We start from the raw sequence: 72089 nt of genomic DNA on the forward strand, positions 1-72089 counted from the left end.
CACACAACCTTTGTGCTGCGTGTCATTTACTTGGATCCCTACATCCAGGAAGCCAGGGACGGAAAAGGACTCAACAATGGGAACATAGGCTTTGTCTGCTCCTTGCTGTAGAAGATGTAGCTCAGCAGGCCTCCTGTTGTGAATTCTGTGGCTGAGTTCACTTCTGTGGTCACAAGTGGTATTGCAGTCTCTGGGCTTCCTCCCTCAGGTGTTTTGGTGAGCTCGTTGGCTGCCTTGCTATTTAGCTCCACCTGAGTCTGTCTTCCTTGCTCCTTGTCAATGTTCCAGTGTTGGATCTGAGCTTCTGCATCTTTCCTTGGGCCTGCTGCTCTGCTAGATAAGTGCTTCTAGTTTGTTTTCTGTTTTTTCTGTCCAGCTTGCTATTAACTTTTGCTGGAAGCTCTGAGAAGCAAAGGGGTGCACCGCCGTGCTGTTAGTTCGGCACGGTGGGTCTTTTTGCCCCTTTGCGTGGTTTTCGTTTTAGGGTTGTTTGTAGACTGCATAGTTCTCTTTGCTATCCTCGCTCTGTCTAGAATATCGGGCCTCACTTTGCTGAATCTATTTCATTCCTACGTTTGTCTTTTCATCTTGCTAACAGTCATTATATGTGGGGGGCTGCCTATTCCTTTGGGGTATTTCTCTGAGGTAAGTCAGGCTTGTATTTCTATCTTCAGGCTAGTCAGCTCCTCAGGCAGTGCCGAGTTGCATAGGTAGTGATAGGCGCAATCCACTGCTGCTTATAGTTGTGTGAGGATAGATCAGGTACTGCAGTCTACAGAGATTCCACGTCTCAGAGCTCGTCCTATTGTTTTTGGTTATTGCCAGATCTCTGTATGTGCGCTGATTACTGCACGCTGTGTTGCCTGATTGCCAGCCATAACAGTACAAGGAGCCACACCAATGATTCCCAATAGAGGGAAAAAAGAAATCCTGACATCATTTTTTTTTCTTAGCTCTGTCTTCAGTCTTTTTTTCCCCCTAGACATTAGAGTGCTTCAGGACACAGCTGTGGACATGGATATTCAGGCTCTGTGCTCCTCAATGGATAATCTCGTTGTAAATGTACAAAAGATTCAAGATACTATTGATCAGAAATCGATGCTAGAACCAAGAATTCCGATTCCTGATTTGTTTTTTGGTGACAGAACTAAGTTCCTGAGCTTCAGAAATAATTGTAAGCTATTTTTGGCCTTGAAACCTCATTCTTCTGGTAATCCTATTCAACAGGTTTTGATTATTATTTCTTTTTTGCGCGGCGACCCACAGGACTGGGCGTTTTCTCTTGCACCAGGAGATTCTGCATTGAGTAATGTTGATGCATTTTTCCAGGCGCTGGGATTGCTTTACGATGAGCCTAATTCAGTGGATCAGGCTGAGAAAAATCTGCTGGCTTTATGCCAGGGTCAGGATGATGTAGAAGTATATTGTCAGAAATTTAGGAAGTGGTCAGTACTCACTCAGTGGAATGAATCTGCACTAGCGGCTTTGTTCAGAAAGGGTCTCTCTGAAGCTCTTAAGGATGTAATGGTGGGATTTCCTATGCCTGCTGGTTTGAATGAGTCTATGTCCTTGGCCATTCAGATCGGTCGTCGCTTGCGCGAGCGTAAATCTGTGCACCATCTGGCGGTATTGTCTGAGAGTAAACCTGAGCCTATGCAGTGCGACAGGACTATGACTAAAGTAGAACGGCAAGAACACAGACGTCTGAACAGACTGTGTTTCTTTTGTGGTGATTCTACTCATGCTATTTCTAATTGTCCTAAACGCACTAGGCGGTTCGATAGCTCTGCCGTTATTGGTACTGTACAGTCTAAATTCCTTTTGTCCATTACCTTAATGTGCTCTTTGTCATCGTATTCTGTCATGGCGTTTGTGGATTCAGGCGCTGCCCTGAATCTGATGGATTTGGATTATGCTAAACGTTGTGGATTTTTCTTGGAGCCTTTGCGGTGTCCTATTCCGTTGAGAGGAATTGATGCTACACCTTTGGCCAAGAATAAGCCTCAGTACTGGGCCCAGCTGACCATGTGCATGGCTCCTGCACATCAGGAAGTTATTCGCTTTCTGGTACTGCATAATTTGCATGATGTGGTCGTGTTGGGGTTGCCATGGCTACAAACCCATAATCCAGTATTGGATTGGAACTCTATGTCGGTAACCAGCTGGGGTTGTCAGGGAGTACATGGTGATGTTCCATTTTTGTCTATTTCGTCATCCATTCCTTCTGACATCCCAGAGTTCTTGTCGGACATTCAGGATGTATTTGAAGAGTCCAAGTCTGATGCCCTACCTCCGCATAGGAATTGTGATTGTGCTATCGATTTGATTCCTGGTAGTAAATTCCCTAAGGGTCGTTTATTTAATTTGTCCGTACCTGAACACACCGCTATGCGCAGTTATGTGAAGGAGTCCCTGGAGAAGGGACATATTCGCCCATCGTCGTCACCATTGGGAGCAGGGTTCTTTTTTGTAGCCAAGAAGGATGGTTCGCTAAGACCGTGTATTGATTACCGCCTTCTTAATAAGATCACTGTTAAGTTTCAGTATCCCTTGCCATTGATTTCTGACTTGTTTGCTCGGATTAAGGGGGCTAGTTGGTTTACTAAGATTGATCTTCGTGGTGCGTATAATCTGGTGAGAATCAGGCAGGGAGATGAATGGAAAACGGCATTTAATACGCCCGAGGGTCATTTTGAGTATCTGGTGATGCCGTTCGGACTTGCCAATGCTCCATCTGTTTTTCAGTCTTTTATGCATGACATTTTCCGTGAGTATCTGGATAAATTCTTGATTGTTTACTTGGATGACATTTTGATCTTCTCAGATGATTGGGAGTCTCATGTGAAGCAAGTCAGAATGGTTTTCCAGGTACTGCGTGCTAATTCCTTGTTCGTGAAGGGATCAAAGTGTCTCTTCGGTGTGCAGAAAGTTTCATTTTTGGGGTTCATCTTTTCCCCTTCAACTATCGAGATGGATCCGGTTAAGGTTCAGGCCATCCAGGATTGGACTCAGCCGACATCTCTAAAAAGTCTGCAGAAATTCCTGGGCTTTGCTAATTTTTATCGTCGCTTCATCTGTAATTTTTCTAGCATTGCCAGACCATTGACCGATTTGACCAAGAAGGGTGCTGATTTGGTTAATTGGTCTTCTGCTGCCGTGGAAGCTTTTCAGGAGTTGAAGCGTCGTTTTTGCTGTGCCCCTGTGTTGTGTCAACCTGATGTTTCTCTTCCGTTCCAGGTCGAGGTTGATGCTTCTGAGATTGGTGCAGGGGCGGTTTTGTCACAGAGAGGTTCTGGTTGCTCAGTGTTCAAACCATGTGCTTTCTTTTCCAGGAAATTTTCTGCTGCTGAGCGTAATTATGATGTGGGCAACCGAGAGTTGCTGGCCATGAAGTGGGCATTCGAGGAGTGGCGTCATTGGCTTGAGGGTGCTAAGCATCGCGTGGTGGTTTTGACTGATCATAAGAACCTTACTTATCTTGAGTCTGCCAAGCGCTTGAATCCTAGACAGGCCCGTTGGTCGTTATTTTTTGCTCGTTTTGATTTTGTGATTTCATACCTTCCGGGCTCTAAAAATGTGAAGGCGGATGCTCTGTCTAGGAGTTTTGTGCCCGACTCTCCGGGGTTATCTGAGCCGGCGAGTATCCTCAAGGAAGGAGTCATTGTGTCTGCCATCTCCCCTGATTTGCGGAGAGTGTTGCAGAAATTTCAGGCTAATAAACCTGATCGTTGTCCGGCCGAGAAACTGTTCGTCCCTGATAGGTGGACTAGTAAAGTTATCTCTGAACTTCATTGTTCGGTGCTGGCCGGTCATCCAGGAATCTTTGGTACCAGGGAGTTGGTTGCTAGATCCTTCTGGTGGCCATCTCTGTCACGGGATGTGCGTGCTTTTGTGCAGTCCTGTGGAATTTGTGCTAGGGCTAAGCCCTGCTGTTCACGTGCCAGTGGGTTGCTTTTGCCCTTGCCGGTCCCGAAGAGGCCTTGGACACATATTTCGATGGATTTCATTTCTGACCTTCCCGTTTCTCAAAAAATGTCGGTCATTTGGGTGGTCTGTGATCGCTTTTCTAAAATGGTCCATCTGGTGCCCTTGGTTAAATTGCCTTCCTCCTCTGATTTGGTGCCTTTGTTCTTCCAGCATGTGGTTCGTTTACATGGCATTCCTGAGAATATTGTTTCTGACAGAGGTTCCCAGTTTGTCTCGAGGTTCTGGCGAGCCTTTTGTGGTAGGATGGGCATTGACCTATCTTTCTCCTCGGCCTTCCATCCTCAGACTAATGGCCAGACCGAACGAACCAATCAGACCTTGGAAACATATCTGAGATGTTTTGTTTCCGCTGACCAGGATGATTGGGTGTCATTTTTGCCGTTGGCTGAGTTCGCCCTTAATAATCGGGCCAGCTCGGCTACCTTGGTCTCTCCATTTTTCTGCAATTCTGGGTTCCATCCTCGTTTCTCTTCAGGACAGGTTGAGTCTTCGGACTGTCCTGGTGTGGATTCTGTGGTGGACAGGTTGCAGCAGATCTGGACTCAGGTAGTGGACAATTTGACCTTGTCCCAGGAGAAGGCTCAGCTTTTCGCTAATCGCAGACGCCGTGTGGGACCCCGACTTCGTGTTGGGGATCTGGTTTGGTTATCTTCTCGTCATATTCCTATGAAGGTTTCCTCTCCTAAATTTAAACCTCGTTTTATTGGTCCGTATAGGATTTCTGAGATTCTCAATCCGGTGTCTTTTCATCTGATCCTCCCAGACTCCTTTTCCATACATAATGTATTCCATAGGTCGTTGTTGAGGAGATACGTGGCACCTATGGTTCCATCTGTGGAGCCTCCTGCCCCTGTTTTGGTGGAGGGGGAATTGGAGTATATTGTGGAGAAGATTTTGGATTCTCGTGTCTCTAGACGGAAACTCCAGTATCTGGTCAAATGGAAGGGTTATGCTCAGGAAGATAATTCCTGGGTTTTTGCCTCTGATGTCCATGCCCCAGATCTTGTTCGTGCCTTTCATGTGGCTCATCCTGGTCGGCCTGGGGGTTCTGGTGAGGGTTCGGTGACCCCTCCTCAAGGGGGGGGTACTGTTGTGAATTCTGTGGCTGAGTTCACTTCTGTGGTCACAAGTGGTATTGCAGTCTCTGGGCTTCCTCCCTCAGGTGTTTTGGTGAGCTCGTTGGCTGCCTTGCTATTTAGCTCCACCTGAGTCTGTCTTCCTTGCTCCTTGTCAATGTTCCAGTGTTGGATCTGAGCTTCTGCATCTTTCCTTGGGCCTGCTGCTCTGCTAGATAAGTGCTTCTAGTTTGTTTTCTGTTTTTTCTGTCCAGCTTGCTATTAACTTTTGCTGGAAGCTCTGAGAAGCAAAGGGGTGCACCGCCGTGCTGTTAGTTCGGTTTTCGTTTTAGGGTTTTTTGTAGACTGCATAGTTCTCTTTGCTATCCTCGCTCTGTCTAGAATATCGCGCCTCACTTTGCTGAATCTATTTCATTCCTACGTTTGTCTTTTCATCTTGCTAACAGTCATTATATGTGGGGGGCTGCCTATTCCTTTGGGGTATTTCTCTGAGGTAAGTCAGGCTTGTATTTCTATCTTCAGGCTAGTCAGCTCCTCAGGCAGTGCCGAGTTGCATAGGTAGTGATAGGCGCAATCCACTGCTGCTTATAGTTGTGTGAGGATAGATCAGGTACTGCAGTCTACAGAGATTCCACGTCTCAGAGCTCGTCCTATTGTTTTTGGTTATTGCCAGATCTCTGTATGTGCGCTGATTACTGCACGCTGTGTTGCCTGATTGCCAGCCATAACAGCCTCCTACCTTAAAGTCCTCCCACATGTCCAATCATCTGCATTGGTAGCTGAACACAGATATTAGGAGAGTGGTATTCCCCCTCAGAATGGTTCAGAGTACCTACAGGAGACATGCTGATGGGGATTCAGTGGCTCCTATTACTCTGTTCCCGTACCTGGCTGCTATGACACATGGTATGATGCATAGCTAAAAAGGAGGGATGATTGAATTAATATAGTATCATTCATACGTTCCTGGATTCAATTCAGCTACAGCTACCAATGGTCAGTGCTGCATAAAATGTAAAAAATGTAATTCCGGCAAATGTGTAAATGTTCCTCCGAAATATTTGCTAAAAAGCAATGTTATAGATTGACTTTATACAACTATTAATTTGTGATTTGCATGAGTATATGTGTATGTCTCCAGGATGAGTATAAGTTAGGAAAGCCCAAGGCACTTCTGCAGTTACTGCCTAAAGTAGTTTGTAGATTTAGTGTAAACCCACCTGGATCAAAGCCTCCCACTTTAAAAAGGTTCACCCTCTCGGCCAGAGGCCTCCTTGGACAGAGAATCTGCTGTAAGGAAAACTTAACTTAATTCTGCATCTAATTGATGTGGTGGTAGAAAGATCATAAAAACATCCCACTTCTTTGCGAGAGCGAGACCCTCACCACAACCCGTTGCTCACCAGGTCAAGTGCTTATCCTCCCGGTCAGTATATGCCCCCTGCTGGCACGCACATGATAAAATAACAAACACTTAACTCACCTTCTGATGATGGCTCCATGCTCCAAGTTCCCCCGTGGCTCTTCCTGTGTCTGTGCCGACATCCGATCATGTGATCGGCATATCACAGTGATGTCATCACTGTGTGCCCAGGTCACATGATCCGATGCCCGGGAAACAGGAAGCGCAACCGAGGAGCTGGGAACACGGAGCCATCATCGGAAGGTGAGTTAAGTGTTTGTTATTTTATCATGTGAGTGCCATTAGGGGGCATATAGTGACCGGGGGGCCATGTGCATGCCAGCAGGAGGGCATATAGTGATGGGGGGGGGGTCATGTGCGTGCCAGCAGGGGGCATACAGTGACGGGGGGGGGGTTCATGTGCGTGCTAGCAGAGGGCATATAGAATGTATAGACATCCCATAGAATGTAAGTCCGCAAGGACAGGGTCCTCTCCCCTCTTTACCAGTCTGTCAATGTAAACCTGCTTACTGTAAACGATATCTATAACCCTGTATGTAACCCCTTTCTCATGTACAGCACCATGGAATTAATGGTGCTATATGAATAAATAATATGCCAAAAGGAGAGCAATTCAGAGCAATGATTTATAAAACAAACTTTAATTGTCATAAATAATACAAAAACATATATCAAAATATTACACTATCTAATGACTAGAGCACAGGATGAATGTCCCAGGAATGCTGGAAAAGCGCCCATCCCCCCCGCTCCCCCAGATATAAATACCCTTGTAATGGTATGCATAAGAAAAAGCACCTACACTATCCAACCAAAGTCACCCCAAAGCAGTGGGACTCTATAGTAATGCCATTAAGTATGGTGGTGGAAAAAGGGTGCTAGCACTTACCACTACACAGAGGTAGGGGGGGGCGGTCAGGCGATGGTCCATCGCCTGACCGCCCCCCCCTACCTCTGTGTAGTGGTAAGTGCTAGCACCCTTTTTCCACCACCATACTTAATGGCATTACTATAGAGTCCCACTGCTTTGGGGTGACTTTGGTTGGATAGTGTAGGTGCTTTTTCTTATGCATACCATTACAAGGGTATTTATATCTGGGGGAGCGGGGGGGATGGGCGCTTTTCCAGCATTCCTGGGACATTCATCCTGTGCTCTAGTCATTAGATAGTGTAATATTTTGATATATGTTTTTGTATTATTTATGACAATTAAAGTTTGTTTTATAAATCATTGCTCTGAATTGCTCTCCTTTTGGCATGGTTTGTTTTGAGCTGATTTGGTGAGGTCGGGGTCTTTTGGCGTATTTACTGCCAGACCCCGTGCGCTCACAATATGTATTTGGGAGTTTTGTATTCATGAATAAATAATAATAGTAATATAGTGACCAGGGGGGCCATATCCAGGATGGGATGGGGGGAAGGTGCCAGCAGCACAAGGGGGCAGTGTGTCGGCAGCACAGGGGGCAGTGTGCCGGTACACAGGGGGGCAATGTGCCAGCAGCACAAGGGGGCAATGTGCCAGTAGCACAGGGGGGGCCATGTGCCAGGACGGGGGCTATATATATATATATATATATATATATATATATATATATAGATACCAGGATGAGGGACATATATATGATTTGTAAGACGGACACTGGCATTATAAGACAGACCCCCATTTAACATAAATTATTTTTTTCTCTTTTTCTTCACCAAATTTGGGGGTGCATCTTATAATCAGGTGCATCTTATAAAGCAAAAAATACGGTAAGTCTATGGAACTGTGAAAAGCACGTTCAGTACATGGATGGCATCGGTGCGTAATCTGTGAGCTGTGCTTGTTTAACAGTGCACAGGAGAGAAGAAGCTTTGTAATTTATAAATATGTGAAAAAAACTCAATGCACTGATTAAACCAGTACCTTTTTTTGTATGTGAAAAACACTCATGTCTAAAAGCGTTCCAAGAAACAGTCAGATAAGCAAGGAAGCATAAGGTCTCAACTCAACAGAAAATCTTATGAATGAAGAAAACAAACTCAATTACTTTCCAAAACGCATTCTTTATTTCTTTCTTTTCTTCCCACGTATATATGAATAGACTGTGATAGAAGCAGTTGCAATTACTGGGATGGAGTTAATAAGGGAAATTTTGACTTAATTTTCACCAAAAACTTAGCGTTTTAGACATTTTTTTTAAACACTTTTGACAAGTAGGCTGGCACATCTAAAAAGGAGTGTGACTTGACAGAAAAAGGGCATGGCTGAAGTGGATATCCCATCCGCCAATCTTGGATCCAAGAAAGCCATCTAATAGATTGTGGAATATTAAGACAGGTCCAACCAAAGCCAACCGCAATCGGCACCAGAGTGTTTTGTATATATAATTCTTAATAGTTTATTTGGATAAAACTGCAACGTGTTTCAGTTACAAACTCAGGAATCTTCCTCAGACATAAGAACACATATATGCAAGACCAAATATAAAACTATATCAAGCACAATCCAGTCGGAAACAAAGATTAGGAGACACAAAAGAGGCTTCACAGAAATGTATTCCTATGCCTGAAGAAGATTTTTGAGTTTGGAAAAGACTCGATTCCAAATAAAGTATTAAGTCCACTCCTATGTACTCACCGGTATATGATAGAATGTAGAACTGGAAGGACAAAAAGTGCAATAAGGTCTTATCCAAATAAAATTAATAGAATGTGTACAATGGTTCTTAACTTGCCATATTATGTGATCATAACCGCTAAAAAGGTTTAGGCTGCTGCATACCCATGGCTCTAAGAATATCAAGGATTGGATTTAATGGGTTAAATCTGTGCTGCTGGTGGAAGAGTGATGAGAAGTCAGGAATCCAGAAATGTGGTTTATTGGTCAACCCATTTTGAAGTGTCACACTTCTTCAAAGACAAACCACTGCAGTTGGTTTTGGGTGAACCTGTGAATCAGTTTATCCCAAACTTCCCCTTGTGGGGACTGAGATTCTTTCCTTTAAATACATTTTCAGATGGACTTGTCTGTTTGCTTGTTCTAAAGTTAGACAGCTTTAGTAAATTAGTCAGTGTATTCCTTGTTGTTGGTGGGTCTATTCTCAAGAACATATGACTCCTAAATCCAGACCTTTGTCACAGTATTGAGTATACTTGTTACAATGTTTCACCATGTTACTGTGTGAACTCTTTGATGATGTTTTACAAGACTCGATTTGTATCCAAAAAATTTCCCACAGTCTAAACAAGAATATGGTTTCTCCCCCGTATGAGTTCTCTGATGACCCAAAAGCTTGGATTTTTGAGCAAAACATTTACCACAATCAGAACATTGAAAAGGCTTCTCTCCTGTGTGGATTTTAATATGATTCATAAGAACTGATTTTTGTGTAAAACATTTCCCACACTCATAGCACGGAAATGGCTTCTCCCCAGTGTGCATTCGTTGATGGTTGACCAGATCTAAATTACTTGCAAAACGCCTCCCACATTGTGAACACAGAAATGGCTTTTCCCCTGTATGAACTTTCTGATGTTTCAGGAGATCTGATTTCTGCCTAAAACATTTACCACACTCAGAACATAAGAACGTCTTCTCTCCGGTGTGTATAACCTGATGCTTAATGAGATGAGATTTTTGGGTAAAAGACCGCCCACATTCAGAACACATAAATGGCTTCTCCCCAGTGTGAATTCTCTGATGAGCATCTAGCATAGATTTGTGAGTAAAACATTTGCCACATTCGGAACATGAAAATGGCTTTAAACCTGTGTGTATCCTCAGATGTCGGGACAGATTTGCACTGTTGTGAAAACACTTGCCACACTCAGCACATGGATGTATTTTCTTTCCAGTCTTTGTTTTATTTGGAAGACCATGTGAATTATCATGATCCCATTGCTCACGATTGGAGGCCCCAGACGAAAGATCTGATGGTAGTCTTTGAATTTCAGGCTCTACTCTTGAGGAATCTTGAATATTCTGATTTTGCATTTTCTTACGTTCTTTTGGTGTACTCCAACTTGTTTGTGTATCTGTTGACAATAAAAGTACATTTTACATTTCTATGTTTTCTGTGGAAATGTCTTATGGAGTTGTGTATACAAAACATCCGTCGTAAGGCTAGGGTCACATTGCGTTAGTGCAATCCGTTTAGCGCTAGCGCTAATGCAATGTTTTTACCGGGGCCGCTTTCCGGGGTCACGGTAACGCTGCAAACAGCATCCGCGGCGCGCCACAAAACACCGGCGCGTCGCTAGCGCGTGCCGAACATGGCACGCGCTAGTGCTGCGCGTTCCCATTGCCGTGAATGGGCGCGCTAACGGACGCGTTGCACGGCGTTAATTTCGCCGTGCAACGCTGTCCGTTAGCGCGTTCCCATTAACGCAATGGGAACCTAGCCTAAATCATATATCTTTTTTTTTTACATCAGTTATGACAGTAAAGAGTCAGCCGGCCCTCATATACAGGAGATGCTAAACTAATCCTTTCATGTACAGCCAGCTTAAAAGAGTGGTTCTCCTTTGGGGACAATTTTTTGTTCACTTAAATGCATGTATTTTGGACTTAAATTAAGTTTTTCAAATTGATTTTAATAAAATTACTGGGCTATTTGCCTCCTACATCCTCTATATAACATAGTACATTTCTGGCTGCAGTTAACAGAGGATCAGTTAGTAAGCCCACTATGATGGTCTCATGGGAAGCTTGTAACTTCTAAGCTGTCTTTTTTTCATAAAATCATAGAATGGTAGAGTTGGAAGGGACCTCCTGGGCCATCTGGTCCAATCCCCTGCTCAAAGCAGGATTCACTAAATCATCCCAGCCAGATGTCTGTCCAGCCTCTGTTTGAAGACTTCCATTGAATGAGAACTCACCACCTCTCATGGCAGTCTGTTCCACTCACTGATCACCCTGTCAAAAAGTTTTCTAATATCTAATGTGTTTCTCCTCCCATTCAGTTTCATCCCATTGTTTCTAGTATTTCCTTGTACAAATGAGAATAAAGATGATCCTTCTACAATGTGACAGCCCTTGAGATATTTTAGTTCATCTCAGTTGATTTAGAACCAAGACCACATCATAGTTGAATGTACAGGAAACAAAAAGTCTGTAAAAGTCAAATGGTGCAGAAATTTTAAAGAAACCCAATAGTAAAAATGTTTTTTAGGACTATATACTTTATACATTTTAGGTTAAAACAAAAATGCATTTAAAGGTGGACAAATCCTTCAAGTTTTATCTAAACTGCAAGCCAAAGTATTATACCTACTGTATTTATTTATATTTATTAGAGGACAGTCGTTTCAACCCCTCCCCCAATTAATGTATATTAGATGTTCTTACTCGCCCTAAATAGCAGATGTAGGCAGAAAGCATAGACATGTTAGACTTGGTGGAAATCTGTGCTGGATGATATGCGACCCCTTTATAATTTCAGATTATAACTCACCAGAGTTGATGTTCTCGGGAATATCCTCCTCCTTACAGTGAAAATTGTCAATCAAATATGTCTCTTCTTCTTCCTCTATAACCTCAACTTTAATATGAATCAAATCTTCAGCCTAAGTCACCAAAAACAGAAGAAGTCATATTATTGACAATAGTAATCTGTTCATGACTGGGCCAATTTTTGCTTTTGCACTTTTTGTTCTTTCCTCCCCTTTATCTAAGAGCCATAACTTATTTTGCCATCTACATTTCCATAAGAAGGCTTGTCTTTGTGGGATGTGTTGTAGTTTTAATTGGCACAATTCACTTTAGCACATATTGTACTGAAAAACATGGATAACATTTTATGTGGGGTGAAAAGATTAAAACAAAAGCAATTCTGCTCATATTTATGGGGTTTATTGTGCAGTAAAACTGACTTGACAACTTAATTCTTCAGGTCAGTGTGAGTACAGTGCTAGTCAAATAATTCAAAAAAAAAAAATATATAGTTTGTATTATTATTGTCTAGAACTTTTCATTTCTTCTTTGATGGAGATGTGTGAGGATTTTTTTTGTCAGCATGTTGTAGTTTTACTGTGAAAATAGCCTCTTCAGAGAGGAAGAGGGCTGGAATTCTAGTGCCTACTATTAGGGTATCAATCCGAAAAGTCAATATCTACCCAGTCATATGGCAAGGCTCATAGGCTAAACGCCAAACCAGACACTCCATTTGCAGACACATGTTTCGGGGTGTTGGACTCATCAGTGCTAAGAAGATTGGAAATGGTTACATAGGTTGAAAAAAAGACCTAAGTCCATCAAGTTTAAATCAATCTATAACCCACAATGCCATTTGTTCTGAGGAGAACATCCATCATAGATTGTAAGCTCACAAGCAGGGCCCTCACAATTCTTGGTATCCGTTGAATAATGTGTTACTCTGTAATGTCTTTATTGCCTGTGTAACTTTACTCTGTAACATAAAATGCTGCGGAATATGTTGGTGCTATAGAAAAAAAAATGATCCATCCCTTTTTTTATTGGATGAGAGGTCTCTGACTAAGGGGGAACATTTTTTTCTTGTGGAGAGTGCCAAGCCAATGCAAGGAAACTTATAGGCCATGCAATGCAATGCTCCTCAGTTTCATTTTCAAACTTACATTTTTTAGGCCTTTACACCAGATAGTTACACCACACAGAATACTTAATAAATAACATTTACCATATGTCTACTTGACATCAGCATAATTTTTATTATTAGGGTTAAAAGTTTATCGGCAATTTCTCTTTTTTCAACAAATTCAATTATTTTAGGAACCACACCCCATTTGAAGTCATTTTGACAGGCCTATGTTGCAGAAAATATAATTTTAAAAGCTAAACACATCAAAGTGCTCATAACCGCATTCAACAAGTTTGGCAACCCTTTAGGAGCTTCATCAGAATTAAAGCAATGTGGAAGGAAAAAAAAAAAATTAAAATTCTACTTTTACCCACAAAAATATTGTTTTGGCCACAAATTTTGCATTTTGCATTTTGGGTGCACAGTAGGGCTTGGGTTAGATTCATAACTGGCTCATTGATAATACCCACAGAGTGGCGATAAATGGTTGTACATCCAATTAGAAGGGTGTTTCAAGTGGAGTACTACAAGGTTCTGTCCTGGCCCCAGTGCTGTTCAACATTTTTATAAATTATATAGATAAGGGAACTGAAGGTAAACAAATCAAATTTGAAGATGATGCAAAGCTATGAGGGATAGCTAACACTAGAGAAGACAGAGAAAGGAATCAGAAAGATCTAGATAAGCTTGAACAATAGGCAGCGACTAAAGGTACCGTCACACATAATGATATCGTTAACGATATCGTTGCTTTTTGTGACGTAGCAACGATATATTTAACGAAATCGTTATGCGTGACAGCGACCAACGATCAGGCCCCTGCTGGGAGATCGTTGGTCGCTGGGGAAAGTCCAGGACTTTATTTCGTCGCTGGATCTCCCGCTGACATCGCTGAATCGGCGTGTGTGACGCTGATTCAGCGATGTCTTCACTGGTAACCAGGGTAAACATCGGGTTACTAAGCGCAGGGCCGCGCTTAGTAACCCAATGTTTACCCTGGTTACCATTGTAAATGTAAAAAAAAAAAAAACACTACATACTTACATTCCGGTATCTGGTCACGTCCCTCGCCGTCAGCTTCCCTGCACTGTGTCAGCGCCGGCCGGCCGTAAAGCAGAGCACAGCGGTGTCATCACCTCTGTGCTTTACGGCCGGCACTCAGTCAGTGCGGGAAGCTGAAGGTGAGGGACGTGACCAGACACCGGAATGTAAGTATGTAGTGTTTTTTTTTTTTACATTTACACTGGTAACCAGGGTTAACATCGGGTTACTAAGCGCAGCCCTGGTTACCCGGGGACTTCGGCATCGTTGGTCGCTGGAGAGCTGTCTGTGTGACAGCTCTCCAGCGACCAAACAGCGACGCTGCAGCGATCGACATCGTTGTCTAGATCGCTGCAGCGTCGCTTAATGTGACGGTACCTTAATAGAATGGTATTTAACAGGGAGAAATGCAAGATTCTACAACTAGGCATGAAACACAAAAATTACATCTACAGAATGGTAGGAATAGAACTAAACAGGACATGTGAAAAAGACTTGGACATACTAATAGATAACAGACTGCACATGAGTCTACAGTGTGATGCAGCATCAAAAAGGTAAACAGTTCTAGGATATATTAAGAGAAGCATAGAGTCTAGATCACATGAAAGAATTATCCCCCTCTACTCCTCCTTTGTCAGGCCTCATCTGGAATACTACCCCCTTGGGCCAAGTTACATTTTGCCATATTTTGTGAACGTCTGTCTACAACTGAAGCAGCTATCACGTTGAAGAGATTTATGTGATCAAAAGGAACACTCATTTCCATCAGAGGATTCTGACATGAGACAACAAGAAAGAGAAGAGAACAAGGTGATGAAAAAGCGGGAACTTGATTGGAATGAAAAAAAGCTGTGGACGTGCTGAGTGAAGACTCTGTGGAAAGCTGTATTAAAAATTGAAGAAATACCACAAAACATCGATGGCATATTTTTGGGTATTTTCTGTCATTTAGACCACTCAAAGTCACTTCAAATGTAATGTGTTCACTAAAAATACTTTTAACCCTTATAACTTACTAACAAAAAAAAATGTTTAAAAAATTGTGCTAATGTAATGTAGACATGTGGGAAATGTTATTTATTAACTAATTTATGTGACATGACTCTCCAATTTAAGGGCATAGGAATTCTAAGTTTTCTTCACAAATAAACGCAAGTCATATAGAAGAAATGTTACCACTACCATGAAGTACAATATGTCACGAAAAAACAGTCTCAGAAGTAGTGGGATTCATTGAAGGTTTCCAGAATTATTACCTCATAAAGTGACACTGGTCAGAATTGTAAAATTTGGCTTGGTCATGAAGGTGAAAGCAGGCTTGGTGGGTGAAGGGGTTAAAGAGTTGATCCTGACTTTTAGAAATGCTTCCAGTCCTCTTATTCTCTGAAGATACAATTTGCATATTTAAATTCCCAGAGGAGCATATCATGGCCTATAAGTCTCCGTATTCTGGCTTGCCACTCTCCACGAAACATTACACTGTAGTTTTTATTATTAAATTTGGGGATATTTACCACCTTTTAACTAATCAGTATATAGAGTTTTTAGGAGATGGCGGGGTGACTGAAAAAAATGCAAGGCAGTTTATTTGCCTGCCTTTTGATGCACTGATATCAGAACGTACTCATTTGGAGTACAGTTGCTGGCACTGAAAGTGTCAGCACCTGTCTCCTCTGGGTATTGTGCTTATCAGAGCAGTCAGCTGCAGCAGCATATCCCCAGAGTCAGGGCTCATTCGGATATCAATTGTTTTCATATAGGAGAGAAAAAACACTGCGTTTCATCAATGATTTTCATCAGATACTGGTCAGAGTTCCATCAGTTTGTCTCTGATCGAAAAAAACAAAAAAAAGGTTCTCCAGCTGTCACATAAAGCAGACAGCACACAGATGGCGTCCGAGTGCTGTCCAATATTTTCACAGACCCATAGATCATGTGCATTACACTCAGATCAATATTAGACGATTTTGCATGGAACACTCAATTCGAAGAAAAAAAAAATAGGATATGCTAAATACCCAAATAGACCATCATAAGTATGATTGCCATCCATGAAAAACATGGATAGCACTCGTACAAAAAACCTGATGTCTGAATGAGGCCTTAGAAAGGCACTGGTGCTGACCCTTTCACTGCCATCATGTGTACTCCAAATGAGTACTCTGATATCAATGCAGCTAAAAGCAAGAAACCAGACTGGGAAAAAGCCGGGCTTTGGAAGCCATTTACATTCACATTTTTACAAGAATAAAGGCTAATCCCCTAATAAAGTGATTAAGAAGATTTCTTTTTTTGGCCACCCATAGACTTGTATAGGTGACTCTAATCCAAGGTACAGAAGAGAATAGTGCATGATGCGACTGGTCAGTGCGCTGCCTGATCTTTACTGTCTGATATGCTGTTCTGAACAAGCTCTATCACCTGATTATCCTGCGGGGCAATGTGATTTTCTTCTGGACAATCCAGGGAATACGGAGGGCTGGGACATCTCTCCGGTGTGGTTCTGTTACTGGATCCATCTGGAAAACCCAAACACAATGAATGAACATATTGAGCAGATTTATAAATCCTGCCCATTTTATAGACAGTCTTAACCCCTTCATGACATCTGACGTATAGATATGTCAAAGATCGTGTCCTTCCCCTTGATGCGCTGAGCCCGCACCTTTCCCGTCACATGACAGCTGGTTTGATCAGCTGTCATGTGCCTGTGGTATCGCTACGTTTACAAATGCCCTATCAAGTTATAAAATAAATCAATCTAAATCGCTAAACGGTGTAACAATAAAAAAAAAAAAAAAAAAAAAAAATTAAAAACATCAGAATTAATTTTTTTTTGGCCACTGCAACAGGCGAACAAAAGATCATATCTACCCAGTACGGTATCAAAAAACGTCAGCTCGGCAAGCAAACAATAAGCTCTCACACAGCCCTAGTACCCGAAAAATGGAAACACTATGGGTCTCTGAAAAAGGAGATTTTTTTTTTGTTTGCTTGTTTGTTTGTTTTTTACAAATTTTGGATATTTTAAATAAAAAAAGAACCTACACATGTTTATTATCTGTGAACTCGTAATGACCTGGAGAATCCTAAGAGTAGGTCAGTTTTAGCATTTAGTGAACATGGTAAATAAAACAATTGTGTAATTGCACAGTTATGGATTTTTGTTTCCCATTTCCCACTACATTAAAAGGTAAAATCAATGGTGACGTTTAAAAGTACAACTCGTCCCACAAAAAACAAGCCCTCACATGGCCATGTTGACAAAAAAAAACAAGCAAAAATAACGTATGGCTCTGGGAAGAAGGGGAGCAAAAAACGAAAATGCAAAAATGGAAAAATCGCAAGATCGTGAAGTGGCTAAAATGCACCATATTTCTCACAGTGGCTCATGATGGATGATAAATCTGGTGTATTTTTATAACCTCTTGACTAACTTTACCAAACATGCATAGTTTTGCTTTACTTAAGTGGTGAAAACTATTTTTTTCAGAAATTTGTAAAAAAAAAAAAAATTGCCATTTTCTGAGAGTTGTAACATTTTCAATTTTCGGTATATGAAGCTGTGGGAGTGCTTGTTTTTTTACGCACAGGGGCGATGTTATTATTGATATAATTTTGGGGTATATACGATTTTTGATCACCTATTACAGTACCTTTTTTTGTGTTGTTGCAGCAGCTGAAAATCTGCAATTCTGGCATTTTTATTATTTTCTTTCATTACAGTTCAATCAGATTAATTTTATATTTTCATAGATCACACTTATGAACGCAGCGATGGGAAATATGTATTTTTTACATTTTTTTTGTTTCTTAATTTTTAATTGGGGAAAAAGAAGGGCAATTTGACCTGTTCTATTTTTTACATATTTTTTAAAATATTTTTCTTACTTTTCATTGTATTTGTTAGATCCCTTAACCCCTTAGTGACAGAGCCAATTTGGTACTTAATGACCGAGCCAATTTTTGCAATTCTGACCACTGTCAATTTATGAGGTTATAACGCTTCAACGGATCCCGCTGATTCTGAGATTGTTTTTTCGTGACATATTGTACTTCATGTTAGTGGTAACATTTCTTCGATATTACTTGCGATTATTTATGAAAAAAACGGAAATATGGCGAAAATTTTTAAAATTTTGCAATTTTCAAACTTTGTATTTTTATGCCCTTAAATCAGAGAGATATGTCACGAAAAATAGTTAATAAATAACATTTCCCACATGTCTACTTTACATCAGCACAATTTTGGAAACAAATTTTTTTTTTGTTAGGGAGTTATAAGGGTTAAAAGTTGACCAGCAATTTCTCATTTTTACAACACCTTTTTTTTTTAGGGACCACATCACATTTGAAGTCATTTTGAGGGGTCTATATGATAGAAAATAATGAAGTGTGGCACCATTCTAAAAACTACACCCCTCAAGGTTCTCAAAAATCACATTCAAAAAGTTTATTAACCCTTTACGTGCTTCACAGGAACTGAAACAATGTGGAAGGAAAAAATGAACATTTAACTCTTTTTTGCAAACATTTTAATTCAGAACCATTTTTTTTATTTTCACAAGTGTAAAAACAGAAATGTAACCATAAATTTTGTTATGCAATTTCTCCTGAATACGCCAATACCCCATATGTGGGGGTAAACTACTGTTTGGGCGCACCGCAGAACTTGGAAGTGAAGGAGCGCCGTTTGACTTTTTCAATGCAGAATTGGCTGGAATTGAGATCGGACGCCATATCACGTTTAGAGAGCCCCTGATGTGCCTAAACAGTGGAAACCCCCCACAAGTGACACCATTTTGGAAACTAGACCCCTTAAGGAACTTATCTAGATGTGTGGTGAGAACTTTGAATGCCCAAGTGCTTCACAGAAGTTTAGAATACAGAGTCGTGAAAATAAAAAAAATTGCATTTTTTCTACAAAAATGATCTTTATGCCCCCCAATTTTTATTTTCACAAGGGTAACAGGAGAAATTAGACCACAAAAGTTGTAGTGCAATTTCTCCTGAGTACGTCGATACCCAATATGTGGGGGTAAACCACTGTTTGGGCGCACCGTAGGGCATGGAAGAGAAGGAGTGCCGTTTTACTTTTTCAATGTAGAATTGTCTGGAATTGAGATCGGACGCCATGTCGCGTTTGGAGAGCCCCTGATGTGCCTAAACAGTAGTAACCCCCCACAAGTGACCCCATTTTGGAAACTAGACCCCCCCAAGGAACTTATCTAGATGTGTGGTGAGAACTTTGAATGCCCAAGTGCTTCACAAAAGTTTAGAATGCAGAGTCGTGAAAATAAAAAAATATTTTTTTTTCCACAAAAAAGATTTTGTAGCCCCCAAGTTTTTATTTTCACAAGGGTAACAGGAGAAATTGGACCACTAAAGTTGTTGTCCAATTTATCCCGAGTACGCTGATGCCCCATATCTGGGGGTAAACCACTGTTTGGGCGCACGGCAGAGCTCGGAAGGGAAGGAGCGCCTTTTGGAATGCAGAATTAGATAGAATGGTCTGTGGGCACTGGGCGTTATGTTGCGTTTGCAGAGCCCCTGATGTACCTAAACAGTAGTAACCCCCCCACAAGTGACCCCGTTTTGGAAACTACGCTGATGCCCCATATGTGGGGGTAACCCACTGTTTGGGCGCACGGCAGAGCTCAGAAGGGAGGGAGCACCATTTGACTTTTTGAGCGCAAAATTGGCTGTCGTGTTTGGAGACCCCTGATGTGCCTAAACAGTGGAAACCCCCCTAATTCTAGCTCCAACCCTAACCCCAACACACCCCTAACCCTAATCCCAACCCGATCCATAATCCTAATCACTAACCCTAACGATAATCACAACCCTTACCCCAAAACAACCCTAATGTCAACCCTAACCATAACCCTAATCAAAACCCTAAATCCAACACACCCCTAATCCTAATCTCAACCCTAACCTCAAACCTAACCCTAATCCCAATACACCCTTAATCACAACCCTAACTTTAACCCTAATCCCAAACCTAACCCTAATCCAAAGCGTCACCCTAATGCCAACCCTAACCCTAATACCAACCCTAATCCAAACCCTAACCCTAATCCCAACTCTAACCCTAACTTTAGCCCCAACCCTAGCCCTAACTTTAGCCCCAACCCTAACCCTAAGGCTACTTTCACACTTGCGTCGTTTGGCATCCGTCGCAATCCGTCGTTTTGGACAAAAAACGGATCCTGCAAATGTGCCCGCAGGATGTGTTTTTTGCCCATAGACTTGTATTGCCGACGGATCGTGACGGATGGCCACACATCGCGTCCGTCGTGCACTGGATCAGTTGTGTTTTGGCGTACCGTCGGCACAAAAAAGTTCAATGTAACGTTTTTTTGTACGTCGCATCCGCCATTTCTGACTGCGCATGTGTGGCCGTAACTCCACCCCCTCCTCCCCAGGACATAGATTGGGCAGCGGAGGATGCGTTGAAAAACTACATCCGCTGCCCACGTTGTGCACAATTTTCACAACGTGCGTCGGTATGTCGGGCCGACGCATTGCGACGGCCCCGTACCGACGCAAGTGTGAAAGAACCCTAACCCTAAATTTAGCCCCAACCCTAAATTTAGCCCCAACCCTAACCCTAAATTTAGCCCCAGCCCTAACCCTAGCCCTAATTTTAGCCCCAACTGCTCTTCTCCTGCCGGCCGGCGGATGGCGATAGATGGCGAGTGCACTGCGCATGCGCCCGCCATTTTCTTTTCCCCGGCGACCGGTGAGTATGATAGGGTCCCCAAATCCCCCTATTTCTCTGTCCTCTGATGTGCGATCACATCAGAGGACAGAGAATTACACTTTGCTTTTTTTTTTTGCGGTCGCAGGTAAACAGTTAATTACTGGCGATCGCAAAACAGGGGTCAGTAAAACCGACCCCGATCATGTTCTTTGGGGTCTCGGCTACCCCCGGCAGCCGAGACCCCAAAGATTCTCCCGATGCCGGCCGGCGGGCGCAGTGCGCCCACCATTTTGAAGATGGCGGCGCCCATCGGGAGCATCGGGGGAGACAGGTAAGTATTGGGGGGGATACCTTGGACCCCATTTCTCTGTCCTCTGATGTGCGATAACATCGGAGGACAGAGAAATTAAAAAGAAATCGCGGTTTGTTTTTTTTGCGATCGCCGGTAAACGGTTAATTACCGGCGATCGCAAATGCGGGGTCGGTAAAAAAAAAACCCCGAATCATGTTCTCTGGGGTCTCGGCTACCCCCGGCAGCCGAGACCCCGGAGAAAATCCGACTCTGGGGGGAGCTATTTACTTTTTCCACAGCGCCGTTAATTAACGGCGCTGTGGTTTAAGTACCCTTAGCGGCCGCCGTTAAAAGGCGTATCGGCGGTCGTTAATGGGTTAAAGGACTTGATTTGTGCTTTGTACAATTTGTTGTATACAACAAAAATCACAGTCACCTATGAACGCCAGACACGGTATGGCTTTCACAGAAATATCGCCATTACAGGCACAGGGATCTTCAGCAGACCCCTTACCATAATGGCAACCCATCAGTGCCCCGCGATCACACCACGGGTGCGCCAATGGGAGCATAGAACATTGCATCCCCTTGCCAGCACATGTTAAATGCTGCTGTCAAAGATTATTAGCGGCATCTAACAGGTTGAACGCCCAACAGCTCCCCTTCATGACAGATGATGGCTGATTTGTACAACCATCATCTGCCGGCAAAGATGTGGGCTCGGCTTGGCAGCATACTCTGTACGTCACATGTCATTGAGGGGTCAATCAAAACAAAATTCCAAGTAAAATAAAAATAGTGTGTACTCACCCACACAGCTGCATCATGGCAGCAACGTCAGTACTGTTATTCCCACAAGGTGACGACACATTGTGCCATGTGTCCGCTACAGCCAATGAAAGACCATTGTTTGGCGGCAGCTTTTACTATTCTGTCAAAAATAGGTGTCTCCACTGGCGGGTCACTGATAAATTGCAGCCGATGAGCATCTGATGATTGTGGTATCATGTCTGCTGCAGCCAATGTCACCTCACCCTCTGGGAATAGCAACACCGATATAGCTGAAATAGCACAGCTATGGGTTGGGAGCATACATTGTTTTTATTTCAATTGAGGTCTTAAAGGGGTTTTCCCACGAACAAAGTTAATTTTAAAGTTGATTTTAATCAATACATCTTGGAATAATAATAATTTCCACAATTGGATGTTGAATGTTCCTGTGCTGAGATAATCTTATAGATGTGCCTCTGCTGTGTACTGTGTAATGGCTGTGTCGCCCCATGACAAAGCTGTGGGGAAAACGCGCATGGGGTTGTCTTTGACCGAACTACACACATCCTCTTTCCACATCAATTGATGTACAGTAAGTATAGTCTTTCTAAATAGGTACACTTTTCTCTTTCAAATATTAATAAAGATGTATATTTGATGAGAATTCATAGCACTAGGTTTTGTCGGTGCCTATTGTTGGGGTAGTGAGTCGCTGGACTTTTTTTTGCTTACTTTTACTCAATGTTTATGTGGTAGTTATGTGCAGGAACATGGTCTGATCATACTACAGCTCCTGGGCAGGGGAGGAAGCAAAAGAGAGTACAGATAGCACAGCATGGGAGCACAGCTGATTCTTTTTGTGAGGTAAAGTATTTGTGGTATGATCAGACCATATATAGTGTCCTCCTGGTATGCACCTATTCACACTGGTTTGGAGGTGCCAGTCAGTTTTTTGTTGTTTCTATGTTAGCTTACTGACTGAGCACTCCGCCCTTCACCATGTGGCGATTTTAATTGCTGCAGGTCCCTACTTACCTATAAATACAGGCATTGCTGAGAGAGGTGTCCACATTCACCCAGGAATTCAGACATCAACCTAAGAGAGGTAGTCACACATGTAGGGACCCATCAGTCTTTGAGATTACCTTGACGTTGGTTGATGGGCAGACATTATTTGGCCAAATTTTGTGCAAAGCATTTCATTCATTTTTCCTAACATTCAAAAGCCTTATTGCTATTCATATTTCATATTGACATGCTTTAGCGCGATAGAGTTCAACTTTTTTTGTATATTGTATATGGAGGTAGCTGCTCCTGGTATGCACCTATTCACACTGGTTTGGATGTGCCAGTCAGTTTTTTGTTGTTCCCATGTTCCCGCATGGCCAGACACAACTATGGGTTCTGAGTGCAGTTATTCTAAGTGCAGTTTTCAAAGTGTATAGCAGAAATATTCCAGAAATGTAATCTCATGATATATATTCTTCAATATTGCCATCACTCCTGATCTGACAATCCATCTATTTTGCCCACAGGTATGTTCCCAATGTGCAATACTCTGCATATTCATTGAACTCCTATTCACAACTGTGTCTCTTTTTATGTCTTCTTCCTATTCAATTCCCTACTGTGTTAGTAGCAAACTTCTATCTCCTTTCTGTTGATTTTCCCCATTCTTTTAATTCTCACCTGTCTCCGTGTGACTCCTCCCTTCTATTCATATCGGACTTCTTTCCTATGTAATTATTTAGGGTATAGAAATCTAGAGGGCCCGATCTCCAAGTGCAGTTTTTGAAGTGTTTAACAGAAATGTTCCAGAAATGTTCCAGAAATGAGCAGGAGGGATTATTCACTAAGGAGCTTGCTTTACTTCTGTTAAGTGTGACCATCTTGCTTGATTCACAAGATTTCAAGTCTACAAAATACTAATTGTTCCCATGTTTGATTCTGAATATTCAGTTTTCTTTCACTTGATGATTTGTGTTCTGTGTCTGTCCATTATGGATATTTGTATATCTTGCATAGTAATCTGCTGTGATCTCTTTTTAATTGATTCTTCAACAAGGCAAACTGGTCCTACATCCCAGCACACACTTCCAATATAGCCAGATCTGGGTTAAAGAGAGCACTTGTGCTGTGGCACATGTGAAATTTAAAAGGAATCTGTCACCATTTTTGTGTCATACCAGCTAAAAATATCATCAGGGTCTGCTATGCATTCGGTAAATACTTATGTAATCCCCTGACTCCCCCTGTATAGCCCTGAAAAAACCATTTAGATTTCTCCAGTTGGGTCTGTCTGGTCCAATGGGCGTGGCTTACGGCCAGTCCACCCCTCCCCCCGGTTGCTGCTCGGCGTCCTGGAGGTGGATGATGCCTCCTGCATCATCCTCATCGCCATGAGAAATTTCGCACCTGCGCAGACAAATCGTGTCTCGCGCTTATGGAGTATGCACTGCACAACTGCAGGCAAAGTTGAAATGCAGAAGTGCGCATGCACCGGCAAATGTGTTTCCAGCTTATGTACTGGAACTACTTCCATGTACCGAAAATACATTTTCCGGCACATGCGCACTTCTGCTTTTCATCTTTGGTCTGCACAGGCGCGAAAAATGGTGACAGGTTCCCTTTCATCTACGTCCAAACTTTTCAAAGTGTATCGCCAGTTAAACATTTTGACACCATGGGTGTGACACAGAATTTTATACCATTGGCCAGTGAAGAAAAAATAACTACATTTTTACCACCAAAATTTTGTTTTAGCCGCAGATTTTACATTTTCATACAAAAAGTGGTAGAAATGACACCAAAATTTGTCCCACAATTTCTACTGAACGTGGCAATACCCCATATGTGGCTGTATTTGCTTCCAGGAAGGCAGATTTTCCTAGAACAGTTTGCAGACTCTATATACAGAGCCACTAAATGCTAGAAGAGCAGAATCCCCCCTCAATTGACCCCATTTGGGAAACTATACCCCTTGGGGAATTTATCTACAGGTGTAGTGCCGATTTTGACTCCATTGGTATTTTGCAGAAAAAAGCAGCAATGAATGCTGCCGAGTGAAAATTGCAAACTGCCGCTGTAGTGACCAGTACGTTATGCCCAGCCCGTGTTTCTGGAGGCATGCACACGTAAGTTAGGCCGGGATCCCACATGCGAGAAACATGGACGAGTCTCGCATGTTAATACCCGGCATTGCACCCAGCACTCTGGAGCGGAGTGTGCGGCTGCATGTATTGCTATGTGGCCGCACACTCCGCTCCAGAGTGCCGGTGACAGTGCCGGGTATTAACATGCGAGACTTGGCCATGTTTCTCGCATGTGTGATCCCGGCCTTAAGCAGGATCTCATCACTACAGAATTGCCAAACGTTGACGCAATATGTGGCTTAGGTACACTGTGGGGATCAGAAGGGAGGGGACATTTGGATTTGAGAGCAGAGAATTTGCTGAATTTCTTTTAGCGGGTGAGGAGCCATTTGGCTTTTCCAGAGCCTTTGTACTACCAGTAACGTGGAAGCCCCCTACATTTCCGTTAACAGATGACAGATCTGAGCCAGGGCTTGCTTTTTTTTTTTGGGGATTGAGTTGAAGCTTTTATTGGGAACATATTACATAACATTTGGGATCACATTTATCCGGCGCTCTACGCTGAGCACTTACTCTGGGTTTTCCATCTAAATCTCTGGGTGACATGATTCAGATAAAACCCCCGAGGGATCCATTCACTATAATGAGGCAGCAGATATACTCTGGACTCCATCTGGGCTCTGTTCAGTTGTGTCCTTTTCAGAACTGCACAAAACTGTGGCCGATGGCACTTTTATGCAATCCTAAAAAGACAGACACCACCGGATCACAGGTCAGACGGCGTCCACAGTGCCTCCATCTTCCTCATTATAGGGAATCTTCCGCCAGAGGTACCATCTGAATCACGTATTTCAGAGATTTACATGGAAACCCCGATGTAAGAGCTCAACGCAGAGTGCAGGATAAATGTGAGCCGAGCCTTACTGCGATCTTTGGGAGGCAGAACGAAAAAAAATCAACAGCTTGTGAAGAATTGGTTTTATTTATTTTTACGCCATTCCTCGTGAGGTATAAGTGATTAGGCGACTTTATTCTTCGGGTCCGTGCGATTACAGGGATACCAGATTTATATCAGGTTTTTATGTTTGGCTGCTGTCACACACTGAAAGACGCTTTTTATTGCACTATGGGACGATCATTTTTTGCAGGCTGATTGCTTCTGCAGCATGGAGATACAGCAGCTCTGCACTGACAGACAAACTTGCTCATCACACACTGGGCATGATCAGCAAGTTTGCTAGGTCTGGTGACCAGGATGTCGTCATGACGACATCTGTCACCATGGCAATGATTGGGACCCGACGTCACGCCGTGGGGTCTCCTATCCAAAGGCAGCGGGGCCATCAGCCCTCTATCGGCTTCCAGAATGCCGTGATCGTGTTTGATTGCAGCATTGCGGGGTTAAAGTGCCGGGTGTCAGCATCAGCCCCTGTGTACGCGGGCGATCGGGATGACGTAATATTCCATCCCTAGTCAAATAGGCCCAGGTCACAGACGGAATATTATGTCTGATGTCAGAAAGGGGTTAATAAAAAAAAGAACCTAGACATGTTTGGCATCTACGAACTCATAATTACCTGGAGAATCATAATGGCAGGTCAGTAGTTTATCATTTAGTGAACATGGTAAAATAGCAAAACAAAAAACAATTGTGGAATTGCACTTTTTTTACCGTTTCACAGCAGTTGGAATTTGTTTCACTATTTTCTAGTACACTATATGGCAAAACGAATGGTGTCGTGCAAAAGTACATCTCGCCCCGCAAAAATCAAGCCCTCACACGGCCATATTGACGGAAAAATAAAATAGTTATGGCTGTGGGAAGGAGGGGAGCGAAAAACGGAAACTCAAAAACCCAAGATGGTGAAGGAGTTAAAAACACATCTGTTTAGACAAGTCTATCACCTCAACTCACAAACCTTCCTTTCCCCTGTTCCCTCCTAAATGTTAATCAGAATCTGCTCCTGTCTATTCATCCATCTGCACATCCTCCATGCACCCAATAGCACACAGACCCTGGCTGATGACGGATCATCCCTTATCTATAATAATGGTGGCTGGATCATATATAACAGCACGTTGTGTCCCCTTATTTCCTTATAGACTAAGCTCGTGAGCAGGACCCTCACTCCTCCTGTACTGATGAAATGTGTTCCATTATATTGTTTTTATATGCTCTATATGTCCTTACTTAATTGTAAAGTGTGTTTATATGATGATGGTGGAGTATGCAGGTGGCCCGCGCTCTCCTTTACTACAGTGACCGTCTGTACTTACCTACTGATGGGAGTTGTTGGTGGTCCTCCATTAGGACATCTTTATATTGATCACTCTTGTTCACCTCTCCAGTCAACAGCTGAATGATCTTGTTGGCGAGGTCCAGGATCTTCTGGTCACTGTATCTCCCTGGTATCAGTGGGTGAGGTGGAGGCTCCATGATGGGGGTCTGCGTCTTGCTCCATCCTTTGGAAGTCACACCCTCTGCAGATATCTTCTTGACTACTGTGTAATCCTGTATATATGGGGAGACACTGCTAAATATCACATTATATATCTCCTCACCTCTCCTGAGTGTTCTCAGTACAGAGGAAAGATGTGTAAGGTGACATAATTCCAATAATCCCTCACCTCTCCGGTCAGCAGGTAGATAATCTCCAGAGTGAGGTTTAATATCATCCTAGTCTTCTCCCTGTCGCCTTCTTCCATCTTCATAGATTCATCCTCACCTCACAACCTGAAGGAAATAGACATCAGAGCTTGTGAGCGGCACTGTAAATTGAAGTTACATTAACCCCTTTCTGACATCGGACATACTATCCCGTCCATGTGGGGTGGGCCCCTATGACCATGGACGGGATAGTACGTCCAGCACGATCGGCGGCGCTCACGGGGGGAGCGCCGCCGATCGCAGCCGGGTGTCAGCTGCCTATCGCAGCTGACATCCGGCACTATGTGCCAGGAGCGGTCACGGACCGCCCCCGGCACATTAACCCCTGGCACATTAACCCCTGGCACACCGCGATCAAAGATGATCGCGATGTGCCGGCGGTGCAGGGAAGCACCGCGCAGGGAGGGGGCTCCCTGCGGGCTTCCCTGAGCCCCCCGCAGCAACGCGATGTGATCGCGTTGCTGCGAGGGTCTTACCTCCCTCCCTCCCTGCTCGAGCCCCGGATCCAAGATGGCCGCGGATCCGGGTCCTGCAGGGAGGGAGGTGGCTTCACAGAGCCTGCTCAGAGCAGGCACTGTGAAGGCTGCAGCGCTGCATGTCAGATCAGTGATCTGACAGAGTGCTGTGCACACTGTCAGATCACTGATCTGTGATGTACCCCCCTGGGACAAAGTAAAAAAAAAAAATTTCAAATGTGTAAAAAAAAAATAAAAAAAAATATTCCAAAATAATGAAAAAAAAAAAATATTATTCCCATAAATACATTTCTTTATCTATATAATAATAAAAAAAAAAAACAATAAAAGTACACATATTTAGTATCGCCGCGTCCGTAACGGCCCGACCTATAAAACTGGCCCACTAGTTAACCCCTTCAGTAAACACCGTAAGAAAAAAAAAAAAAAAACGAGGCAAAAAACAACGCTTTATTATCATACCGCCGAACAAAAAGTGGAATAACACGCAATCAAAAAGACAGATATAAATAAGCATGGTACCGCTGAAAACGTCATCTTGTCCCGCAAAAAACGAGCCGCCATACAGCATCATCAGCAAAAAAATAAAAAAGTTATAGTCCTGAGAATAAAGCGATGCCAAAATAATTATTTTTTCTATAAAATAGTTTTTATCGTATAAAAGCGCCAAAACATAAAAAAATGATATAAATGAGGTGTCGCTGTAATCGTACTGACCCGAAGAATAAAACTCCTTTATCAATTTTACCAAACGCGGAACGGTATAAACGCCTCCCCCAAAAGAAATTCATGAATAGCTGGTTTTTGGTCATTCTGCCTCACAAAAATCGGAATAAAAAGCGATCAAAAAATGTCACGTGCCCGAAAATGTTACCAATAAAAACGACAACTCGTCCCGCAAAAAACAAGACCTCACATGACTCTGTGGACCAAAATATAGAAAAATTATAGCTCTCAAAATGTGGTAACGCAAAAAATATTTTTTGCAATAAAAAGCGTCTTTCAGTGTGTGACGGCTGCCAATCATAAAAATCCGCTAAAAAACCCGCTATAGAAGTAAATCAAACCCCCCTTCATCACCCCCTTAGTTAGGGAAAAATTAAAAAAATGTATTTATTTCCATTTTCCCATTAGGGCTAGGGTTAGAGTTAGGGCTAGGGTTAGGGCTAGGGTTAGGGTTAGGGTTAGGGCTACAGTTTGGGTTGGGGCTAAAGTTACGGTTAGGGTTTAGATTACATTTACGGTTGGGAATAGGGTTGGGATTAGGGTTAGGGGTGTGTCTGGGTTAGAGGTGTGGTTAGGGTTACTGTTGGGATTAGGGTTAGGGATGTGTTTGGATTAGGGTTTCAGTTATAATTGGGGGGTTTCCACTGTTTAGGCACATCAGGGGCTCTCCAAACGCGACATGGCGTCCGATCTCAATTCCAGCCAATTCTGCGTTGAAAAAGTAAAACAGCGCTTCTTCCCTTCCGAGCTCTCCCGTGTGCCCAAACAGGGGTTTACCCCAACATACGGGGTATCAGCGTACTCAGGACACATAGGACAACAACTTTTGGGGTCCAATTTCTCCTGTTACCCTTGGGAAAATACAAAACTCGGGGCTAAAACATATTTTTTGTGGGAAAAAAAAAGATTTTTTATTTTCACGGCTCTGCGTTATAAACTGTAGTGAAACACTTGGGGGTTCAAAGTTCTCACAACACATCTAGATTAGTTCCCTGGGGGGTCTAGTTTCCAATATGGGGTCACTTGTGGGGGGTTTCTACTGTTTAGGTACATTAGGGGTTCTGCAAACGCAATGTGACGTCTGCAGACCATTCCATCTAAGTCTGCATTCCAAATGGCGCTCCTTCCCTTCCGAGCTCTGCCATGCGCTCAAACGGTGGTTTCCCCCAACATATGGGGTATCAGCGTACTCAGGACAAATTGGACAACAACTTTTGGGGTCGAATTTCTCCTCTTACCCTCGGGAAAATACAAAACTGGGGGCTAAAAAATAATTTTGGGGGGAAAGATTTTTTTTTTTTTTAATTTTCACGGCTCTGCGTTACAAACTGTAGTGAAACACTTGGGGGTTCAAAGCTATCACAACACATCTAGATGAGTTCCTTAGGGGGTCTAGTTTCCAAAATGGTGTCACTTGTGGGAGGTTTCTACTGTTTAGGTACATTAGGGGCTCTGCAAATGCAATGTGACACCTGCAGACCATTCCATCTAAGTCCTCATTCCAAATGGAGCTCCTTCCCTTCCGAGCCCTCCCATGCGCCCAAACAGTGGTTCCCCCCCACATATGGGGTATCAGCGCACTCAGGACAAATTGGACAACAAATTGTGGGGTCGAATTTCTCCTGTTACCCTCGGGAAAATACAAAACTGGGGGCTAAAAAATAATTTTTGTGGGAAAAAATTTTTGTTTTATTATTACGGCTCTCCATTATAAACTTCTGTGAAGCCCTTGGTGGGTCAAAGCGCTCAGCACACATCTAGATAAGTTCCTAAGGGGGTCTACTTTCCAAAATGGTGTCACTTGTGGGGGGTTTCTACTGTTTAGGTACATTAGGGGCTCTGCAAACGCAATGTGACACCTGCAGACCATTCCATCTAAGTCTGCATTCAAATGGCACTCCTTCCCTTCTGAGCCCTCCCATGTGCCCAAACAGTGGTTCCCCCCACATATGGTGTATCATCGCACTCAGGACAAATTGGGCAACAAATTTTGGGGTCCAATTTCTCCTGTTACCCTCAGGAAAATACAAAACTGGGGGCTAAAAAAATAATTTTTGTGGGAAAAAAATTTTGTTTGATTTTTACGGCTCTGCATTATAAACTTCTGTGAAGCACTTGGTGGTTCAAAGTGCTCACCACACCTCTAGATAAGTTCCTTAGGGGGTCTACTTTCCAAAATGGTGTCATTTGTGGGGGGTTTCAATGTTTAGGCACATCAGTGGCTCTTCAAACGCAACATGGCGTCCCATCTCAATTCCTGTCAATTTTGCATTGAAAAGTCAAACGGCGCTCCTTCCCTTCCGAGCTCTCCCATCCGCCCAAACAGTGGTTTACCCCCACATATGGGCTATCAGCGTACTCAGGACAAATTGTACAACAACTTTTGGGGTCCAATTTCTTCTCTTACCCTTGGGAAAATAAAAAATTGGGGGCGAAAAGATAATTTTTGTGAAAAAATATGATTTTTTATTTTTACGGTTCTACATTATAAACTTCTGTGAAGCACCTGGTGGGTCAAAGTGCTCACCACACCTCTAGATAAGTTCCTTACGGGGTCTACTTTCCAAAATGGTGTCACTTGTGGGGGGTTTCAATGTTTAGCCACATCAGGGGCTCTCCAAACGAAACATGGCGTCCCATCTCAATTCCAGTCAATTTTGCATTGAAAAGTCAAATGGCACTCCTTCGCTTCCGAGCTCTGCCATGCGCCCAAACAGTGGTTTACCCCCACATGTGGGGTATTGGCATACTCAGGACAAATTGTACAACAATGTTTGGGGTCCATTTTCTCCTGTTACCCTTGGTAAAATAAAACAAATTGGAGCTGAATTAAATTTTTTGTGAAAAAAAGTTAAATGTTCATTTTTATTTAAACATTCAAAAAATTCCTGTGAAGCACCAGAAGGGTTAATAAACTTCTTGAATATGGTTTTGAGCACCTTGAGGGGTGTAGTTTTTAGAATGGTGTCACACTTGGGTATTTTCTATCATATAGACCCCTCAAAATGACTTCAAATGAGATGTGGTCCCTAAAATAAAATGGTGTTGTAGAAATGAGAAATTGCTGGTCAACTTTTAACCCTTATAACTCCCTAAGAAAAAAAAATTTTGGTTCCAAAATTGTGCTGATGTAAAGTAGACATGTGGGAAATGTTACTTATTAAGTATTTTGTGTGACATATCTCTGTGATTTAATTGCATAAAAATTCAAAGTTGGAAAATTGCGAAATTTTCATAATTTTCGCCAAATTTCCGTTTTTTTCACAAATAAACGCAGGTACTATCAAATAATTTTTACCATTGTCATGAAGTACAATATGTCACGAGAAAACAATGTCAGAATCACCAGGATCCAATGAAGCGTTCCAGAGTTATAACCTCATAAAGGGACAGTGGTCAGAATTGTAAAAATTGGCCCGGTCATTAACGTGCAAACCACCCTTGGGGGTAAAGGGGTTAAAGCGAATCTGCAACTAGGATTTTGCCGTGTAGTAAAAGAGCAGCATAATGAAGGGAGAGAGACCCTGATTCGATCACTTACTGGGTTGCTTAGTGTAATTTTTATATAATCAGTGTTTTGTCAGCAGGTTATTTCTACTGGTTGCCATGTGCCATTTAGTCCTCATGCATTGTGTAACCCCACCCCTACCACAGATTAGCCGCTTTCTGCCTATGCACAGTGTACACAGAAAGCTGACAATCAGTAGGGTGGGTGGGGTTAAACAGAGATCAGCATTCAGATAAATGCTAGATCTGCAGCAGATAACGCAAAGATTTTTATCAAAACAGTAAGTGACACATCGCTGGAATCAGGGTTTCTGTTCTTACATCATGCTGTTCTTAGATTACATAGCAAAAATCTGCGGATGTAAAAACCCAAGCCAAAAGGTGGTTTCACTCGAAGATACTGAGGATCCAGAAATATAAACTAAAAATGTTTTACTAATGAAAAGCATCCAACACAGGATTGCTAGAGAATGTAATAAGGTCAAAGGATTATAAAAACACAACGCATTTTGGCGATCCAGCCTTCATCAAGTGTATGTCTGGTAGGAGCCATAAAACCTATTTATATCTTTCACTAGTATTGGAAGGGGATGGACTGATTGATAGATTTACTAATTAATACATTTCACTTCCCCCATTCCCCTATATACCTGTCAATGGGTGGAAATAAACCGCCCCACACAAGCTGCAACAGTAATGCTGTGCGGTATCTACAATCACCGTCCAAACAGCGATTGGATAGAATATATTTAACAGCAGCAAAAATTGTGAATTGTAATGGCATAAAAATGGATACATCTTCCTATATACTTTTCATCATATGTTCTTGTTTCTGTTGATCATTTTTCCGTTTTTGTAGCTTTCATTTTTTTTCTTATTTTCTGTTTTTAATATTTTATTTACTAATTCTTGTATTTTAAATTTTTCATGTTAGAAGTTGGAAATATACAAACCCCTGTGTCGATAGAAAAACAGCCGTCGTCCTTCGCTGCACCTGCTCCCCTGCATCCATGTACGACTTGCATTGAATAAAGAAAGGATTGTTTTACTGCATCACAGAGTGCCACCTCTTTGGCCTGGACAATATTTATTTCGGATCTTCCTAATTAATTGGTTCCCCCTATTACATGTGGTTACAAAACTGCACAACCATCATGTCATATAGTTGGATCCATTTGTTAGTTCTGACGACCCATTTTTGTTCGTATTAAGACAATTTCCCTGTTGAAGTTGGAGATTCTTTTTAAAGGCCATCTGAAGGAGTTGTTTTAGGTACCTTTTTTCTGTGAACCTACCCTGTTTCCCTGAAAATAAGACACCGTCTTATATTAATTTTTGCCCTAAAAGTTGCACCATGCCTTACTTTCGGGGGGCGCCCTATTTACAGGGAAGCACGGTAAAATGGCTCCCACACACTTTCTGGACACTGTACCGCTACCGTAACAATCACCCACAGCAGTTCCTTTACCGTAGCAGCCCCATCATCATTTTGCAGCCCCAAATATTCCCATCATCCCATTGCAGCCCTCATCATCCCTTTACAGTCCCCGATACAGCACCCCCATCATTCCATTACAGCCCCCATCATTCTACAGTACAGTATTGCAGCCTCCCATCATCCTGGTATCCCACTGCAGCCTCCCATTATCACAGTATCCCACTGCAGCCTCCCATGTGTGTACCGTACACACACACACACACCCTCACACAAACACACACACACACTTTCACTTTCTTACTGGTTCCCTCCGCGGTGCTGCTTTCAGTGCTTTGGTGGTGCAGGAGCCCTGGGCCAATCAGAGCGCAGGAACAATCAGAGGCTATGGATGATGTCAGCTGGCCCATGTTTCTTGCGCTGTGATTGGCGCAGGGCTCATGGGCAGAGATCGGCACACAGCTCCGAGGCGGTTATTAACTCCTGCGAACAGCGCGGCTGCAGTGGCGGGCACCGGACAGCGAGAGCGAGACACAACTGCATGCCCCATGCACAGAACAAGGTATGCCTTATTTTCGGGGGTGCCTTATATTAGCAGGCACAGTGCTCCCCCTAGAATGCCCATTACCCAAGGATTCCAGTTCAAAACCCTAACCGTATATACAAAGCCATCCACAACCTGTCTCCTCCATACATCTGTGACCTCGTCTCCTGGTACTTTCCTGCACACAACCTCTGATCCTCACAAGATCTCCTTCTCTACTCCCCTCTTATCTCCTCTTCCCACAATCGCATACAAGATTTCTCCCGCTCATCACCCCTACTCTGGAACTTTCTACCGCAACAAATCAGACTCACCTACTGTGGAAACCTTCAAAAAGAGCCTGAAGACCCACCTCTTCCGGCAAGCCAACAACCTGCAGTAACCACTGATAGACCAAACAGCTGCATGATCAGCTTTACCCTCACCTACTGTATTCTCACCCATCCCTTGTAGATTGTGAGCCTTCGCGGGCAGGATCCTCACTCCTCCTGTACCAGTCGTGACTTGTATTAAGATTATTGTACTTGTTTTTATTATGTATACCCCTCCTCACATGTAAAGTGCCATGGAATAAATGGTGCTATAATAATAATAATAATAATAATAATTTAAAAAAATGTGTTTTATTTCAAACAAAGTATGTGTTTATTTTACTAAACCTTTAAGTTTGTAAGTAAGGAGTTATGAGGGTTTCCTGGCTGACAACTCTTCATTACTATACCCCTAATCCCATTACCAGACTGCACCTGGGCATCAGGAAGACAGGGACAGAATGGTGCCTCAAATATGAAATGCCATTTCTAGGGCAGCTGAGGGCTGGTATTTTTAGCCTAGGATTGGACAATTAAGCATGAAAAAACCGGTTGAACAAATTACATCACAAAACTTTTTTTTATCCGTTTTCAAATATCTTTATTTAGCTCAAAAAAGTATTCATTGCGCTTCTGCTGCCAACAAATTCCTAGATATGCAGTAGTTTCTGCAATCAAATACTTAACATGTGCACATAGCCTTAGACAGCCACAACACACGTGGGGATTGCCTAACAGGTGCTAAACATGCAGCCACGGGGACTTCAACATATTATCTGAGCACGTTCGCTCATCACTAGAAGCTACATAAAGATAAGAAAGTTCTGGCGGCTCCGACTGTGAATGAAGGAACAACAAATAATCCACAGATGAGCAGGATGCACAGATCACGTCGCACCGGCCCTGGGTGATCAAAACCCACACCGGAAGGTTAGAGATTCGCGGCCTCCCGTCCTGCCGCCAGGTATCACTGACCTGGACCAGAGACCCGGGAATCCATCCGCTCATCTCTAATCCCAACTGTCCGGATTTGGGTCTACGCCTGCAGTCTCAGACGTCTGCTGCATGTCCCTCACTACCAGCGCCCCTCTGACATCTCCTGCCGGGGAGAAAGAAATGGCAAATGGATGTGGACGGGGGTCAAAATCCCTACGCGCACCGCAGTATCGGTCCTTCTTTCTGCTCAAAAGTTGGGAGGTATGGATTTATCAGCCAGCCATTAATGGCCTCACTAATAGCAGCCACAGTGAATACTCCAGCCTGTGATTTCCATCATTCCACCACTAGTTCTTCATTGTGGTACAATGTGAACACTGAGGAGTGTAACACCTGAGCTCAGACACTTCTGCCCCTGTGCCCAGCCTGGGAGATGGCTAGAGCCATATACACACGTAATTACAACGACCGCTGCCCAGCTCTCCGTCCCCCTCAGCTTCCACCTCTTACCTGAAAAACGTCAAGCAAATATCACGCATCTGTGTTTTACTTCTGGCAAATGAATATAGGACAAGGACCTTTCAGTGAGCAGCAGGACCCTTGATGATGTCATGACCATGTGATCAGTCACATGTGTAGGAGGAGTCAGGCTGCGGTTGGTCCTAGGATGTTGTGCTACATTCAGTGATCCCGCTGCCTGAGCACAGGTCATTGTGTCCACAAATCAGTGCTGCGGTGACCTGAGGGAGGACCTCACAGGAACCACTGACAGTACACACCAAGGGGCCGGTTTAAACGCTTGGGAAGCCTTTGCAGGTGTTTTTTGTTAATTATTCTAATTTACTGAGATAATGACCTTTGGGTTTTCATTGGCTGTAAGCCATAATCATCATTACCAGAAATAAACACTTGAAATAGATCTCTCTGTAATGTCTCTATACAATATAGGAGTTTGACTTTTTGTATTGAAGAACTGAAATAAATTAACTTTTTGATGATATTGTAATTTTGTGAGAAGCACCTGTATATTTCTTCTGAATCTTGGATATGGAATAGATGTAGATAACTTGATGGAGGCCCGATACTTTCGCATCGGGAGGGCGGTAATGTCACGATGGGGGCAGGCGTTGCAGCATTGAGAATCTCTCCCCCATGTGCGCAGCCCCGCTCTCCGTCCTGCATTCTCTCTCGGCAGCTCCGCTCTCCGTCCTGCATTCTCTCTCGTCAGCCCCGCTCTCCGTCCTGCATTCTCTCTCGGCAGCCTCGCTCTCCGTCCTGCATTCTCTCTCGGCAGCTCCGCTCTCCGTCCTGCATTCTCTCTCGGCAGCCCCGCTCTCCGTCCTGCATTCTCTCTCGTCAGCCCCGCTCTCCGTCCTGCATTCTCTCTCGGTAGCCCCGCTCTCCGTCCTGCATTCTCTCTCGGTAGCCCCGCTCTCCGTCCTGCATTCTCTCTCGGTAGCCCCGCTCTCCGTCCTGCATTCTCTCTCGGTAGCCCCGCTCTCCGTCCTGCATTCTCTCTCGGTAGCCCCGCTCTCCGTCCTGCATTCTCTCTCGGCAGCTCCGCTCTCCGTCCTGCATTCTCTCTCGTCAGCCCCGCTCTCCGTCCTGCATTCTCTCTCGTCAGCCCCGCTCTCCGTCCTGCATTCTCTCTCGTCAGCCCCGCTCTCCATCCTGCATTCTCTCTCGTCAGCCCCGCTCTCCGTCCTGCATTCTCTCTCGTCAGCCCCGCTCTCCGTCCTGCATTCTCTCTCGGTAGCCCCGCTCTCCGTCCTGCATTCTCTCTCGGCAGCCTCGCTCTCCGTCCTGCATTCTCTCTCGTCAGCCCCGCTCTCCGTCCTGCATTCTCTCTCGTCAGCCCCGCTCTCCGTCCTGCATTCTCTCTCGTCAGCCCCGCTCTCCGTCCTGCATTCTCTCTCGTCAGCCCCGCTCTCCATCCTGCATTCTCTCTCGTCAGCCCCGCTCTCCGTCCTGCATTCTCTCTCGTCAGCCCCGCTCTCCGTGCTGCATTCTCTCTCGTCAGCCCCGCTCTCCGTGCTGCATTCTCTCTCGTCCGCCCCGCTCTCCGTCCTGCATTCTCTCTCGTCAGCCCCGCTCTCCGTGCTGCATTCTCTCTCGTCAGCCCCGCTCTCCGTCCTGCATTCTCTCTCGGTAGCCCCGCTCTCCGTCCTGCATTCTCTCTCGTCAGCCCCGCTCTCCGTCCTGCATTCTCTCTCGTCAGCCCCGCTCTCCATCCTGCATTCTCTCTCGTCAGCCCCGCTCTCCGTCCTGCATTCTCTCTCGTCAGCTCCGCTCTCCGTCCTGCATTCTCTCTCGGCAGCTCCGCTCTCCGTCCTGCATTCTCTCTCGGTAGCCCCGCTCTCCGTCCTGCATTCTCTCTCGTCAGCCCCGCTCTCCGTCCTGCATTCTCTCTCGTCAGCCCCGCTCTCCGTCCTGCATTCTCTCTCGTCAGCCCCGCTCTCCATCCTGCATTCTCTCTCGTCAGCCCCGCTCTCCGTCCTGCATTCTCTCTCGTCAGCCCCGCTCTCCGTGCTGCATTCTCTCTCGTCAGCCCCGCTCTCCGTCCTGCATTCTCTCTCGTCAGCTCCGCTCTCCGTCCTGCATTCTCTCTCGGCAGCTCCGCTCTCCGTCCTGCATTCTCTCTCGTCAGCCCCGCTCTCCGTCCTGCATTCTCTCTCGTCAGCCCCGCTCTCCGTCCTGCATTCTCTCTCGGCAGCCCCGCTCTCCGTCCTGCATTCTCTCTCGGCAGCCCCGCTCTCCATCCTGCATTCTCTCTCGGCAGCTCCGCTCTCCGTCCTGCATTCTCTCTCGGCAGCTCCGCTCTCCGTCCTGCATTCTCTCTCGGCAGCCCCGCTCTCCGTCCTGCATTCTCTCTCGTCAGCCCCGCTCTCCGTCCTGCATTCTCTCTCGTCAGCCCCGCTCTCCGTCCTGCATTCTCTCTCGTCAGCCCCGCTCTCCGTCCTGCATTCTCTCTCGTCAGCCCCGCTCTCCGTCCTGCATTCTCTCTCGGCAGCCCCGCTCTCCGTCCTGCATTCTCTCTCGGCAGCTCCGCTCTCCGTCCTGCATTCTCTCTCGTCAGCCCCGCTCTCCGTCCTGCATTCTCTCTCGGCAGCTCCGCTCTCCGTCCTGCATTCTCTCTCGGCAGCCCCGCTCTCCGTCCTGCATTCTCTCTCGTCAGCCCCGCTCTCCGTCCTGCATTCTCTCTCGTCAGCCCCGCTCTCCGTCCTGCATTCTCTCTCGGCAGCTCCGCTCTCCGTCCTGCATTCTCTCTCGGCAGCCCCGCTCTCCGTCCTGCATTCTCTCTCGTCAGCCCCGCTCTCCGTCCTGCATTCTCTCTCGTCAGCCCCGCTCTCCGTCCTGCATTCTCTCTCGTCAGCCCCGCTCTCCGTCCTGCATTCTCTCTCGGCAGCCCCGCTCTCCGTCCTGCATTCTCTCTCGGCAGCTCCGCTCTCCGTCCTGCATTCTCTCTCGTCAGCCCCGCTCTCCGTCCTGCATTCTCTCTCGGCAGCTCCGCTCTCCGTCCTGCATTCTCTCTCGGCAGCTCCGCTCTCCGTCCTGCATTCTCTCTCGTCAGCCCCGCTCTCCGTCCTGCATTCTCTCTCGTCAGCCCCGCTCTCCGTCCTGCATTCTCTCTCGGCAGCTCCGCTCTCCGTCCTGCATTCTCTCTCGTCAGCCCCGCTCTCCGTCCTGCATTCTCTCTCGGCAGCTCCGCTCTCCGTCCTGCATTCTCTCTCGTCAGCCCCGCTCTCCGTCCTGCATTCTCTCTCGGCAGCCTCGCTCTCCGTCCTGCATTCTCTCTCGGCAGCTCCGCTCTCCGTCCTGCATTCTCTCTCGTCAGCCCCGCTCTCCGTCCTGCATTCTCTCTCGGCAGCTCCGCTCTCCGTCCTGCATTCTCTCTCGGCAGCCTCGCTCTCCGTCCTGCATTCTCTCTCGGCAGCTCCGCTCTCCGTCCTGCATTCTCTCTCGGCAGCCCCGCTCTCCGTCCTGCATTCTCTCTCGTCAGCCCCGCTCTCCGTCCTGCATTCTCTCTCGTCAGCCCCGCTCTCCGTCCTGCATTCTCTCTCGTCAGCCCCGCTCTCCGTCCTGCATTCTCTCTCGGCAGCTCCGCTCTCCGTCCTGCATTCTCTCTCGGCAGCTCCGCTCTCCGTCCTGCATTCTCTCTCGTCAGCCCCGCTCTCCGTCCTGCATTCTCTCTCGTCAGCCCCGCTCTCCGTCCTGCATTCTCTCTCGTCAGCCCCGCTCTCCGTCCTGCATTCTCTCTCGTCAGCCCCGCTCTCCGTCCTGCATTCTCTCTCGGCAGCTCCGCTCTCCGTCCTGCATTCTCTCTCGTCAGCCCCGCTCTCCGTCCTGCATTCTCTCTCGGCAGCTCCGCTCTCCGTCCTGCATTCTCTCTCGTCAGCCCCGCTCTCCGTCCTGCATTCTCTCTCGGCAGCCTCGCTCTCCGTCCTGCATTCTCTCTCGGCAGCTCCGCTCTCCGTCCTGCATTCTCTCTCGTCAGCCCCGCTCTCCGTCCTGCATTCTCTCTCGGCAGCTCCGCTCTCCGTCCTGCATTCTCTCTCGGCAGCCTCGCTCTCCGTCCTGCATTCTCTCTCGGCAGCTCCGCTCTCCGTCCTGCATTCTCTCTCGGCAGCCCCGCTCTCCGTCCTGCATTCTCTCTCGTCAGCCCCGCTCTCCGTCCTGCATTCTCTCTCGTCAGCCCCGCTCTCCGTCCTGCATTCTCTCTCGTCAGCCCCGCTCTCCGTCCTGCATTCTCTCTCGGCAGCTCCGCTCTCCGTCCTGCATTCTCTCTCGGCAGCCCCGCTCTCCGTCCTGCATTCTCTCTCGGCAGCTCCGCTCTCCGTCCTGCATTCTCTCTTGGCAGCCCCGCTCTCCGTCCTGCATTCTCTCTCGGCAGCTCCGCTCTCCGTCCTGCATTCTCTCTCGGCAGCCCCGCTCTCCGTCCTGCATTCTCTCTCGTCAGCCCCGCTCTCCGTCCTGCATTCTCTCTCGGCAGCCCCGCTCTCCGTCCTGCATTCTCTCTCGGCAGCCCCGCTCTCCGTCCTGCATTCTCTCTCGGCAGCCCCGCTCTCCGTCCTGCATTCTCTCTCGGCAGCCCCGCTCTCCGTCCTGCATTCTCTCTCGGCAGCTCCGCTCTCCGTCCTGCATTCTCTCTCGGCAGCTCCGCTCTCCGTCCTGCATTCTCTCTCGGCAGCTCCGCTCTCCTTCCTGCATTCTCTCTCGGCAGCTCCGCTCTCCATCCTGCATTCACTCTCGGCAGCTCCGCTCTCCATCCTGCATTCTCTCTCGGCAGCACCGCTCTCCATCCTGCATTCTCTCTCGGCAGCTCCGCTCTCCATCCTGCATTCTCTCTCGGCAGCCCCGCTCTCCATCCTGCATTCTCTCTCGGCAGCTCCGCTCTCCGTCCTGCATTCTCTCTCGGCAGCCCCGCTCTCCGTCCTGCATTCTCTCTCGGCAGCCCCGCTCTCCGTCCTGCATTCTCTCTCGGCAGCCCCGCTCTCCGTCCTGCATTCTCTCTCGGCAGCCCCGCTCTCCGTCCTGCATTCTCTCTCGGCAGCCCCGCTCTCCGTCCTGCATTCTCTCTCGGCAGCCCCGCTCTCCGTCCTGCATTCTCTCTCGGCAGCCTCGCTCTCCGTCCTGCATTTTCTCTCGGCAGCCCCGCTCTCCGTACTGCATTCTCTCTCGGCAGCCCCGCTCTCCGTCCTGCTTTCTCCCTCAGCAGCTCCACAGCCCAGCTGTCCATCCAGTCATGCTCTCCTTGTGCAGCCTCACTCTACAATCGCCGTCCCGCATTCTCCCTGCACAGCTCCGCTCTCCCCCTCAGCAGCCCCACTCTCCACTGGCCGTCCTGCTCTTTTCTTCCACAGCCCCGCTCTCCACTGGCCGTCTTGCTCTCTCTCTCCGCAGCCCCGCTCTCCACTGGCCGTCCCACTCTCTCTCCCTCCGCAGCCCCGCTCTCCACTGGCCGTCCTGCTCTCTCCCTCCGCAGCCCCGCTCTCCACTGGCCGTTCCGCTCTCTCCCTCCGCAGCCCCGCTCTCCACTGGCTGTCCTGCTCTCTCCCTCCACAGCCCCGCTCTCCACTGGCCGTCCTGCTCTCTCCCTCCGCATCCCCGCTCTCCACTGGCCGTCTGGCGCTCTCACTCTGCAGCCTCGCTCCACTCGCTGTGCCGCTGTCCACTCGCCGTCCTGCTCTGCACTCGCCGTCCCACTCTCCACCTGTCGTCCCGATCTCCACTCGCCAACTCGCTCTTTCCCTCAACAGCCCCTGTGTCCACTGGCCATCCTGCTCTCTACCTCAGCAGCCAAGCTCTCCACCCGCGTCATGCTCTCTCTCTCTTAACAGCCCTGCTCTCCACCTGCCATCATGCTCTCTTCTTCTGCAAACCCGCTCTCCACCCGTGTCCTGCTCTCTCTCTTAACAGCCCCGCTCTCCAACTGCCATCATGCTCTTCTCTTCCACAAACCCGCTCTCCACCCGCGTCCTGCTCTCTCTCTTAACAGCCCCGCTCTCCACTTGCCATCACACTCTCTTCTTCCACAAACCCGCTCTCCACCCACCATCCTGCTGTCTCCCTGCTGTCTCTGCGCAAGGGCCTGGTACCACCAGCGGTTGCCATATTGGAATACCCATCACTTAGGTATTCCAATATGGCAGTTGGCGAACTTCCAGTGCGGCACGGTGGATTGTGGGATTCAAGGACGTCCAGATGGAAGTGGATGACATACAATTTAAGGCAATTATATAAATAGATGGTGGAATAAGCACATATCCCATATAAACAGAGGTATATTATATTCCCTGAGCTTTATAGGTGGAGAATGAACATGGAATATATGCAGATAATAGGGGAATGAACACGTATCCCATATAAACAGGTGTATAATGTATTCCCTGTGCTTGATAGGTGGGGAATGAACATGGAATATATGTAGAGAATAGGAGAATGAACACATATCCCATATAAACAGGTATATATTATATTCCCTGAGCTTTATAGGTGGAGAATGAACATGGAATATATGCAGATAATAGGGGAATGAACACGTATCCCATATAAACAGGTGTATAATTTATTCCCTGTGCTTGATAGGTGGGGAATGAACATGTAATATATGTAGATACAGGGACGGACACTGACAGCTTGGGGCCCCCAATGCAAGAAATGTGTCTAGGCTCCCTTTTATGGTGACAAAGCTATATATACAGTGTATATATACAGTGTATATATATATATATATATATATATATATATATATACATATATATATATATATATATATATATATATATACATATATATATATATATATATATATATATATATATAACCACACACACATACATGTATATATTGCATAGTCTCCTTTGTTATGTATATTGCCGTCCCTTATTATACAGTGCCCTCTCTTGTTATGTACAGTACCGTCCCTTACATATTGGATTATATAGAGCACTGTTTTTATTACATGCCATCCTGTCTTGTTAGCTGTACAGTATAATGCAATGATGGCTGATGGAGCATGGGAAAGCTTCTTTTCTAATAGAGGAGCTGATGGACTGATCGTCTGGTCACCGGCTCCTCTATCAGAAGTCATTTTTTATCTAAAAAAAGAGGGGATTATGTAATAAAATAGGGCACTGTGAATAAGAAAATTAACAAGAATACACTATGTAAGAGACAGTACTGTACATAATAGCAGAGGAAGCTATATAATAAGGGATGGCACCATATATAACAAGAGAGGATGGTATGTAATAAGGGACGATGATATCTAATATATAAAGCTGAATGTGTGTGTGTATGTGTGTATGTATGTATGTATGTCCGGGATTGGCATCTGCACCGTCGCAGCTACAGCCACAAAACTTTGCACAGTCACACGTCTGGACCCCGAGAGCGTCATAGGCTATGTTGTGAGGTGAAATTTTAACCCCGCGCATTCCAATTCTCCAAACAATTTTGCCCCTATCTACATAATGGGGGAAAAATGAAAGGACAAGTGTTGGAGGCAAATTGACAGCTGCCAGATGTGAACAAGGGGGACTTAAAGAGTGAGAGCGATGGCGCCAAAGAATATATACCGTACAGTTGCTAAGGTGTGGCCCCGACATGGGATACTTACCACACACGGGGATATGAACATGCACACAAAATGCGCCACACACTACCACGTGCTTGAACACATATACCACCCTCAGCACACATTTCACCACACATACACCAACCTCGCCACATAAAAGTCGAAACACAAAAGTCACCGCTCAAAACTCGCCACGCGCAAAACTCACCACATGTAAAACTAGGCTCACGCAAAACTCGCCACACGTGCAAACCTCACCTCATGGAAAACTCTCCACACACAAAACTTGCACACGTGAAAAAATTGCCACATGCACAAACGTTGCAACACATGCAAAAGTTTCCTCACACAAAACTTGCACATACTCAAAACGCACCACACATAAAACTCGCCACACGCAAAACTCGCCATGCGCAAAACTTGCTGCACACAACTTGCTACACTAACCTGTCACATGCAGCTCGACACACAAAAAGTTGCTACACGCATGTCGCCACACAAAACTCATCTCACAAAAGTCGCTACATGCATGTCGCCACATGCAACTCAACGCACACAACTTGACACATGAAACTCGCCCTAAAACACACACAAGTCTGGTATTATCCTTCAAAAATAAAAATCTGATTAATAAGCAGACAAACTACAAGAGCAACAAATGTACCATATAGGAAATACGGCAGCTGTCAGTCACATGACCTGTCTATTATGTGTATGTGTGAGCTAATATATACAGCCAGGGGGGAGGGCTTCCTGTTGGCTGGGGATTTATCAGGCTGCCAATTTAGCTTACAAATACTGAGGTAAAAATACTGACCAAATAACGTGTGAACGCGGTCTAATACAGGAGGAGATGACATACAGATATATACTATATACAGGGGAGATGAGAGACAGGTATATACTCTATACAGGGGAGATGACACATAGGTATATACTATATACAGGGGAGATGACACACATATATACTATATACAGGGGAGATGACACACAGGTATATACTATATACAGGGGAGATGACACAGGTATATACTATATACAGGAGGAGATGACATACAGGTATATACTATATACAGGAGCAGATGACACACAGGTATATACTATATTGTTATGAACAGGTAATTCAGAACCACAATGGACCTTGAAGTTCAGAGCACACAAGGTGACCTGACATTTACCAAAAACATAGGACAAGCTCTGAGACGTGGAAACTCTGCTGACCGCAATCCCTAATCCTAACACACCACACTAGAGGTAGCCGTGGATTGCGCCTAACGCTCCCTATGCAACTCGGCACAGCCTGAGAAACTAACTAGCCCTGAAGATAGAAAAATAAGCCTACCTTGCCTCAGAGAAATTCCCCAAAGGAAAAGGCAGCCCCCCACATATAATGACTGTGAGTAAAGATGAAATACAAACACAGAGATGAAATAGATTTAGCAAAGTGAGGCCCGACTTACTGAATAGACCGAGGATAGGAAAGATAGCTTTGCGGTCAACACAAAAACCTACAAACAACCACGCAGAGGGGCAAAAAGACCCTCCGCACCGACTAACGGTACGGAGGTGCTCCCTCTGCGTCTCAGAGCTTCCAGCAAGCAAGAAAAAAACAATATAGCAAGCTGGACAGAAAATAAAGCAAACAAAAATAACACAAGCAGAACTTAGCTTATGCAGGATAGAGAAGCCACAGGAACGATCCAGGAGGAAGCAAGACGAATACTAGAACATTGACTGGAGGCCAGGATCAAAGCACCAGGTGGAGTTAAATAGAGCAGCACCCTAACGACTTAACCTCATCACCTGAGGAAGGAAACTCAGAAGCCGCAGTACCACTCTCATCCACCAAAGGAAGCTTATAGACAGAACCAGCCGCAGTACCACTCACGACCACAGGAGGGAGCTTGGCCACAGAATTCACAACAGTACCCCCCCCCCCCTTGAGGAGGGGTCACCGAACCCTCACCAGAGCCACCAGGCCGACCAGGATGAGCCACATGAAAGGCACGAATTAGATCGGCAGCATGGACATCAGAGGCAAAGACCCAGGAATTATCTTCCTGACCATAACCTTTCCACTTAACCAGATACTGGAGTTTCCGTCTCGAAACACGAGAATCCAAAATCTTCTCCACAATATACTCCAATTCCCCTTCAACCAAAACCGGAGCAGGAGGATCAATAGATGGAACCACAGGTGCCACGTATCTCCGCAACAATGACCTATGGAACACGTTATGGATGGAAAACGAAGCCGGAAGAGTCAAACGAAAAGACACAGGATTAAGAACCTCAGAAATCTTATATGGACCAATGAAACGAGGCTTAAATTTAGGAGAGGAAACCTTCATAGGAATATAACGAGATGACAACCAAACCAAATCCCCAACACGAAGTCGGGGACCCACACAGCGCCTGCGGTTAGCGAAACGTTGAGCCTTCTCCTGGGACAAAGTCAAATTGTCCACTACATGAGTCCAAATCTGCTTCAACCTATCCACCACAGTATCCACACCAGGACAGTCCGAAGACTCAACCTGCCCTGAAGAGAAACGAGGGTGGAACCCAGAATTGCAGAAAAACGGCGAAACCAAAGTAGCCGAGCTGGCCCGATTATTAAGGGCGAACTCAGCCAAAGGCAAAAAGGACACCCAATCATCCTGATCAGCAGAAACAAAACATCTCAGATATGTTTCCAAGGTCTGATTGGTTCGTTCAGTCTGGCCATTTGTCTGAGGATGGAAAGCCGAGGAAAAAGACAAATCAATGCCCATCCTAGCACAAAAGGCTCGCCAAAACCTCGAAACAAACTGGGAACCTCTGTCAGAAACGATGTTCTCTGGAATGCCATGTAAACGAACCACATGCTGAAAAAACAATGGCACCAAATCAGAGGAGGATGGCAATTTAGACAAGGGCACCAAATGGACCATCTTAGAGAAGCGATCACAAACCACCCAAATGACCGACATTCTGTGAGAGACGGGGAGATCCGAAATAAAATCCATAGAGATATGTGTCCAAGGCCTCTTCGGGACCGGCAAGGGCAAAAGCAACCCACTGGCACGAGAACAGCAGGGCTTAGCCCGAGCACAAATCCCACAGGACTGCACAAAAGAACGCACATCCCGCGACAGAGACGGCCACCAAAAGGATCTAGCCACCAAATCTCTGGTACCAAAGATTCCAGGATGACCAGCCAACACCGAACAATGAACCTCAGAGATAACTTTATTCGTCCACCTATCAGGGACAAACAGTTTCTCCGCTGGGCAACGGTCAGGTCTATTAGCCTGAAATTTTTGCAGCACCCGCCGCAAATCAGGGGACATGGCAGACAAAATTACCCCCTCTTTGAGAATACCCACCGGCTCAGACAAACCCGGAGAATCGGGCACAAAACTCCTAGACAGGGCATCCGCCTTCACATTTTTAGAGCCCGGAAGGTACGAAACCACAAAGTCAAAACGGGAGAAAAACAGCGACCAACGAGCCTGTCTAGGATTCAACCGTTTGGCAGACTCGAGATAAGTCAAGTTTTTGTGATCAGTCAAGACCACCACGCGATGCTTAGCTCCTTCAAGCCAATGACGCCACTCCTCGAATGCCCACTTCATGGCTAGCAACTCTCGATTGCCAACATCATAATTTCGCTCAGCAGGCGAAAATTTCCTGGAAAAGAAGGCGCATGGTTTCATCACCGAGCAATCAGAACTTCTCTGCGACAAAACAGCCCCTGCTCCAATTTCGGAAGCATCAACCTCGACCTGGAACGGAAGCGAAACATCTGGTTGGCACAACACAGGGGCAGAAGAAAAACGACGCTTCAACTCCTGAAAAGCTTCCACAGCAGCAGAAGACCAATTGACCACATCAGCACCCTTCTTGGTCAAATCAGTCAACGGTTTAGCAATGCTAGAAAAATTAGCGATGAAGCGACGATAAAAATTAGCAAAGCCCAGGAACTTCTGCAGACTCTTCAGAGATGTTGGCTGAGTCCAATCATAAATGGCCTGAACTTTAACAGGGTCCATCTCGATAGTAGAAGGAGAAAAAATGAACCCCAAAAATGAAATCTTCTGAACACCAAAGAGACACTTTGACCCCTTCACAAACAAAGAATTAGCACGCAGGACCTGGAACACCATTCTGACCTGCTTCACATGAGACTCCCAATCATCCGAGAAGACCAAAATATCATCCAAGTACACAATCAGGAATTTATCCAGGTACTCTCGGAAGATGTCATGCATAAAGGACTGAAACACTGACGGAGCATTAGAAAGTCCGAATGGCATAACCAGGTACTCAAAATGGCCTTCGGGCGTATTAAATGCTGTTTTCCATTCGTCGCCCCGTTTGATACGCACAAGATTATACGCACCACGAAGATCTATCTTGGTGAACCAACTAGCCCCCTTAATCCGAGCAAACAAATCAGACAGCAGCGGCAAGGGGTACTGAAATTTGACCGTAATTTTATTTAGAAGGCGGTAATCAATACAAGGTCTCAGCGAACCATCCTTCTTGGCCACAAAAAAGAAACCCGCTCCCAATGGCGACGATGACGGGCGAATATGACCCTTCTCCAAAGACTCCTTCACGTTACTCCGCATAGCAGCGTGCTCAGGTACAGATAAATTAAACAGTCGACCCTTAGGAAACTTACTACCAGGAATCAAATCGATAGCACAATCACAATCCCTATGCGGAGGTAGGGCATTGGACTTGGGCTTATCGAATACATCCCGGTAATCAGACAAGAACTCTGGGACCTCAGAAGGGGTGGATGATGAGATAGACAGAAATGGAACATCACCATGTACCCCCTGACAACCCCAGCTGGACACAGACATTGATTTCCAATCTAATACTGGGTTATGGACTTGTAGCCATGGCAACCCCAACACGACCACATCATGCAGATTATGCAACACCAGAAAGCGAATATCCTCCTGGTGCGCAGGAGCCATGCACATGGTCAGCTGGGTCCAATACTGAGGCTTATTCTTGGCCAAAGGCGTAGCATCAATTCCTCTCAATGGAATAGGACACTGTAAGGGCTCCAAGACAAACCCACAGCTCCTAGCATACTCCAAGTCCATCAAATTCAGGGCAGCGCCTGAATCCACAAATGCCATGACAGAATAGGAAGACAAAGAGCAGATCAAAGTAACGGACAAAAGAAATTTTGACTGTACCGTACCAATGGTGGCAGACCTAGCGAACCGCTTAGTGCGCTTAGGACAATCGGAGATAGCATGAGTGGAATCACCACAGTAGAAACACAGCCCATTCTGACGTCTGTGTTCTTGCCTTTCAGCTCTGGTCAAAGTCCTATCGCACTGCATAGGCTCAGGTTTATGCTCAGATAATACCGCCAAATGGTGCACAGATTTACGCTCGTGCAAGCGTCGACCGATCTGAGTAGCCAAAGACATAGACTCATTCAGACCAGTAGGCATAGGAAATCCCACCATGACATCCTTAAGGGCTTCAGAGAGACCCTTTCTGAAAATAGCTGCCAGCGCACATACATTCCATTGAGTGAGCACGGACCACTTTCTAAACTTCTGACAATAAATCTCTATCTCATCCTGACCCTGACACAGAGCCAGCAAATTTTTCTCTGCCTGATCCACTGAATTAGGTTCGTCGTACAGCAATCCGAGCGCCAGAAAAAAACGCATCAATATTACATAATGCAGGATCTCCTGGCACAAGGGAAAATGCCCAGTCTTGAGGGTCGCCACGTAATAAAGAAATAATGATTTTAACTTGTTGAACTGGGTCACCAGAGGAGCGGGGTTTCAAAGCCAGAAACAGTTTACAATTATTTTTAAAATTCAAAAACTTAGCTCTATCTCCAGAAAATAACTCAGGAATAGGAATTTTAGGTTCTAACATAGGATTCTGAACCACTAAATCTTGAATGTTCTGTACTCTTATAGTGAGATTATCCATCAAAGAGGACAGACCCTGAATATCCATGTCCACACCTGTGTTCTGAACCACCCTGATGTAAAGGGGAAAAGAAAGACAGAACACAGTGCAAAGAAAAAAAATGGTCTCAGAACTTCTCTTTTCCCTCTATTGAGAAGCATTAGTACTTTGGGCCTCCAGTACTGTTATGAACAGGTAATTCAGAACCACAATGGACCTTGAAGTTCAGAGCACACAAGGTGACCTGACATTTACCAAAAACATAGGACAGGCTCTGAGACGTGGAAACTCTGCTGACCGCAATCCCTAATCCCAACACACCACACTAGAGGTAGCCGTGGATTGCGCCTAACGCTCCCTATGCAACTCGGCACAGCCTGAGAAACTAACTAGCCCTGAAGATAGAAAAATAAGCCTACCTTGCCTCAGAGAAATTCCCCAAAGGAAAAGGCAGCCCCCCACATATAATGACTGTGAGTAAAGATGAAATACAAACACAGAGATGAAATAGATTTAGCAAAGTGAGGCCCGACTTACTGAATAGACCGAGGATAGGAAAGATAGCTTTGCGGTCAACACAAAAACCTACAAACAACCACGCAGAGGGGCAAAAAGACCCTCCGCACCGACTAACGGTACGGAGGTGCTCCCTCTGCGTCTCAGAGCTTCCAGCAAGCAAGAAAAAAACAATATAGCAAGCTGGACAGAAAATAAAGCAAACAAAAATAACACAAGCAGAACTTAGCTTATGCAGGATAGAGAAGCCACAGGAACGATCCAGGAGGAAGCAAGACCAATACTAGAACATTGACTGGAGGCCAGGATCAAAGCACCAGGTGGAGTTAAATAGAGCAGCACCTAACGACTTAACCTCATCACCTGAGGAAGGAAACTCAGAAGCCGCAGTACCACTCTCATCCACCAAAGGAAGCTTATAGACAGAACCAGCCGCAGTACCACTCACGACCACAGGAGGGAGCTTGGCCACAGAATTCACAACACTATATACAGGAGGAGATGACATACAGGTATATATTATATACAGGAGGAGATGACAACCTGGTATATAATATATACAGGGGAGATGACATACAGGTACATACTATATACAGGGGCGATGACACACAGGTATATAATATATACAGTGGAGATGACACACAGGTATATACTATATACAGGAGGAGATGACATATAGGTATATACTATATACTGGAGGAGATGACACACAGGTATATATTACTCAGGTATATACTATATACAGGAGGAGATGACTTACAGGTACATACTATATACAGGAGGAGATGACACACGTATATACTATATACAGGAGATGACATACAGGTATATACTATATAAAAGAGGAGATGACACATAGGTATATAGAGGAGGAGATGACATACAGCAGGTATATACTATATACAGGGGAGAAGACATACAGGTATATACTATATACAGGAGATGATATACAGGTATATACTATATATAGGAGGAGATGACAGACAGGTATATCGTATATACAGAAGAGAGGACATACAGGTATATAATATATACAGGAGGAGATGACACATGGGTATATACAATATACAGGAGAAGATGACATACAGCAGGTATATACTATTTACAGGGGAGATGACATACAGGTATATACAAGAGAAGACATACAGGTGTATACTATATATAAGGGAGATGACAAACATGTATATACTGAGGTGAAAATGAGGGGTGTGAGGTGAAAATGAAAAGGTGTGAGTGCAAAATGAGAGGAGTGAGGGAAAATAGTGGAGTGATCGGAAAATGACAGATGTGAGGTCGAAATGACAAGTGTTAGGGGGGAATGAGAGGAGTGAGGGGGAAAATAAGAGGAGTGAGGGGGAAAATGAGAGGTGTGAGGGGGAAAATAAGAGGAGTGAGGGGGAAAATGAGAGGTGTAAGGGAGAAAATGAGCCTCAGGTACCCATCCGTTCTGAGATTACCTTGACGATTGGTGGATGGGCTCACAACTTTTGGCCAAATCTTGTGCTAAGAATCTCATGTGTTTTTACATATATTTCACAAGCCATTATGCTATTCCCATTTCATGTATCGCACATTTCCTTGCTCTAGCACAGATTAATTTTGAGTGCAGCCATTAATCTATTTGCTGTATGTATTCAGGCACCTGGCTGAAATAAGCCCCTAGAATGCTGGCACCTCCGGCGAGGAGTTTTGAGTGCATGCGTGACCTCTGCTCTGTTGGGCAGTTAGCCTGTGCCTCTGTGAAGTCTAACAGGGCGCAGTGCTTTGCTTTCACGGCTACTTGGTGAATTAACTGAGTTAGTCCATACCGCCATATAGTTCCGCCGTTTGCTAGCAGCAGGTTCTCCTGCACGGTGGACCCCGGGCTGCGAACGCACCAATAACAATAAAAACATCTATATTTACTTGGTGCGTTCCGCTAGCCCTAACAGGTGTTATATAGAATTAGTGAGTACACTATATACTAATGGACTGTGTTATACATAATTAGTACTGTATGTACACTCTATACTAAGGGACTGTATTGGACATAATAAGCGATAATAATGTCTTCCTCCACCTCCCCTGTTCCTAAGTCCATTATAAATCCCCCTTCCTGCTTCCTCCCATTATAATCCCCCCAACCCTCATTGTCCTCCCCCCCAGCATCCCATTATTGCCCTCTCCCCCACCCCCATGATTGCCCTCTTCACCGACTCCATCATTGCTTTCTCCTCACCACCCCGTTATTGTCCATTTCACCATCTCCATCATTGCCTCCTCCCCACCACCCCATCATTGTCCTTTCCACTGCCACCATCATTGCCTTCTCCCCCACCATGCAATCATTACCCATTCCACCACCTCCATCATTTCCTCCTCCCCCACCTCTCCATCATTGTTCTTGCCACCGCCATCATCATCTTCTCCCCCACCACCCCCATCATTACCCATTCCACCACCTCCATCATTTCCTCCTCCCCCACCACCCCATCATTGTTAATGCCACCGCCTTCATCGTCTTCTCCCCCACCACCCCATAATTACCCATTCCATGACCCCCATCATTTCCTCCTCCCCACCACCCCATCATTAGCCATTCCATTACCTCCATCATTGCCTCCTCCCCACCACTACATTTTTGTGCATTCCACTGCCATCATCATTGTCTTCTCCCCCATCATTACCCATTCCACAACCTCCATCATTTCCTCCTCCCCCACAATCCCCATCATTGCCCTTTCCACCACCACCATCATTGTCTTTTCCTCCACCACCCGCATCATTGCCCATTACACCACCTCCATCATTTCCGCACAGGCTGCACATGCGGTATGTTCGCCCATGGCTAAAAGCATCAGATTATCCTGCAAAAAAAAAGCCGCCACACACCTCAGTCAGCGGAAAAATATAAGTTATAGCTCTCAGAATAAAGCGATGCAAAAATAATTATTTTTTAATATAAAATAGTTTTTATTGCTTAAAAGCATCAAAACACACACAAAAATATAAATATAGTATCGTTGTAATCATCCTGACCCGAAGAATAAAGCTGCTTTATCAATTTTACCACATGCGGAACAGCATTAAAAAAAATCCTGAATTGTTGGTTTTTATTCATTCTGGCTCCCAAAAAATTGTAATAGAAAGATATCAAAAATTGTCATGTCCCTGAAAATTGTACTAATAAAAATATCAACTCATCCCGAAGAAAAACAAACATCACATGACTGTCGGCAGAAATATGGAAAAATTATAGGTATCAAAATATGGCAATGCCAATAAAAGGCATCTTCTAATGTGATAGAAATATATATATATATATATATATATTTCATATAGATCTCACTTGCATATACACTCATATATACTGGGAGCTAATATATACACTATAATAATCAATTGCATAAAACAGCTGACATAAACTGATATAAGCCATATAAGACAGGCTGGGGCCTTCCAGATGAAAAGCGGAACAACACCAGTTGTGCTAAGTGATGAGTAGACATCTCAGCTTTGTCCTAGTTGTAGAAAAGGCGAAAGTTACACTTTAGTTGCTTAATCAGCATTCATATGTGCATTAATCACAATATTCTATATATACAGTATTTAGATAACCAATAACATTGAAGCCCAACAATATGGTAATTAATTAACCACCCCTAACCACCCCTTTTCTATATGCAGTTATAAAATCACTAGATGGTGGCTCGATTCTAACGCATCGGGTATTCTAGAATATTCATGTCCACGTAGTACATTGCACAGCCCACGTAGTATATTGCCCAGCCACGTAGTATATTGCCCAGCCACGTAGTATATTGCCCAGCCATGTAGTATATTGCCCAGCTACGTAGTACATTGCCCAGCTACGTAGTATATTGCCCAGCTACGTAGTATATTGCCCAGTGACGTAGTATAGTGCCCAGCCACATAGTATATTGCCCAGCCACGCAGTATGTTGCCCAGTCATGTAGTGTATTGCCCAGTGACGTAGTATATTGCCCAGTGACGTAGTATATTGCCCAGTGACATAGTATATTGCCCAGCCACGTAGTATATTGCCCAGCCACGTAGTATATTGCACAGCGACGTAGTATACAGCACAGAGCCACGAAGTATACAGCACAGAGCCACGTAGTATACAGCACAGACACGTAGTATACTGCCCAGTCACGTTGTATATTTGCCAGTCACGTAGTATATTGCCCAGCTACGTAGTATATTGCCCAGCCACGTATGTAACAGATTAAAAAAGAAAAAAGAAACATATACTCACCTTCCGAGGGCCCCTTGTAGTCCTGGCACCTGTGTGCGGTGCACGCGGCAGCTTGCGGTCCCAGGGTTGGTATGAGCGCAGGACCTGTGATGACATTGCGGTCACATGACCGTGACGTTATGGCAGGTCCTGCTCGCATACCATCCTTAGCACCGGAACCTGCCGCTTGCACTGCCAAGGACAGGGCGCCACGTCGGAGGGTGAGAATAACGTTTTTTTTTTAATTATTATTTGTAACATTAGATCTTTTTACTATTGATGCTGCATACGCAGCATCAATAGTAAAAAGTTGGTCACACAGGGTTAATAGCTGTGTAACTGGAGTGCATTACACCGCGCTCCGGTAACGCTGGCATTAACCCTGTGTGAGGGCTGACTGGATGACTGGAGGGGAGTATGGAGCAGGCACTGACTGCGGGGAGGAAAGAGCGGCCATATTGCCGCCGGACTGTAGCCGTCGCTGGTTGGTCGTGCCAATGGTCGTGGGCGTTTTGCCACGACCAATCAGCGACTTGGATTCCATGACAGACAGAGGCCGCGGCCAATGAATATCTGTGACTGACAGACAGAAAGACAGACGGAGCTGACCCTTAGAAAATTATATAGTAGATGAATGTACAATAAACCAGCGGTATTGATGTAATGTTATTTTGTCACTAAGGTGTACAGTGTCATTCATGAGCGCTCAAAATACTCAGTCTAATTGGGAATGGCTGCAGCACACACAGAGATAGATTAATCCAAACCAAATTTCCATAACAAAAGCCAAAAAGAAAAATCTGATACAAATCTGGTATCGCTGTAATCGCACCGACCCGAAGAATAAAGTAATCTAATCGCTTATACCGCATGAGGAACGACGTAAAAGATAAAACCAATTCTTCACCTGCTGTTGATTTTTTTCATTCTGCCTCCCAAAGATTGTAGTAAGGCTCGCCTCACATTTATCCTGTGCTCTGCGCTTACAACGGGGTTTACGTGTAAATCTCTGAAATACATAATTCACATGGAACCCCCAGCGGAAGATTCCCTATAATGAGGCAGATGCACGCACTGTGGATGCCGTCTGACCTATGATCCGGCGGTGTCCATCTTTTTAGGAGTGCATAAAAGGGCCATCGGCCACAGTTTTGTGCACCTCTTTAAAGGGAACCTGTCACCTGAATTTGGCGGGACAGGTTTGCGCTCATATGGGCGGGGTTTTCGGGTGTTTGATGCACCCTTTCCTTACCCGCTGGCTGCATGCTGGCTGCAATATTGGGTTGAAGTTCATGCTGTGTCCTCCGAAGTACACGCCTGTGCACGGCAATCTTGTGCCTTGCGCATGTGTGACTCACACTGGGGCGGCACAATGCGGGGGGCGGCCGGCGCTGCAGGAGGAGGAAGAAAAAAAAAGAGACGCGGGCCCTTTAAATCTTCGGGCGCCGCCGTCCGCCGCCACGACCTGGCTCCCCCCTTTCCCCCGTGCCAATGCTGGCATCGGGCCCCCGTTCTAATACTCACCTCTCCTGGTTCCTGCGGCAGCTGCAGCGTCTTCAGCGCCCTCTGACTCTGCGACGTCTCAGGGCAGGGGGCGCGATGACGTCATCACTGTGCGCGCCGCTCAGCCTCTCTGTCCTGAGCGTTGCAGAGCCGGAGAGGCGCTGACTGCACCGGACCTGCGCTAGGAACGGGAGAGGTGAGGATTTTACTTTTTTTTTCTTTATGTCTGACTCTGTCTGGGGGCAATGCTGGACACACTGGGGCAATACTGGAGACCATGGGGCAGATTGCTGGACACACTGGGGCAATACTGGAGACCATGGGGCAAATTGCTGGACACGCTGGGGCAATACTGGAGACCATGGGGCAGATTGCTGGACACACTGGGGCAATACTGGAGACCATGGGGCAGATTGCTGGACACACTGGGGCAATACTGGAGACCATGGGGCAGAATGCTGGACACACTGGGGCAATACTGGAGACCATGGGGCAGAATGCTGGACACACTGGGGCAATACTGGAGACCATGGGGCAGATTGCTGGACATACTGAGGCAATACTGGAGACCCTGGGGCAGATTTCTGGACACACTGGGGCAGATTTCTGGACATACTGGGGCAATGCAGGAGACCCTGGGGCAGATTTCTGGACACTGGGGCAATGCTGGACACTGGGGCAGATTGCTGGACACGCTGGGGCAATGCTGGACACTGGGGCAGATTGCTGGACACACTGGGGCAGATTGCTGTGCACACTGGGGCATATTGCTGTGCACACTGGGGCAGATTGCTGGACACTGGGGCAGATTGCTGGACACACTGGGGCAATGCTGGACACTGGGACAGATTGCTGGACACACTGGGGGCAATGCTGGACACACTGGGGGCAATGCTGGACACACTGGGGCAATGCTGGAGACCCTGGGGCAGATTGCTGGACACACTGGGGCAATGCTGGACACCGGGGCAGATTGCTGGACACACTGTGGGCAATGCTGGACAATTGGACATACTGGGGCAGATTGCTGGACACACTGGGGGCAGTGCTGGAAATACTGGGGCAGATTGCTGGACACACTGGGGGTAATATGCTGGACACACTAGGGGCAATGCTGGACACACTGGGGCAATGCTGGACACTGGGGCAGATTGCTGGACACACTGGGGGCAGTGCTGGACATACTGGGGCAGATTGCTAGACACACTGGAGGTAATATGCTGGACACACTGGGGCAGATTGCAGGACACACTGGGGGTAATATGCTGGACACACTGGGGGATATATGTTGGACTGTTGTGAATTCTGTGGTCAAGCTCCCTCCTGTGGTCATGAGTGGTACTTCAGCTGGTTCTGTCTATGAGCTTCCTCTGGTGGATGTGAGTGGGGCTGCGGCTTCTGAGTTTCCTTCCTCAGGTGACGAGGTTAAGTCGTTAGGTGCTGCTCTATTTAACTCCACCTAGTTCTTTGTTCCTGGCCTCCAGTCAATGTTCCAGTATTGGTCTTGCTTTCTCCTGGATCGTTCTTGTGGCCTGTCTGCCCTGCATAAGCTAAGTTTTGCTTGTGTTACTTTTGTTTGCTATATTTTCTGTCCAGCTTGCTATATTGGTTTTTCTTGCTTGCTGGAAGCTCTGAGACGCAGAGGGAGCACCTCCGTACCGTTAGTCGGTGCGGAGGGTCTTTTTGCGCCCTCTGCGTGGTTGTTTGTAGGTTTTTGTGTTGACCGCAAAGCTATCTTTCCTATCCTCGGTCTATTCAGTAAGTCGGGCCTCACTTTGCTAAAATCTATTTCATCTCTATGTTTGTATTTTCATCTTTACTCACAGTCATTATATGTGGGGGGCTGCCTTTTCCTTTGGGGAATTTCTCTGAGGCAAGGTAGGCTTATTTTCCTATCTTCAGGGCTAGCTAGTTTCTCAGGCTGTGCCCGAGGCGCCTAGGTCTGGTCAGGAGCGCTCCACGGCTGCCTCTAGTGTGGTATGATAGGATTAGGGATTGCGGTCAGCAGAGTTCCCACGTCTCAGAGCTCGTCCTATGTTATAGTAACTATCAGGTCACTTTGTGTGCTCTCAACCACTAGGTCCATTGTGGTTCTGAATCACCAGTTCATAACAGTACTGGAGGCCCAAAGTACTAATGCTTCTCAATAGAGGGAAAAGAGAAGTTCTGAGACCATTTTTTTCCTCTGTACTGTGTTTTGTCTTTCTTTTCCCCTAGACATTTGGGTGGTTCAGGACACAGGTGTAGTGATGGACATTAAAGATCTGTCTTCTTGTGTGGATCATCTCACTGCAAGAGTACAAAATATTCAAGACTTTGTGGTTCAGAATTCTATGTTAGAACCAAGAATTCCTATTCCTGATTTGTTTTCTGGAGATAGAGCTAAGTTTCTGAGTTTTAAGAATAATTGTAAACTGTTTCTGGCCTTGAAACCCCGCTCCTCTGGTGACCCAGTTCAACAAGTTAAGATCATTATTTCTTTATTACGTGGCGACCCTCAAGACTGTGCATTTTCCCTTGCGCCAGGAGATCCTGCATTATGTAATATTGATGCATTTTTTTCTGGCGCTCGGATTGCTGTATGATGAACCTAATTCAGTGGATCAGGCAGAGAAAAATTTGCTGGCTCTGTGTCAGGGTCAGGATGAGGTAGAGATATATTGTCAGAAGTTTAGGAAGTGGTCTGTGCTCACTCAATGGAATGAATGTGCGCTGGCAGCAATTTTCAGAAAGGGTCTCTCTGAAGCCCTTAAGGATGTCATGGTGGGATTTCCTATGCCTGCTGGTCTGAATGAGTCTATGTCTTTGGCCATTCAGATCGGTCGACGCTTGCGTGAGCGTAAGTCTGTGCACCATTTGGCGGTATTATCTGAACATGGACCTGAGCCTATGCAGTGCGATAGGACTTTGACCAGAGCTGAACGGCAAGAACACAGACGTCAGAATGGGCTGTGTTTTTACTGTGGTGATTCCACTCATGCTATCTCCGATTGTCCTAAGCGCACTAAGCGGTTCGCTAGGTCTGCCACCATTGGTACGGTACAGTCCAAATTTCTTTTGTCCGTTACTTTGATCTGCTCTTTGTCATCCTATTCTGTCATGGCATTTGTGGATTCAGGCGCTGCCCTGAATTTGATGGACTTGGAGTATGCTAGGCGCTGTGGGTTTTTCTTGGAGCCCTTGCAGTATCCTATTCCATTGAGAGGAATTGATGCTACGCCTTTGGCCAAGAATAAGCCTCAGTACTGGACCCAGCTGACCATGTGCATGGCTCCTGCGCATCAGGAGGACATTCGCTTTTTGGTGTTGCATAATCTGCATTATGTGGTCGTGTTGGGGTTGCCATGGCTACAAGTCCATAACCCAGTATTGGATTGGAAATCAATGTCTGTGTCCAGCTGGGGTTGTCCGGGGGTACATGGTGATGTTCCATTTCTGTCTATTTCATCATTCACCCCTTCTGAGGTCCCAGAGTTCTTGTCGGATTACCAGGATGTATTTGATGAGCCCAAGTTCAGTGCCCTACCTCCGCATAGGGATTGTGATTGTGCTATCGATTTGATTCCTGGTAGTAAGTTTCCTAAAGGTCGACTGTTTAATTTGTCTGTGCCTGAGTACGCCGCTATGCGGAGTTACGTAAAGGAATCCTTGGAGAAGGGTCATATTCGCCCGTCGTCGTCATTGGGAGCAGGGTTCTTTTTTGTGGCCAAGAAGGATGGTTCGCTGAGACCTTGTATTGATTACCGCCTTCTAAATAAAATCACGGTCAAATTTCAGTACCCCTTGCCGTTGCTGTCTGATTTGTTTGCTCGGATTAAGGGGGCTAGTTGGTTCACCAAGATAGATCTTCGTGGTGCGTATAATCTTGTGCGTATTAAACAGGGCGATGAATGGAAAACAGCATTTAATACGCCCGAGGGCCATTTTGAGTACCTGGTGATGCCATTCGGGCTTTCCAATGCTCCATCAGTGTTTCAGTCCTTTATGCATGACATCTTCCGAGAGTACCTGGATAAATTCCTGATTGTATACTTGGATGATATTTTGGTCTTCTCGGATGATTGGGAGTCTCACGTGAAGCAGGTCAAAATGGTGTTCCAGGTCCTGCGTGCGAATTCTTTGTTTGTGAAGGGGTCAAAGTGTCTCTTTGGTGTTCAGAAGGTTTCATTTTTGGGTTTCATTTTTTCCCCTTCTACTATCGAGATGGACCCTGTTAAAGTTCAGGCCATTTATGATTGGACTCAGCCGACATCTCTGAAGAGTCTGCAAAAGTTCCTGGGCTTTGCTAATTTTTATCGTCGCTTCATCAATAATTTTTCTAGTATTGCTAAACCGTTGACTGATTTAACCAAGAAGGGTGCTGATGTGGTCAATTGGTCTTCTGCTGCTGTGGAAGCTTTTCAAGAGTTGAAGCGTCGTTTTTCTTCTGCCCCTGTGTTGTGCCAACCAGATGTTTCGCTCCCGTTCCAGGTCGAGGTTGATGCTTCTGAGATTGGAGCAGGGGCTGTTTTGTCGCAAAGAAGTTCTGATGGCTCGGTGATGAAACCATGCGCCTTCTTTTCCAGGAAGTTTTCGCCTGCTGAGCGTAATTATGATGTTGGCAATCGAGAGTTGCTGGCCATGAAGTGGGCATTCGAGGAGTGGCGTCATTGGCTGGAAGGAGCTAAGCATCGTGTGGTGATCTTGACTGATCACAAGAACTTGACTTATCTTGAGTCTGCCAAACGGTTGAATCCTAGACAGGCTCGTTGGTCGCTGTTTTTCTCCCGTTTTGACTTTGTGGTTTCGTACCTTCCGGGCTCTAAAAATGTGAAGGCGGATGCCCTGTCTAGGAGTTTTGTGCCCCACTCTCCGGGTTTGCCTGAGCCGGCGGGTATTCTCAAAGAAGGGGTAATTTTGTCTGCCATCTCCCCTGATTTGCGGCGGGTGCTGCAAAAATTTCAGGCTAATAGACCTGACCGTTGCCCAGCGGAGAAACTGTTTGTCCCTGATAAATGGACGAGTAGAGTTATCTCTTAGGTTCATTGTTCTGTGTTGGCTGGTCATCCTGGAATCTTTGGTACCAGAGATTTGGTGGCTAGATCCTTTTGGTGGCCGTCTCTGTCGCGGGATGTGCGTTCTTTTGTGCAGTCCTGTGGGATTTGTGCTCGGGCTAAGCCCTGCTGTTCTCGTGCCAGTGGGTTGCTTTTGCCCTTGCCAGTCCCGAAGAGGCCCTGGACACATATCTCTATGGATTTTATTTCGGATCTCCCCGTCTCTCAAAAAATGTCGGTCATTTGGGTGGTTTGTGATCGCTTTTCTAAGATGGTCCATTTGGTACCCTTGTCTAAATTGCCTTCCTCCTCTGATTTGGTGCTATTGTTTTTCCAGCATGTGGTTCATTTACATGGCATTCCGGAGAACATCGTTTCTGACAGAGGTTCCCAGTTTGTTTCGAGGTTTTGGCGAGCCTTTTGTGCTAGGATGGGCATTGATTTGTCTTTTTCCTTGGCTTTCCATCCTCAGACAAATGGCCAGACTGAACGAACCAATCAGACCTTGGAAACATATCTGAGATGTTTTGTTTCTGCTGATCAGGATGATTGGGTGTCCTTTTTGCCTTTGGCTGAGTTCACCCTTAATAATCGGGCCAGATCGGCTACTTTGGTTTCGCCGTTTTTCTGCAATTCTGGTTTCCATCCTCGTTTCTCTTCAGGGCAGGTTGAGTCTTCAGACTGTCCTGGTGTGGATACTGTGGTGGATAGGTTGCAGCAGATTTGGACTCATGTAGTGGACAATTTGACATTGTCCCAGGAGAAGGCTCAACGTTTCACTAACCGCAGGCGCTGTGTGGGTCCCCGACTTCATGTTGGGGATTTGGTTTGGTTGTCATCTCGTTATATTCCTATGAAAGTTTCCTCTCCTAAGTTTAAGCCTCGTTTCATTGGTCTGTATAGGATTTCTGAGGTTCTTAATCCTGTGTCTTTTCGTTTGACCCTTCCAGCTTCTTTTTCCATCCATAACGTATTCCATAGGTCATTGTTGCGGAGATACGTGGCACCTGTGGTTCCATCCGTTGATCCTCCTGCCCCGGTTTTGGTTGAGGGGGAGTTGGAGTATATAGTGGAGAAGATTTTGGATTCTCGTATTTCGAGACGGAAACTCCAGTACCTGGTTAAGTGGAAGGGTTATGGTCAGGAAGATAATTCCTGGGTCTTTGCCTCTGATCTTCATGCTGCCGATCTGGTTCGTGCCTTTCATTTGGCTCATCCTGGTCGGTCTGGGGGCTCTGGTGAGGGTTCGGTGACCCCTCCTCAAGGGGGGGGGTACTGTTGTGAATTCTGTGGTCAAGCTCCCTCCTGTGGTCATGAGTGGTACTTCGGCTGGTTCTGTCTATGAGCTTCCTCTGGTGGATGTGAGTGGGGCTGCGGCTTCTGAGTTTCCTTCCTCAGGTGACGAGGTTAAGTCGTTAGGTGCTGCTCTATTTAACTCCACCTAGTTCTTTGTTCCTGGCCTCCAGTCAATGTTCCAGTATTGATCTTGCTTTCTCCTGGATCGTTCTTGTGGCCTGTCTGCCCTGCATAAGCTAAGTTTTGCTTGTGTTACTTTTGTTTGCTATATTTTCTGTCCAGCTTGCTATATTGGTTTTTCTTGCTTGCTGGAAGCTCTGAGACGCAGAGGGAGCACCTCCGTACCGTTAGTCGGTGCGGAGGGTCTTTTTGCGCCCTCTGCGTGGTTGTTTGTAGGTTTTTGTGCTGACCGCAAAGCTATCTTTCCTATCCTCGGTCTATTCAGTAAGTCGGGCCTCACTTTGCTAAAATCTATTTCATCTCTATGTTTGTATTTTCATCTTTACTCACAGTCATTATATGTGGGGGGCTGCCTTTTCCTTTGGGGAATTTCTCTAAGGCAAGGTAGGCTTATTTTCCTATCTTCAGGGCTAGCTAGTTTCTCAGGCTGTGCCCGAGGCGCCTAGGTCTGGTCAGGAGCGCTCCACGGCTATCTCTAGTGTGGTATGATAGGATTAGGGATTGCGGTCAGCAGAGTTCCCACGTCTCAGAGCTCGTCCTATGTTATAGTAACTATCAGGTCACTTTGTGTGCTCTCAACCACTAGGTCCATTGTGGTTCTGAATCACCAGTTCATAACATTGGACACACTGGGGCAGATTGCTGGACACACTGGGGGTAATATGCTGGACACACTGGGGCAGATTGCTGGACACACTGTCCAGGGGCAATACTGGACACACTGGGGCAATATGCTTGACATACTGGGGCAGATTGCTGGACACACTGTTTGGGGGCAATGCTGGACACACTGGGGCAGATTGCTGGACACTGGGGCAATATGCTGGACATACTGGGGCAGGTTGCTGGACACACTGGGGGTAATATGCTGGACACACTAGGGGTAATATGCTGGACACACTGGGGCAGATTGCTGGACACACTGGGGGCAGGACTTGAGGCATGGGCAGAATGTAGATACGGGGCATGATTGGAGACACGGAGCAGAATGAAAGACATGGGGCAGGATTGGATTATGGGGCAGGATGGATACGATGGAGACTGATGGGGCAGGATGGGGAGATCATATGGGGTAGAATAGATACTCATGAGGGCAGGATGGGAGAACATATGGCTGGAGCCAGGAATGAGATAAACGGGGCCAGAATGGGGGATATTATTACCATAGGGGCTAATTAAGGGATATTATTACTGCAGTGATGTGTTTATTTTATTTTTTGAGTATACTGTTTTAAATGGGGGGGTGGTCTTGTTACTGTGCAGAGTGACACTATATCGCCTTTTTTTCTTCATGTGGTGTAATGTAGAAGTTGTGAAAAATTAAGTAATGTGTTCTGCAAGTGGAGCTCGAGATAACTGTGTTATTTCCTGCAGAAACGAGTCCTGGCTGGAAGAAATTATGGCGGTCTGTGCTGGATGAAAGATGAAGGACTTCACCTAGAGACATCACTGGTGAGTCAGTGTTACCTATACACCAACACTATACACTGTATGCTATATACAGAGCTCCTGTGTACAATGTCACCAGTGATCACTGTATTACCTATACATTATATACAGAGCTCCTGTGTATAATACCACCAGTGATCTCTGTATTACCTCTACACAGACACTGCATACTAAGTACACATCTCCTGTGAATACTGGCACTTATGGTGATAGTATTGTTTTGGTTTTTTTTTATTACTGATCAGTATTGTAGTATTCAGTCACTATGTGGTGGTAATATGTGGTCTGGAAATGGTGTTGTGGTATTTGTCCCTTGTATGTGCTATTTGGTCACCAAGTGGTGGTAATATGTGATCTGTTCATGGTGTGGCGGTATTTGTCCATTGTATGTAGTATTATTCGGTCACTATGTGGTCTGGTCATGGTGTGGTGGTGTTTCTTCCTGTATGTGATATTATTGGTCTTGGTATAGTGGATTGTGTTGTGTATGGCGGTCATTTGTTCTCTCTGATATTAATTAGGAGAAGATTCTTTATTTCCATTAGTTTTAATACTTTGTACACAGGGGCAGAGATGCACTTACAGGGGGTTTCCTGTGGAAAAAAGTAATCACCTCTCCACAGGATAAGTGATAACGTATTGATTGGTGGGGGTCTGACTGCTTGGACCCATTCAGCAAAATGTGGAACTTTTTATCCCCATTAGACTGGAGTGGCATGTCCGACTAGATCACTGATCCATTCATTCCCTCAGTGGCTGCACTTGTTTTTTTCTTGAAGCCCCAAAGAGAATGAATGGAGCTGCGGTCAGAAATCCCACCTGCCGCTGCATTTTAAAATAGTGATAAAAGTGTCCTGTCAGGGATAAAACTTCCCCATTCTTCCGATCGGTGCAATTTCTCATGGTTGGATCTAAGCGATCACCTATCCTGTGAAGCCCATGGATCAGTGATAACCAAGAACCCCATTAATGTAAACTACCGTAATTATACATCCCAGTTATTGGGGCACACGGTAGACGTGCAGCAGCCGCCGGTGTTTTACAGCCGATGCTCCACTATAATGACAGATATTTGCATATAGCTGTAGGGTGGGCCTCTAGAGTCCATTCCTCTGATGGGCCCCAGACACCCCAGTCCGACCCTGGCTGCAGCTGTTTAACGCTATTGACGTGCGGGCCGGGGGGGGGGGGCACCAAACTCGGGAACAGACCCGGGCCGCAAAAGTTCTAGCTACGCCTCTGCTCTGGGGCGCTGCATACGGAGCGGAGCAGTGTGTGAAAGGTGTATGGAGCGGAGTCGTGTGTGTAAGAGGTGGATGGAGCCGTGTGTACGAGGTGTACGGACCACAGCCGCGTGTGTACGAGGTGTGTACGGAGCGGAGCAGCGTGTGAAAGGTGTATGGAGCAGAGCCGTGTGTGTACGAGGTGTACGGAGCGGAGCCCTATGTGTACAAGGTACACGGAGCGGAGCAGAGCCATGTGTATGAGGTGTACGGAGTGGAGCCACGTGTGTACGAGGTGTGTGGAGCAGAGCCATGTGTGTACAAGGTATACGGAGTGGAGCAGCATGTGCAATGTGTGTGGAGCGGAGCCGTGTGTGTACGAGGTGTATTGAGTGGTGCCGTGTGTGTACGAGATGTATGGAAAGGAGCCGCGTGTGTATGAGGTGTACGGAGCGGAGCCGTGTGTGTGCAAGGTATAAGGAGCAGAGTGTGCAATGTGTATGGAGCGCAGCCGTGTGTTACGAGGTGTATGGAGCGGAGCCGTGTGTGTACGAGATGTACGGAGCGGAGCCGTGTGTGTACGAGGTGTACGGAGTGGAGCCATGTGTGTACGAGGTGTATGGAGTGGAGCCGTGTGTGTACGAGGTGTACGGAGCGGAGCCGTGTGTGTATGAGGTGTACAGAGTGGAGCCGTGTGTGTATGGTGTACGGAGCTGAGCCATGTGTGTATGAGGTGTACGGAGAAGAGCCGTGTGTGTACGGAGCGGAGCCGTCTGTGTGCGAGATGTATGGAAAGGAGCCGTGTGTGTATGAGGTGTTTGGAGAGGAGCCATGTGTGTACGAGGTGTACGGAGCGGAGCGTGTATGTACCAGGTGTACGTGTGTGTACGAGGTGTATGGAGTGGAGTCACATGTGAACGAGGTGTACGGAGTGGAGCCACATGTGCAAGGTGTATGGAGCGGAGTCGTGTGTGTACGAGGTGTATGGAATGGAGTCGCATGTGTACGAGGTGTACGGAGCGGCGCTAGCTGTGTCGGATCGGAGCAGATATTGCTCCTCGCTCTGACACTGACTGGCACAGGAGACACGGAGAGGTCTTTATCAGTGGCGTATCACAGCTGCAGCGACGTGAGCAGTCAGCGACGCAGCTGGATGACACCATTCAGCGCCGTGGGAGTGAAAGCTGCCGGCTGCTGCAAGGGTGCGCTGTGAAAGGTGTGTGTGTGTAGTGATGGAGAAGGTAATGATGGGGGGTGGGGTAACTATGTGTGGCCATTATACTGTACTCAGCATTGTGTGGGGCCATTATACTGTATGGAGCATCGTGTGGGGCCATTATACTGTATGGACCATGACATGGGGCAAGTATACTGTACGCAGCATCATGTGGGGCCATTATACAGTATGGAGCATTATGTGTGGCCATTATACAGTATGGGGCACTGTGTGGCCATTATACAGTATGAAGCACCATGTGGGGCCATTATACAGTAAGGAGCATCATGTGTGGCCATTATACAGTATGGAGCACTGTGTGGCCTGTTGTGAATTCTGTTGGCAAGCTCCCTCCTGTGGTCATGAATGGTACTTCGGCTGGTTCTGTCCATGGGCTTCCTCTGGTGGTTGTGAGTGGAGCTGCGGCTTCTGAGTTTCCTTCCACAGGTGACGAGGTTAATTCGTTAGCTGGCTGCTCTATTTAACTCCACTTAGATCTTTGCTCCATGCCACCTGTCAATGTTCCAGTATTGGTCTTGTTCTCTCCTGGATCGTTCTTGTGACCTGTCTTCCCAGCAGAAGCTAAGTTCCTGCTTGTTTTTCTCTGGTTTGCTATTTCTCTGTCCATTAATCATTATTTCTTTGTTACGTGGCGACCCTCAAGACTGGGTATTTTCCCTTGCGCCAGGAGATCCGGCATTGCGTGATGTTGATGCGTTTTTTCTGGCGCTCGGATTGCTTTATGATGAACCTAATTCAGTGGATCAGGCAGAGAAAATCTTGCTGGCTCTGTGTCAGGGTCAGCATGAGGTAGAAATATATTGTCAGAAGTTTAGGAAGTGGTCTGTACTCACTCAGTGGAATGAATGTGCCCTGGCAGCAATTTTCAGAAAGGGTCTCTCTGAAGCCCTTAAGGATGTTATGGTGGGATTTCCCATGCCTGCTGGTCTGAATGAGTCTATGTCTTTGGCCATTCAGATCGATCGACGCTTGCGTGAGCGTAAAGCTGTGCACCATTTGGCGGTATTATCTGAGCATAGACCTGAGCCTATGCAATGTGATAGGACTTTGACCAGAGCTGAACGGCAAGAACACAGACGTCGGAATGGGCTGTGTTTTTACTGTGGTGATTCCACTCATGCTATCTCCGATTGTCCTAAGCGCAGTAAGCGTTTCGCTAGGTCTGCTACCATTGGTACGGTACAGTCGAAATTTCTTTTGTCCGTTACTCTGATTTGCTCTTTGTCATCCTATTCTGTTATGGCATTTGTGGATTCAGGCACTGCCCTGAATTTGATGGACTTGGAGTATGCTAGGCGCTGTGGTTTTTTCTTGGAGCCCTTGCAGTATCCTATTCCATTGAGAGGAATTGATGCTACGCCTTTGGCCAAGAATAAGCCTCAGTACTGGACCCAATTGACCATGTGCATGGCTCCTGCACATCAGGAGGATATTCGCTTTTTGGTGTTGCATAATCTGCATGATGTGGTCGTTTTGGGGTTGCCATGGCTACAGGTCCATAATCCAGTATTGGATTGGAAATCTATGTCTGTGTCCAGCTGGGGTTGTCAGGGGGTACATGGTGATGTTCCATTTCTGTCTATTTCGTCATCCACCCCTTCTGAAGTCCCGGAGTTTTTGTCGGATTACCGGGATGTATTTGATGAGCCCAAATCCAGTGCCCTACCTCCTCATAGGGATTGTGATTGTGCTATCAATTTGATTCCTGGTAGTAAGTTTCCTAAGGGCCGACTGTTCAATTTATCTGTGCCAGAGCACGCCGCTATGCGGAGTTATGTAAAGGAATCCTTGGAGAAGGGTCATATTCGCCCGTCCTCGTCACCATTGGGAGCAGGGTTCTTTTTTGTGGTCAAGAAGGATGGTTCTTTGAGACCTTGTATTGATTACCGCCTTCTTAATAAGATCACAGTCAAATTTCAGTACCCTTTGCCGCTGCTGGCGGATTTATTTGCTCGGATTAACCCCTTCGCGACATGCGCCGTACTAGTACTGCGCTGCCGGCACTGCATTAGTGCCAGCAGCCGTACTAGTACGGCGCACCGATCACCGCGGTCTCGCGCTGAGCGCCGCGGTGATCGGGTGCGGGGGTCAGCTGTATATGACAGCTGACACCCCGCAGCAATGCCCACGATCGGCGCTATCGCCGATCGCGGGCATTTAACCCCTCTGATGCCGCTGTCAGTAGTGACAGCGGCATAGAGGGGGATCGCGTTGCTCCGGTGACCCGGAAGGAGTCCCCGGATCCAAGATGGCCGCCGGACTCCTTCCGGGTCATGAAGTGACCTGGCTAGCCGGCGCCTGCTGAGAGCAGGCGCTGGAAGCCAGCTAAGCTGCCTGTCAGATCGTTGATCTGACAGTGTGCTATGCACAGTGTCAGATCAACGATCTGATCTAATACAGAGATGTCCCACCCTGGGACAATGTTAGAAAGTAAAAAAAAAAAAAAATAGAATGTGTAAAAAAAAATAAAAAAAAATCCCCAAATAAAAAAAAAAAACATTTCCCAATAAATCCATTTATTTATGTAAAAAAAAAAAAAACAATAAATGTACACATATTTGGTATCGCCGCGTCCGTAACGACCCGCTCTATAAAACTATCCCACTAGTTAACCCCTTCAGTGAACACCGCAAAAAAAAAAAAAAAAAAACAAGACAAAAAACAACGCTTTATTATCATACAGGCGAACAAAAAGTGGAATAACACGCGATCAAAACGACGGATATAAATACCCATGGTACCGCTGAAAACGTCATCTTGTCCCGCAAAAAAAAAGCCGCCATACAGCATCATCAGCAGAAAAATAAAAAAGTTATAGCTCTCAGAATAATGCGATGCAAAAACAATTATTTTTTTATATAAAATAGTTTTTATTGTGTAAAAGCGCCAAAACATAAAAAAAATTACATAAATGAGGTATCGCTGTAATCGTACTGACCCGAAGAATAAAACTGCTTTATCCATTTTACCACACGTGGAACGGTATAAACGCCCCCCTAAAAGAAATTCAGGAATTGCTGGTTTTTGTTCATTCCGCCTCCCAAAAATCGGAATAAAAAGCGATCAAAAAATGTCATCTGCCCGAAAATGTTACCAATAAAAACGTCAACTCGTCCCGCAAAAAACAAGACCTCATATGACTCTGTGGGCCAAAATATGGATAAATTATAGCTCTCAAAATGTGGTGATGCAAAAACTATTTTTTGCAATAAAAAGCGTCTTTTAGTGTGTGACAGCTGCCAATCATAAAAATCCGCCAAAAAAACGCTATAAAAGTAAATCAAACCCCCCTTCATCACCCCCTTAGTTAGGGAAAAATAATAAAATGTAAAAAAATGTATTTATTTCCATTTTCCCATTAGTGCTAGGGTTAGGGCTAGGGTTAGGGCTAGGGTTAGGGCTAGGGTTAGGGTTAGGGCTAGGGCTAGGGCTAGGGTTAGGGTTGGGGTTAGGGTTTCAGTTATAATTGGGGGTTTCCACTGTTTAGGCACATCAGGGGTTCTCCAAACGCGACATGGCGTCCGATCTCAATTCCAGCCAATTCTGCTTTGAAAAAGTAAAACAGGGCTCCTTCCCTTCCGAGTTCTCCTGTGTGCCCAAACAGTGGTTCCCCCCAACATATGGGGTATCAGCGTTCTCAGGACAAGTTGGACAAAAACTTTTGGGGTCCAATTTGTCCTGTTACCCTTGGGAAAATAAAAACATAGGGGATAAAATATCATTTTCGTGGAAAAAAAAATATTTTTTTATTTTCACGGCTCTGTGTTATAAACTGTAGTGAAACACTTGTTGGTTCAAAGCTCTCACAACACATCTAGATAAGTTCCTTGGGGGGTCTAGTTTCCAATATGGGGTCACTTGTGGGGGGTTTCTACTGTTTAGGTACATCAGGGGCTCTGCAAATGCAACATGACGCCTGCAGACCAATCCATCTAAGTCTGCATTTCAAATGGCGCTCCTTCCCTTCCGAGCTCTGCCGTGCACCCAAACAGTGGTTCCCCCCAACATATGGGGTATCAGCGTTCTCAGGACAAGTTGGACAACAACTTTTGGGGTCCAACTTGTCCTGTTACCCTTGGGAAAACAAAAACATAGGGGATAAAATATCATTTTCGTGGAAAAGAAAATATTTTTTATTTTCACGGCTCTGCGTTATAAACTGTAGTGAAACACTTGTTGGTTCAAAGCTCTCACAACACATCTAGATAAGTTCCTTGGGGGTCTAGTTTCCAATATGGGGTCACTTGTGGTGGGTTTCTACTGTTTAGGTACATCAGGGGCTCTGCAAATGCAACATGACACCTGCAGTCCATTCCATCTAAGTCTGCATTTCAAACGGTGCTCCTTCCCTTCCGAGCTCTGCCATGCACTCAAACGGTGGTTCCCCCCCACATGTGGGGTATCAGCGTACTCAGGACAAATTGGACAATAACATTTGTGGTCCAATTTCTCCTGTTACCCTTGGGAAAAAAAAATTGCGGGCTAAAACATCATTTTGTGGAAAGAAATAATGATTTTTTAATTTTCACAATGCTACATTCTAAACTTTAGTGAAACAATTGGGGGTTAAAAGTGCTCACCACACATCTAGATAAGTTCCTTAGGGGGTCTTCTTTCCAAAATGGGGTCACTTGTGGGGGGTTTCCACTGTTAAGGCACGTCAGGGGCTCTCCAAATGCGACATGGCGTCCGATCTCAATTCCAGCCAATTTTGCATTGAAAAGTCAAATGGCACTCCTTCCCTTCCGAGCTCTGCCATGCGCTCAAACAGTGGTTTATCCCCATATATGAAGTATCGACGTACTCAGGACAAATTGCACAACAACTTTTGGGGTCCAATTTATCCTTTTACCCTTGGGAAAATAAAAAATTTGGGGCAAAAAGATCATTTTTTGTGAAAATTAAAAAAAAATTTTTTTTTTTACGGCTCTACATTATAAACTTCTGTGAAGCGCTTGGAGGTTCAAAGTGCTCACCACACATCTAGATTAGTTCCTTAGGGGGTCTACTTTCCAAAATGGTGTCACTTGTGGGGGTTTCCACTGTTTAGGCACATCAGGGGCTCTCCAATCGTGACATGGGCTCCGATCCCAATTCCAGCAAATCTTGCATTGAAAAGTCAAATGGCGCTCCTTCCCTTCCGAGCTCTGCCATGTGCCCAAACAGTGGTTTACCCCCACATATGGGGTATCGGCGTACTCAGGACAAATTGTACAACGACTTTTGTGGTCCAATTTCTCCTGTTACCCTTGGTAAAATGAAACAAATTGGACCTGAAGTAAAAATTTTGTGAAAAAAAAGTTAAATGTTCAATTTTTTTAAACATTCAAAAAATTTATGTGAAGCACCTGAAGGGTTAATAAACTTTTTGAATGTGGTTTTGAGTACCTTGAGGGTTGCAGTTTTTAGAATGGTGTCACTTTTGGGCATTTTCTGTCATATAGACCCCTCAAAGTCACTTCAAGTGTGAGGTGGTCCGTAAAAAAATGGTTTTGCAAATTTTGTTGCAAAAATGAGAAATCGCTGGTCAACTTTTAACCCTGATAACGTCCTAACAAAAAAAAGTTATGTTTCCAAAATTGTGCTGATGTAAAGCAGACATGTGGGAAATGTTGTTTATTAACTATATTATGTGATATAACTCTCTAATTTAAGGGCATAAAAACTAAGAGTTTGAAAATTGCTAAATTTTCATAATTTCCGACAAATTTTTGTTTTTTTCACAAATAAATGCAAGTCATATCGAAGAAGTTTTACCACTATCACGAAGTACAATATGTCACGAGAAAACAGTGTCAGAATCACCAGGATCCGTTGAAGCGTTTCAGAGTTATGACCTCATAAAGTGACAGTGGTCAGAAT

General features: G+C 45.8%; 1 protein-coding gene across 3 annotated transcripts; it reads right to left on the reverse strand.

The window, feature by feature from the left end:
- Nucleotides 1-8512: 8512 nt before the first annotated feature.
- Nucleotides 8513-36155, reverse strand: LOC138665269 (gastrula zinc finger protein XlCGF57.1-like). 3 transcript variants are annotated; one of them, XM_069752593.1, is made up of 6 exons: nt 36044-36155; nt 27559-27664; nt 27208-27442; nt 16491-16588; nt 11922-12033; nt 8513-10503 (listed from the first exon to the last, which is right to left on the reverse strand). In XM_069752593.1, exons 2-6 carry the CDS (start codon nt 27640-27642, stop codon nt 9635-9637), a joined length of 1398 nt encoding a protein of 465 aa, XP_069608694.1. In that variant the 5' UTR covers nt 27643-27664; nt 36044-36155; the 3' UTR covers nt 8513-9634. The 3 variants fall into 3 exon arrangements, with proteins under 3 accessions (XP_069608694.1, XP_069608695.1, XP_069608697.1); XM_069752594.1 differs by lacking the exon at nt 36044-36155 and adding an exon at nt 35573-35728; XM_069752596.1 differs by lacking the exon at nt 36044-36155 and having other exon boundaries at nt 27208-27461; nt 27559-27667.
- Between the last annotated feature and the right edge of the window lie 35934 nt (nt 36156-72089).

The sequence above is a fragment of the Ranitomeya imitator genome, chromosome 2 (genome assembly GCF_032444005.1).
Source record: "Ranitomeya imitator isolate aRanImi1 chromosome 2, aRanImi1.pri, whole genome shotgun sequence".
Taxonomy (NCBI): domain Eukaryota; kingdom Metazoa; phylum Chordata; class Amphibia; order Anura; family Dendrobatidae; genus Ranitomeya; species Ranitomeya imitator.

What these genes read in the sequence shown, in the direction of transcription:
- LOC138665269 (XM_069752593.1), bottom strand. Translation starts at nt 27,642, where the DNA reads ATGAAGATGGAAGAAGGCGACAGGGAGAAGACTAGGATGATATTAAAC. An exon ending in CCAACAACTCCCATCAGTAG is followed by an intron (nt 16,589 to 27,207) that starts GTAAGTACAGAC and finishes TGGGTTTTCCAG; the next exon opens with ATGGATCCAGTAACAGAACC. An exon ending in TTGCCCCGCAGGATAATCAG is followed by an intron (nt 12,034 to 16,490) that starts GTGATAGAGCTT and finishes TTGGTGACTTAG; the next exon opens with GCTGAAGATTTGATTCATAT.